General features: G+C 44.6%; 2 protein-coding genes across 2 annotated transcripts in view; one reads left to right on the forward strand and one right to left on the reverse strand.

Annotated features, from left to right (window-relative positions):
- Positions 1 to 18954: 18954 nt before the first annotated feature.
- Positions 18955 to 43363, reverse strand: f135a (FAM135A). The gene is given in 5 exon segments (NM_001141653.1): positions 18955 to 19318; positions 20823 to 20962; positions 32220 to 32299; positions 39439 to 39568; positions 43173 to 43363. Coding segments are annotated over 4 exon segments (381 nt in total). The 5' UTR covers positions 39516 to 39568; positions 43173 to 43363; the 3' UTR covers positions 18955 to 19234.
- A 19654-nt stretch (positions 43364 to 63017) lies between these two features.
- The window catches only part of LOC106563052 (uncharacterized), a 37308-nt gene continuing 28236 nt past the window's right edge, over positions 63018 to 72089 (forward strand). Inside the window, exons 1-7 of the mRNA XM_082964907.1 lie at positions 63018 to 63215; positions 63836 to 63898; positions 64275 to 64310; positions 64444 to 64506; positions 70433 to 70486; positions 71715 to 71750; positions 71974 to 71997. Of these exons, the coding sequence (XP_082821033.1) occupies positions 63153 to 63215; positions 63836 to 63898; positions 64275 to 64310; positions 64444 to 64506; positions 70433 to 70486; positions 71715 to 71750; positions 71974 to 71997 (339 nt within the window). The 5' untranslated portion in view covers positions 63018 to 63152. The remainder of the gene's footprint in view (positions 63216 to 63835; positions 63899 to 64274; positions 64311 to 64443; positions 64507 to 70432; positions 70487 to 71714; positions 71751 to 71973; positions 71998 to 72089) is intronic.

Genomic DNA, 72089 nt, shown 5'->3' on the forward strand with positions numbered 1-72089 from the left:
AGAAGAAAGTAAAAGTGCAATATGTGCCATGTAAAAAAGCTAATGTTTAAGTTCCTTGCTCAGAACATGAGAACATATGAAAGCTGGTGGTTCCTTTTAACATGAGTCTTCAATATTCCCAGGTTAAATGTTTTAGGTTGTAGTTATTATAGGAATTATAGGAATATTTCTCTCTATACGATTTGTATTTCATATACCTTTGACTATTGGATGTTCTTATAGGCACTTTAGTATTGCCAGTGTAACAGTATAGCTTCCGTCCCTCTCCTCGCTCCTACCTGGGCTCGAACCAGAAACACATCGACAATAGCCACCCTCGAAGCAGCGTTACCCATGTAGAGGAAGGGAAAAAACGACTCCAAGTCTCAGAGCGAGTGACGTTTGAAACGCTATTAGCGCGCACCCAGCTAAATAGCTAGCCATTTCACATCGGTTACACCAGCCTAATCTTGGGAGTTGACAGGCTTGAAGTCATAAACCGCACAATGCATTGCGAAGGGCTGCTGGCAAACGCACGAAAGTGCTGTTTGAATGAATGCTTACGAGCCTGCTGCTGCCTACCACCGCTCAGTCAGACTGCTCGATCAAATCATAGACTTAATTATAACATAATAACACACAGAAACACGAGCCTTAGGTCATTAATATGGTCGAATCCGGAAACTATCATCTCGAAAACAAAACGTTATTCCTGTTACATTGCACAACCTTCAGTGTTATGTCATAATTACGCCTTTGTCATAATTGCCTTCAGACGCGCTAACAAGAACAAGCTCTTGGAACATAAAGGAGTATTTTTTTCGAACTAAAATACATTTGTTGTGGACCTGGGATTCCTGGAAGTGCTTTCTGATGAAGACAACCAAAGGTAAGGGATTATTGACAATAGTATACAAGACTAGATGTGATATGCGATTGTTCCAAGATGGCGCTGACCTGTAACGTTAGCCTATTTTTCAGAGTATCGCATCCCCTTTCATCGCAAAGTATGATTACCCAGTAAAGTTAATTTTAAATCTGGCATTACAGGTGCTTTCAAGAGATATTAATCTATAAATCTTAGAATGACAATATTACATTTTAAAAATGTTTTCGAATAGTAATTTAGTAAATTGTAGCTCTGTTTCATCGGATGCATTCGAGGGAAAATACTTAGTCAACGTTACGCACCGATGTAAAATGCTGTTTTTATATATAAATATAAACTTTATCGAACAAAAGAATGCATGTATTGTGTAACATGATGTCCTAGATGTGTCATCTGATGAAGATTGTCAAAGGTTAGTGCTGCATTTAGCTGTTTTTTGGTTATTTGTGATGCATGTGGTTGGTCGGAAAATGGCTATGTGGCTACTTTTACGATATACTCCTCTAACATAATCTAATGTTTTGCTTATGCTGTAAAGCCTTTTTGAAATCGGACAACGTGGTTCGATTCAGGAGAGGTGTATCTATAAAACGATATAATTTGATTATTATTTTAAATTTTTTTAATTATTACATTTTGTTATGCTAATGGCGATATGATTTTTCGCTGGATGTCCGTCCCGTAGGCCGCACAGGGGTTAAATCATCCCCGTTTGGCGAAGTCGGCTGTCTTTGTTAGGAAGAAATAGTCTTCACAGTTCGCAACGAGCCAGGCGGCCCAAACTGCTGCATATACCCTGACTCTGTTTGCAAGAGAAGTGACACATTTTCCCTAGTTAAAAGAAATTCATGTTAGCAGGCAATATTAACTAAATATGCAGGTTTAAAAAATATACACTTGTGTATTGATTTCAAGAAAGGCATTGATGTTTATGGTTGGAGCAACGTGTACCTAAGCGATTATATGCAACGCAGGACAGGCTAGATAAACTAGTAATATCATCAACCATGTGTAGTTAACTAGTGATTATGATTGATTATTTTTTTATAAGATAAGTTTAATGCTAGCTAGCAACTTACCTTAGCTTCTTACTGCATTTGCGTAACCTCGTGGAGTGCAATGTAAAGCAGGTGGTTAGAGCGTTGGACTAGTTAACCATAAGGTTGCAAGATTGAATCCCTGAGCTGACAAGGTAAAAATCTGTCTTTCTGCCCCTGAACAAGGCAGTTAACCCACCGTTCCTAGGCCGTCATTGAAAATTAAAATGTGTTCTTAACTGACTTGCCTAGTTAAATAAAGGTAAAAAAAAAATTTTTAAACGGCCAAATCGGCGTCCAAAAATACCGATTTCCGATTGTTATGAAAACTTGAAATCGTCCCTAATTAATCGGCCATTCCGATTAATCGGTCAACCTCTAGACTGTGGACTGTAGGACATGAGATGACTAGACTGTGGACTGTAGGACATGAGATGACTAGACTGTGGACTGTAGGACATGAGATGACTAGACTGTGGACTGTAGGACATGAGATGACTAGACTGTGGACTCACGCTTTCATCTGTGGTGTGGGGGCGCTGTCATACCAGCGCAGGCTGTTGGAGGTGAGGGAGGTGGAGGGGGTAGGGACTAGAGGTCTCCCCTGGGAAGAGCCCACTGAGCTGGGGGCCAGGGGGGAGCGGATAGGGGCACCGTAGCCTGGAGGAAGACCCCTGGGCTCCTGAACATGGTCCAGTCCCAACTGTTCAAACAACAGACTCCTCCCTACTGCCCCTCCATCCCCTTCATCCTCCTCCTCCTCATCAACGACACCGTTCACGAACGCCAAGCCGTCTCCTTCCTCGTAGAAACCGTTCTCTATCATCTCATTGTCCTCTTCCTCGTCTTCCTCCACAGGCGGCCCCGGCCCCGCTCCGGACAGTATCCCCAGGGTGATAGCTGACGTCTCTACAGGGCTGATCTCGGAGACGTCTGTGCTGGAGCGCGAGCCAAAGTAGTTTTCTACCAGTCCCTTCTTGACCAGGTCACTGCTGCTGGCGGTGGAGTTAGAGGAGGGGTAGGAGGCTGTCTGGGGCTCACTACGGGTGGCACCTGGACCCCCTACAGCCCCCTCAGAGAAACCTGTTAACAACCTGGGATCAGTGTTAAGTGTTGACTCAGAGGTTGAGGAAAAAGTCCTAGGAGGCAGATATTGAGAAGCAGAACCCCCACTAGCGGTGGTGTTGAGGCCCATCCCAGCGTCGGGGTGCGTTTGGCTGGGTACGGAGCAGCGTGTTGGGACTGATGGTGGTGGTCCTCCAGAGAACACCAGGCTCTGTTGCTCCTGTACCAGAACGCTGGACTTCCTCATTCCCCCTGGGCCTGGTGGCCCCTCGGCCTCCCCTCCTCCTACGCCGCTGGAGCCCCTGGACACAGATGTACCCCCCTCCCCCTCGTCATCCGAGGGCAGCGAGTTGATGGAGGTGAGGGAAGACTGGACGCCGCTGACCGCGCTGACTGTGCTCTCCGGGTTGAGGCCCTCTCCAGCCCCCATGCTGCCCTTATGGACAGAGGTGGGCTGGACGGGCCGGGGAGCAGGGCTGAATAGGGGCCGTTCGGCCTGCTGGGGGCCCAACTCCGTCTCAGGGGCCCCAGCCAGGGTAGCCAGCTGGATAGCGAAGGAGCTGGGCTCGCTCTCAATACCAGAGTCAGAGAGACGGGAGGAGGCACTGGGGACTGCAGCACCTCCGTCTGGTGGCAGCCTGATACAATCACCTTTCACCTGCTGTAGAAGCACCAGACCTGGCCTCTGACTAACCTCTGTCATTACCTCTCTACCCCCAGGCCTGTCAGACACCTCAGACCTCCAGTCTCTCATAGCAAGGTGTTTAGAGTCGGACATACACAGGTCTGTCTGGGTGATTTCTGGGATCTCTCTTTTGGAGGTCCCATCCCCATCCGTCCGACAGGGCAGGAGAACTGTCACTGTGTCTCCTTGGTACGGGTCCTTGTCACTGGGTTGGACCTCGATGTGCCTGAGTCCAGTGGTGGTAGAACCAGGCGTGTATTGATCGGGCAGCTGCTGGCTGCAGTGGTCAACGGCAGCATTTTTGTGAATTACTTGGTTATTATCTGTGGTGGTTAATCCGGCTACAGCTCCAGGACCAGCCTGGGCCGGCTTGTTCTGTGGGTCCAAGCTCACTAAGGCTGTGAAGTAACCTTTCTGGCTAGCCACGCCACTAGCTACTAGGACGTCATCCTCAAGGAGAGAGTCAAAATTAAGAACAGCATTTGCCTGTCCAGCGGTGGTGGTGGTAGCACCAGGCTCAGGAAAATATTTGGAGATCCTAGTCCTTAGGTCAGTGTTGGAGTCTCCCCCAGTCACCCCCAGCAAGGCATCCCTCTCCCCCTGCTCCCTCGCCTCCCTCTGCTGCTTCAGGCCAGCCTCTCCCTGTCCCTGGGCCGCTCTGTCCTGGTCCGTTTCTCCATGTGTTAGCTGTGAAGGGTTAGCCGAGTTAGCGGCCTTCCCCAGGTTCTTATAGGCCACCAGAACCACAGAGTCCTTGGATCCCTGTCTGATGAGCTTCTTGGCGTTCTCCCTCTCCGTCTTGGCATTCTTCTTCAGTTTCACCGACTTGACTTTAATACAAAGAAAAAGTATTTGTTTTATTTTTAAGGGATTTTATCACAAACCCAACGTGCTTCAGATGAACTGATAAAACATCATGGTTCCCACTCTATTCAAGGAAGCATTGTCAAGGATTTGTCAGTGCCATATTTACCAAGACATAGTAACTATCACCTGAACGTCTAGCGGAGTAACAATCACCTGAACGTCTAGCGGAGTAACAATCACCTGAACGTCTAGCGGAGTAACCATCACCTGAACGTCTAGCGGAGTAACAATCACCTGAACGTCTAGCGGAGTAACAATCACCTGAACGTCTAGCGGAGTAACCATCACCTGAACGTCTAGCGGAGTAACAATCACCTGAACGTCTAGCGGAGTAACAATCACCTGAACGTCTAGCGGAGTAACAATCACCTGAACGTCTAGCGGAGTAACAATCACCTGAACGTCTAGCGGAGTAACAATCACCTGAACGTCTAGCGGAGTAACAATCACCTGAACGTCTAGCGGAGTAACCATCACCTGAACGTCTAGCGGAGTAACAATCACCTGAACGTCTAGCGGAGTAACAATCACCTGAACGTCTAGCGGAGTAACCATCACCTGAACGTCTAGCGGAGTAACCATCACCTGAACGTGTAGCGTAGTAACCATCACCTGAACGTGTAGCGTAGTAACCATCACCTGAACGTCTAGCGGCGTAACCATCACCTGAACGTCTAGCGGAGTAACCATCACCTGAACGTGTAGCGGAGTAACCATCACCTGAACGTGTAGCGGAGTAACCATCACCTGAACGTGTAGCGGAGTAACCATCACCTGAACACGTCTAGCGGAGTAACTATCACCTGAACACGTCTAGCGTACTAACTATCACCTGAACACGTCTAGCGTACTAACTATCACCTGAACGTGTAGCGTACTAACTATCACCTGAACGTGTAGCGTACTAACTATCACCTGAACGTGTAGCGTACTAACTATCACCTGAACGTGTAGCGTAGTAACTATCACCTGAACGTGTAGCGTAGTAACTATCACCTGAACGTGTAGCGTAGTAACTATCACCTGAACGTGTAGCGTAGTAACTATCACCTGAACGTGTAGCGTAGTAACTATCACCTGAACGTGTAGCGTAGTAACTATCACCTGAACGTGTAGCGTAGTAACTATCACCTGAACGTGTAGCGTAGTAACTATCACCTGAACGTGTAGCGTAGTAACTATCACCTGAACGTGTAGCGTAGTAACTATCACCTGAACGTCTAGCGTAGTAACGATCACCTGAACGTCTAGCGTAGTAACTATCACCTGAACGTCTAGCGTAGTAACTATCACCTGAACGTGTAGCGTAGTAACTATCACCTGAACGTCTAGCGTAGTAACTATGAGAGTAACTATTCCTATGAATAATAACAACACACCTTTGGACTTGGGCAGGTCTGGGCAGTCATCGGGCCAGGTTGTGTCCATCATGGTTGGAGGCCGAGGCTCCAGGATGGGGCTGGGGAAGGATGCTGCGGCAGCTGCAGTGGAAGAGGATGAGCTGGCCTTAGAGTTACCGGAGGACGTGGAGCCACTCCGGGGGTTATGTATGCCCAGCCACGGCCCGTCCCGATCTGAAGCAGGGGAAACCAGAGTATGGAGAAAATCTCAATCCACCAAGTAGATTTACATATACCCAGAATTACATTAGGTGAAATGGTGCTGCCACCGTAAACTGAATCAACAGACAGATATACAGAGGCGATACACAACAGACTAAATATATTCATAGAGAAAGACAAAGAAACACTTCCATGTTGCCACTTTCCAGTGTCACTTCAAATGTTCAAGGCACTTAGATGAACAAGTTACTGTGATTGTAGAAATCATATTTCAAAGCGTAAGCGTGAATGTGATTTTCCCTGATTAATCACAAATTCCTTCTTTTATGACATAGCTCTCTATACATACATCATAACCTAGCCCGAAAACAATATTTACTTTCCTGACTTTTCTAAATTGAAGTGATTACATCCCTGTTTTAAATAGCTGTCTCTCTAACGGTCTGCCATGTTACTCATAGAAATATAGAAACACAATCTATTTCATTCTATTTCGTCGCTGACCTTCCGTGATAGAGTCCAGGTATCTGTCCTCGAAGATGATTGGCAGGGAGCTGACGTCCCCGTCCAGGTCGGCACACGCAACAGGAAGTGGTGGTAGAGACAGGAAGTAGGAGGAACTCTTGATGGCTGTGGTCATCTGCTGGTGGCTGTGAGCACTGACGGAGGAGGGGAGAGAGAGAAGACGTGAGGAGGGGAGAGAGAGAGAAGACGTGAGGAGGGGAGAGAGAGAAGGGGATGGGAGAGAGAGGAGGGGAGAGAGAGAAGGGGAGGGGAGGAGAGAGAGAGAAGACGAGGGGAGGGGGAGAGAGAGAAGACGAGGGGAGGGGGGGAGAGAGAGAAGACGTGAGGAGGGGGGAGAGAGAAGACGTGAGGAGGGGGAGAGAGAAGACGTGAGGAGGGGGAGAGAGAAGACGTGGGGAGGGGAGAGAGAGAAGACGTGAGGAGGGGAGAGAGAGAAGACGAGGGGAGGGGGGAGAGAGAAGACGTGAGGAGGGGCGAGAGAGAGAAGACGAGGGGAGGGGGGAGAGAGAAGATGTGAGGAGGGGGGAGAGAGAGAAGACGAGGGGAGGGGGGAGAGAGAAGATGTGAGGAGGGGGGAGAGAGAAGACATGAGGAGGGGAGAGAGAGAAGACGTGAGGAGGGGAGAGAGAGAAGATGTGAGGAGGGGAGAGAGAGAAGATGTGAGGAGGGAAAAATAAAACGGTACAAATCTTCATTTTCTGTTGTTGTGAATTGGTGGTTAATTCATCATATAAAAACAAACAAATAGAAACAGGACACACACAGAAGACGTGTTAGTAGTTTGTCTTACTGTAGTTCCTGATAGGCCAGCGCCGTTTGTCTCGGGTGTTCCAGACAAAAGAAGGCCTCTGCAAATCTCCGCACCTCAAATAAGGAGAGCAAGAGACCAGAATGAGAACACATGAACAGTGTGAGGTGCTCCATGGTCAGCAGGGTTAGTGAGGTGCTCCATGGTCAGCAGGGTTAGTGAGGTGTTCCATGGTCAGCAGGGTTAGTGAGGTGCTCCATGGTCAGCAGGGTTAGTGAGGTGCTCCATGGTCAGCAGGGTTAGTGAGGGGCTCCATGGTCAGCAGGGTTAGTGAGGTGCTCCATGGTCAGCAGGGTTAGTGAGGTGTTCCATGGTCAGCAGGGTTAGTGAGGGGCTCCATGGTCAGCAGGGTTAGTGAGGTGCTCCATGGTCAGCAGGGTTAGTGAGGTGCTCCAAGGTCAGCAGGGTTAGTGAGGTGCTCCATGGTCAGCAGGGTTAGTGAGGTGCTCCATGGTCAGCAGGGTTAGTGAGGTGCTCCATGGTCAGCAGGGTTAGTGAGGGGCTCCATGGTCAGCAGGGTTAGTGAGGTGCTCCATGGTCAGCAGGGTTAGTGAGGTGCTCCATGGTCAGCAGGGTTAGTGAGGTGCTCCATGGTCAGCAGGGTTAGTGAGGGGCTCCATGGTCAGCAGGGTTAGTGAGGTGCTCCATGGTCAGCAGGGTTAGTGAGGTGCTCCATGGTCAGCAGGGTTAGTGAGGGGCTCCATGGTCAGCAGGGTTAGTGAGGGGCTCCATGGTCAGCAGGGTTAGTGAGGTGCTCCATGGTCAGCAGGGTTAGTGAGGTGCTCCATGGTCAGCAGGGTTAGTGAGGTGCTCCATGGTCAGCAGGGTTAGTGAGGTGCTCCATGGTCAGCAGGGTTAGTGAGGTGCTCCATGGTCAGCAGGGTTAGTGAGGTGCTCCATGGTCAGCAGGGTTAGTGAGGGGTTCCATGGTCAGCAGGGTTAGTGAGGGGTTCCATGGTCAGCAGGGTTAGTGAGGGGTTCCATGGTCAGCAGGGTTAGTGAGGTGCTCCATGGTCAGCAGGGTTAGTGAGGTGCTCCATGGTCAGCAGGGTTAGTGAGGGGCTCCATGGTCAGCAGGGTTAGTGAGGTGCTCCATGGTCAGCAGGGTTAGTGAGGTGTTCCATGGTCAGCAGGGTTAGTGAGGTGTTCCATGGTCAGCAGGGTTAGTGAGGGGCTCCATGGTCAGCAGGGTTAGTGAGGTGCTCCATGGTCAGCAGGGTTAGTGAGGTGCTCCAAGGTCAGCAGGGTTAGTGAGGTGCTCCATGGTCAGCAGGGTTAGTGAGGGGCTCCATGGTCAGCAGGGTTAGTGAGGTGCTCCATGGTCAGCAGGGTTAGTGAGGTGCTCCATGGTCAGCAGGGTTAGTGAGGTGCTCCATGGTCAGCAGGGTTAGTGAGGGGCTCCATGGTCAGCAGGGTTAGTGAGGTGCTCCATGGTCAGCAGGGTTAGTGAGGTGCTCCATGGTCAGCAGGGTTAGTGAGGGGCTCCATGGTCAGCAGGGTTAGTGAGGGGCTCCATGGTCAGCAGGGTTAGTGAGGTGCTCCATGGTCAGCAGGGTTAGTGAGGTGCTCCATGGTCAGCAGGGTTAGTGAGGTGCTCCATGGTCAGCAGGGTTAGTGAGGTGCTCCATGGTCAGCAGGGTTAGTGAGGTGCTCCATGGTCAGCAGGGTTAGTGAGGTGCTCCATGGTCAGCAGGGTTAGTGAGGTGCTCCATGGTCAGCAGGGTTAGTGAGGGGTTCCATGGTCAGCAGGGTTAGTGAGGTGCTCCATGGTCAGCAGGGTTAGTGAGGGGTTCCATGGTCAGCAGGGTTAGTGAGGGGCTCCATGGTCAGCAGGGTTAGTGAGGTGCTCCATGGTCAGCAGGGTTAGTGAGGTGCTCCATGGTCAGCAGGGTTAGTGAGGTGCTCCATGGTCAGCAGGGTTAGTGAGGGGTTCCATGGTCAGCAGGGTTAGTGAGGGGCTCCATGGTCAGCAGGGTTAGTGAGGGGTTCTATGGTCAGCAGGGTTAGTGAGGTGCTCCATGGTCAGCAGGGTTAGTGAGGTGCTCCATGGTCAGCAGGGTTAGTGAGGGGTTCCATGGTCAGCAGGGTTAGTGAGGGGCTCCATGGTCAGCAGGGTTAGTGAGGGGTTCCATGGTCAGCAGGGTTAGTGAGGTGCTCCATGGTCAGCAGGGTTAGTGAGGGGTTCCATGGTCAGCAGGGTTAGTGAGGGGCTCCATGGTCAGCAGGGTTAGTGAGGGGCTCCATGGTCAGCAGGGTTAGTGAGGGGCTCCATGGTCAGCAGGGTTAGTGAGGGGTTCCAAGGTCAGCAGGGTTAGTGAGGTGCACCATGGTCAGCAGGGTTAGTGAGGTGCTAGGTGCTACTAATCTACTCACTCTGAGTGTGTGATGCTCCACAGCCAGCAGGGCAGCAACATTCTCCTGCAGTGAGACCACCTCCAGGAACTGACCCCACAGAGCCATGAGGAGGGAACACAGCTGGGCCAGGTTCATATTGACCAGCTCTGCCAGCTCGTCCGGGCTCTGTGCCCTCTGCTGTTGGAGAGAGGGGGACATAGATTCGACCAGTATAGACACCAGGGGGCGCCACAAAGACAAGCTAAAACACAAACACAGGCCCTGTTCCAATACTTCCATGTTTCCTTGAGGTAAGCACATCTCTATTTGAGTTCAAATCCAATCATACTCAATGAAGAACTTAGTCCAGGAGTTTAAGTCCAGGAGTTTAATCTGGGTCAGGGAGACCTGCCATAGTGCTGGAAGTGATTAGTCCACTAAGTAGACCTATCGACTTGACTATGAAAAGGGCTCAGACAGTGAGCTGATGGCAGAAACTAATATCGTACCTTGACTTGATCACAGAGCTCAGTGAGACGGTTCTCAATGTCTAGTTCCTCTGGAGAACAAAACAAAGAGCATTAAAATAGGTCATTTTTTTGTTGTCAATTCCACAATCATACACAGATCTGTCAAGTCTGACAGACAGGCTGTAAAGTCAACGGTATCATTAGACATAAGAGCCAATCAGATGGATGAAGAGAAGACAAGAAGATAGGAGAGAGCCAGAGAGAGAGAGAGAGAGACCTGGCCCCCGGAGATATGACTGTGACAGAAAAGGACTAGAAGATAGAAGAGAGCCAGAGAGAGAGAGAGACCTGGCCCCCGGAGATATGACTGTGACAGAAAAGGACTAGAAGATAGAAGAGAGCCAGAGAGAGAGAGAAACCTGGCCCCCGGAGATATGACTGTGACAGAAAAGGACTAGAAGATAGAAGAGAGCCAGAGAGAGAGAGAAACCTGGCCCCCGGAGATATGACTGTGACAGAAAAGGACTAGAAGATAGAAGAGAGCCAGAGAGAGAGAGAAACCTGGCCCCCGGAGATATGACTGTGACAGAAAAGGACTAGAAGATAGAAGAGAGCCAGAGAGAGAGAGAAACCTGGGCCCCGGAGATATGACTGTGACAGAAAAGGACTAGAAGGCGGCCCACCTGTGGAGAGAAGGAAGTGTGTGAATAAACGACAGACAGAGGACTATGACAGGCACTGACCTCTAGGACTTATAGTGACTGAAAGACTGAAGTATTGAAGCACACAGAAAGATTACCAGGTATGTGGGGAAAAAAGAAAGGAACCAAAAGAGGAGAAAGCAAAGAAACCAAACGGGAAAAGAAAAGAAATGAAGAAGCAGGATGAATTGAGGGTAGAGGGAAGGGACGGAGGGGTAGGGTTCAGGTAGGGGGGACATACCTATGAAGACGTGTCTTTGGTCTGGAGGGAAGGGTCTTCTGAGTACTCTCTCATAAAGGACTTGCATGCTGGGCTTGGCTAGTAGGAGTGATTGGCACATATATAAGGGCATGTTTAACCTTGTTGTTGTTACTATGCCCTCTAAGGTTAGAATGGATTAATAAGTACTTGATCATGTTCAGGATGAAACGTTTGTTTTGACTGTAACTAACAGTCTGTGAAGGACCAGACCACAGCTAGTTGTAGGGAGGAGAGTTGATGTTGTGACTGTGACTAACAGTCTGTGAAGGACCACAGCTAGTTGTAGGGAGGAGAGTTGATGTTGTGACTGTAACTAACAGTCTGTGAAGAACCAGACCACAGCTAGTTGTAGGGAGGAGAGTTGATGTTGTGACTGTGACTAACAGTCTGTGAAGGACCACAGCTAGTTGTAGGGAGGAGAGTTGATGTTGTGACTGTAACTAACAGTCTGTGAAGAACCAGACCACAGCTAGTTGTAGGGAGGAAAGTTGACGTTGTGACTGTGACTAACAGTCTGTGAAGGACCACAGCTAGTTGTAGGGAGGAGAGTTGACGTTGTGACTGTGACTAACAGTCTGTGAAGGACCACAGCTAGTTGTAGGGAGGAGAGTTGATGTTGTGACTGTGACTAACAGTCTGTGAAGGACCACAGCTAGTTGTAGGGAGGAGAGTTGATGTTGTGACTGTGACTAACAGTCTGTGAAGGACCACAGCTAGTTGTAGGGAGGAGAGTTGATGTTGTGACTGTGACTAACAGTCTGTGAAGGACCACAGCTAGTTGTAGGGAGGAGAGTTGATGTTGTGACTGTGACTAACAGTCTGTGAAGGACCACAGCTAGTTGTAGGGAGGAGAGTTGATGTTGTGACTGTGACTAACAGTCTGTGAAGGACCACAGCTAGTTGTAGGGAGGAGAGTTGATGTTGTGACTGTGACTAACAGTCTGTGAAGGACCACAGCTAGTTGTAGGGAGGAGAGTTGATGTTGTGACTGTGACTAACAGTCTGTGAAGGACCACAGCTAGTTGTAGGGAGGAGAGTTGATGTTGTGACTGTGACTAACAGTCTGTGAAGGACCACAGCTAGTTGTAGGGAGGAGAGTTGATGTTGTGACTGTGACTAACAGTCTGTGAAGGACCACAGCTAGTTGTAGGGAGGAGAGTTGATGTTGTGACTGTGACTAACAGTCTGTGAAGGACCACAGCTAGTTGTAGGGAGGAGAGTTGATGTTGTGACTGTGACTAACAGTCTGTGAAGGACCACAGCTAGTTGTAGGGAGGAGAGTTGATGTTGTGACTGTGACTAACAGTCTGTGAAGGACCACAGCTAGTTGTAGGGAGGAGAGTTGATGTTGTGACTGTGAGTAACAGTCTGTGAAGGACCACAGCTAGTTGTAGGGAGGAGAGTTGATGTTGTGACTGTGACTAACAGTCTGTGAAGGACCACAGCTAGTTGTAGGGAGGAGAGTTGATGTTGTGACTGTGACTAACAGTCTGTGAAGGACCACAGCTAGTTGTAGGGAGGAGAGTTGATGTTGTGACTGTGACTAACAGTCTGTGAAGGACCACAGCTAGTTGTAGGGAGGAGAGTTGATGTTGCGTGTGGAGGTGTTAAGTTATACATGTAGCTGGTTTGACTTGTTCAGGTGTTTTAAAGGGATAGTACGAGATTCTGGCAATGATGCCCTTTATCTACTTCCCAAGAGTCAGATGAACTTGTGGATACCATTTTTCTGCCTCTGTTAACCATCTAGAACTTTCATTATATACTAAATGCAGAGACATGAAAATGGAATCAATAAGTACATCCGACTCTGGGGAAGTAGAAAACGGCTTCAAGGCCCAAATCTTGCACTATATCCCTTTAAGAACATCTGAACATCTAAAACCAACTACAACAATGTTGTACTGTCCCTTTAAACTTCAGGACATAAGAGGAGGAACATCAATGAGGAGGAACATCCCAATACCTTCTTACAGTGCAGGGCAAGAGTGTTCACTAGGCTACAAAGTGAAGGGTCAGAATAAGCTAAAAGCTCAGTTGTATCACATCAGTTCCAGATAGTGGTGAATAGGATTAGAGATGTGGCCCACCACCAGGACACTACCGCAGGAAGTCAGCACTCCAAAGGTGAGCAAGTGAACTACTACCATCAAGTTCCTTCTAGAACGGTTAAAATGACTCTTTTTTTGTAGGGGGCAGGGAGCAAATGATGACATGCAAATACTATGATAAACAACACAGTCAGTTCATGAAGACAAACGTAAAATACATCATACTCATTCTAGATAGACATTCTAAAAAGCAAAAGAGAGAAGAGCACAACATTAAACAAGAGCGTTTGTGTTTCTGGATCATGTTGGGGTGTAATACAGAGCTGAATCTCCAGTAATTCTCTCACTGGGTATCAGAGCTCTGTAAATCTAATTCATCAACTCAAACCCTGCAGTCAAATCAAGCAGCATGTCCAGCGTTGTAATGTCAACACCAAAACGGAGGTAATAAATGGACTATGCAGGAATGACCCAGTCTGTCAGAGCCACAGATCCATTACATCTGTGGCGCATCAACATCCTGGAGTTTCTTTCCATTTCAGTTGACACTGTTTTTCTCCATGCAGCCACCTGGCAATGTGATGGGTGTGTGACTGACTGTTTCTAGTGTCAGAGAGCCGGTGTTACCATGGTGTAGTGTAGGCCTACCTAGCTCCATGCGGTGTGAGGAGGGCAGGTCCTTGCTGACAGAGGTGAAGTAACCAAACAGGCCCTGGTAGGCCAGCAGTAGGCTGGCACAGAGACTATGGTGAAGGCTGAATGCATGCTGCAGACATTGGTCTGACACCAGGAATGTTCTGCCCTGAAGGGAGGGAGACACACAGGGTGTTAATAACAGGTCATAACAGGCTATAACATGTCACAGATGCTGTGACACACACACAGTTAAGACAAGGTCACAGTGAAGAGAATGGATTCCTCATTGCACTCCTTTATGGTTTACTAAGTAATGGCTGCTTAACGTCAATCGATTGTTCCCCTTTTATCCTATTGATACTATTATGCTGCATTGCCTATGCCAAGATTTTTCTAATAGGCCAAGATCTTTCTAAAATGGGCCAAGATCTTTCTAAATGGAAATGGGCCACGATCTTTCTAAATGGGCCACGATCTTTCGAAATGGGCCACAATCTTTCGAAATGGGCCACAATCTTTCGAAATGGGCCACAATCTTTCTAAATGGGCCACAATCTTTCTAAATGGGCCACAATCTTTCTAAATGGGCCACGATCTTTCTAAATGGGCCACGATCTTTCTAAATGGGCCACGATCTTTCTAAATGGGCCACGATCTTTCTAAATAGGCCACGATCTTTCTAATAGGCCAAGATCTTTCTAATAGGCCACGATCTTTCTAATAGGCCACGATCTTTCTAATAGGCCACGATCTTTCTAATAGGCCAAGATATTTCTAATAGGCCAAGATCTTTCTAATAGGCCACGATCTTTCTAATAGGCCACGATCTTTCTAATAGGCCAAGATCTTTCTAATAGGCCACGATCTTTCTAATAGGCCACGATCTTTCTAATTGGGCCAAGATCTTTATAAATGGGCCAAGATATTTATAAATGGGCCAAGATCTTTCTAAATGGGCCAAGATCTTTCTGATAAGCCAAGATCTTTCTAAATGGGCCACGATCTTTCTAATAGGCCACGATCTTTCTAATAGGCCAAGATCTTTATAAATGGGCCAAGATATTTTTAAATGGGCCAAGATCTTTCTAAATGGGCCACGATATTTCTAATAGGCCAAGATCTTTCTAATAGGCCAAGATATTTCTAATAGGCCACGATCTTTCTAATAGGCCACGATCTTTCTAATTGGGCCAAGATCTTTATAAATGGGCCAAGATATTTATAAATGGGCCAAGATCTTTCTAAATGGGCCAAGATCTTTCTGATAAGCCAAGATCTTTCTAAATGGGCCACGATCTTTCTAATAGGCCACGATCTTTCTAATAGGCCAAGATCTTTCTAAATGGGCCAAGATATTTCTTAAATGGGCCAAGATATTTCTAAATGAGCCAAGATCTTTCTAAATGGGCCAAGATCTTTCTAAAATGGGCCAAGATATTTCTAAATGGGCCAAGATATTTCTAAATGGGCCAAGATATTTCTAAATGGGCCAAGATCTTTCTAAATGGGGCAAGATCTTTCTAAATGGGGCAAGATCTTTCTAAATGGGGCAAGATCTTTCTAATAGGGCAAGATCTTTCTAATAGGGCAAGATCTTTCTAATAGGGCAAGATCTTTCTCATAGGCAAGATCTTTCTAATAGGCAAGATATTTCTTGGCCCAGAATTAGCTGGCTTGGTAAATCCATCCATTTTCTACAAGCAGCAGAAGCACACTAGGCTAGGTAACTTTCATATCTGGAGAAATCCCCAAATACATCACTCAAAGACCAGCATCTCATCAGGCCTGTCATTTGGCAAAATGTAACATTTTAAATATGCAGCTAGAACGTGATATGAATCATATAACCTTATCCCTTCCATTTACTGCCTGGAATCAATATGAATCATATAACCTTATCCCTTCCATTTACTGCCTGCAATTAATATGATGTGAAATAACCTGTATGGTACTCCTGACTGGATAGCCATTACTAAGGAGGATGGCTGTTATGAAACCAGGAGAAGAGGTCGATGGATTTCAATGCTTTCTGAGCTGTGGGTGTGTGTGTGTGTGTGTGTGTGTGTGTGTGTGTGTTCTGAGCTGTCCCATTAGGTCTGGCTACATGTATCTTTGGTGGGGACTGAGCATTGTCTCTAGCATTGCACTTCAGTGAGCATGTTGCATTCGGGCATCAACCCTGATGCCTGAATGTGGGGGGGGCTAGCTATTAGCTACCCTCCTACATGTCGGTGTTATTACAAACAAGTTACTCCTAGACCTCCAGCTAAATCCAACATCTCTCCCTAATGGCTTCTAGTAGAGCTTCTTCTTCCCCATCTCATCAGTCAATAACCTCTCCTACCACAACTTGTTTTCCTTCTGCCCTGTACCTCACAGTCTTCATAAAGTACAGCTTGTCCCTGGCAGCAGAACACTCATTCCTATAGAAGTCATTACTAGCAGCTTGTCCCTGGCAGCAGAACACTCATTCCTATAGAAGTCATTACTAGCAGCTTGTCCCTGGCAGCAGAACACTCATTCCTATAGAAGTCATTACTAGCAGCTTGTCCCTGGCAGCAGAACACTCATTCCTATAGAAGTCATTACTAGCAGCTTGTCCCTGGCAGCAGAACACTCATTCCTATAGAAGTCATTACTAGCAGCTTGTCCCTGGCAGCAGAACACTCATTCCTATAGAAGTCATTACTAGCAGCTTGTCCCTGGCAGCAGAACACTCATTCCTATAGAAGTCATTACTAGCAGCTTGTCCCTGGCAGCAGAACACTCATTCCTATAGAAGTCATTACTAGCAGAAAAAGGGTAAAAAAAATACATAACTTTTGAACATCATGGTTGGAAGATTCCCGGAATTAGGAGGGGAATAAGTATGAAATCTGTGAATCCTCCAACAGGATTTCTGGATGAAGGTGTACTAGACGGGTCGATTGTTTGGTTGATATGCTGTTGGTCGACAGATTTCTTTAGATATTTTTTCATGGCACACGAGACAGCTGTCTGATTCCTGCCTGTCTCAGTGGACTAATCCGTTGGAGGCAGCAGTGATGGCACAGTCCATCACTCTAAGACAGGCATCGGCAATGTAAGGCACGCGTGCCGAGAGGGTGTTTGCTTTGGTACCTCAAGCAATTTGATAGAATGGAGAAAATAAGCGAAATTGCATTGGTTTTCCATAAATGTCTAGTGCTTTGGACCCGACACCGTTTATGAGAGTATTCCTTAGGCCTACAGTACAGTATGTGTGAAGATAATGCTTTGGGTATCCTTTAAAATGTTGAGTTAAGAAGGTGAGTGTGGCTTAGATGGACAAGACTCGTCTCTCTTCAGAATGTGTCTTCTCCGGCCAATTCATTGTTTCATATTAACTGTGTGAATGGTTTGTCCTTTGATTGTTAACTTCTATCAATTCCCCATTACACCAGTACTACATTTACCTTTCATTCTCATCATATCTCATTACCTACGTTTGTTTTGTTAGGGCCATTTCTGTAATAGATTCAACATGTTATTATTCGGCCTACAGTCAGGGAAGAAGAAGAGCTACTGGAACCATTAGTGAGAGATGACTGATTTATCTGGAGGTCTAGGAGTAATTGGTTTGGAATGACCATTCTCATTGTCAGAGTGAACACGTTGTTTGCAGAGCTCACAACCTATGCTACACTCGTGAGAAACACGTTTTGGTTTATTTCATTCCATTTAAGAGTTTGGTTCATTTATTCATTGTATTATGTTTGGAGCGCACCTGATAATATTGTGTAAGGATGCGCATCTGATTATCCATAGAAGTAGACCTAGGCTTCCTGGCCTGTGTGCAAATGTGGAAATGTAGAAATGTGGCCATTTGGGGAAGTCTGATAGTATCTGTGATGGTCTTACCTCACCACCACTAATGAGCTGTGGAGCTTATCAAAGTGTTTATTTCTTTACCTCAAACAGCAAGTCAACAAAGTATGTTTTTACACCCACTGAGAATGACAATAGTTCCTGAATGTATTTGAAAAATCTTTCCAGCTTTCTCCCTTCGATAAAAGGGAAAATATCATGGTCTGATCCAGTGGAAACGCCATAGCAGGAGCGGGAGGAGGAGGGTCAGGAAAATGTATTTTTCATTTGGTTATGCTGATCTCTGGCTCCCTCAAGTAATTTGTGCATCTTAATTATTTAATCACAAGCTCAGTACATACAGTTCATTTTATTAAAACACATAGGGTGTGTCTATATATGGAAAAAGACATGTTTTAGAACAGACGACTCTCAGTCGACCAACATTTTGTTTTAGAGGAAGACAGCCCTGAGGCCTAATCTATACTTACATCAACAGACAGCTGTTTGACATAGCTGGTTCCAAACACCACATTCTCCAGGGCCGGGATGACAGAGTCTTTACTCTGCTGGGGGGCGTTGCGGTTCAGCCATGTACTCTTCACTAGCCGGGGGAAACTACAACAGACAAACAGCCAGTAAGGAATCAGGCCTTACTGGTGAACAGCTTTCAGTTCTACTGCACTGAAGACAAAGTCTGAACTGGAGGTTGGAGGAATATAGTGTACATTTACATTTAAGTCATTTAGCAGACGCTCTTATCCAGACAGACTTACAGGATCTATGCTTATTTATTGAAGTGATGATATATCCAAGTCAGTCTGAAGTCACACCCTATTCCCTATACAGTGTGTGTGTGTGTGTGTGTGTGTGTGTGTGTGTGTGTGTTACCTGATGAGGGGTTGGTGCAGGGCAACCAGGGATGCGTGGACGGCCATAGAGACGACAGACAGGTGGAAGTAGTCGAACATGATATTGATGTGTTGGTGGATGCCTCGGTTCAGGCTAAAGTGCAAGCGGAGCGAACGACTGCTGATGTTCTGCAGGGAGCTGAGCTCCTCGGGCCTAGTGGGAAACAACGCATCTGCTGGAGAAACTCAAATCATACAATACAAACATGTATTCATATAGAAACATAAAGAATATAAAAAACTGTGTGCAATGTTTCCATCTAAAGTATTGGAAAATATACTTGAAATGCACTGCTGCACACTCCCTTGGTATATACAGACACCATCAGACATGTCTAAAACGTGCTGGCAGACAGGGTTTATTAAGGACACCATAGCAGAGGTTCAAAAACACAATCTTTATCTAAAAATAGCCAGATCTGGGTTAAAATACTACTTGAAGAATTAAAAAAAAACTTAATCTGGGCTTGACTGAGCTTGCCTGGTGTATTAGTTGCAAACCTGCAACCCCCATCCATCCGTCTTTCTGGGCAGGCTAAAGAAAACACTAAAAGTACAGTATCTAAGATTTCAAATGGTGTTTGAACACAGGTTTGGTAACAGCATGAGAAGCACAGTGTTCGGCCATCATGAAACGTACGAGAAGTCTCCATCTGTGAAGTATAACTCCAGAGAGAGCTGGAAGTCCATGTCATTGAGGGATTCTTCTACCTGAAGAGGGATAGAAACAGACAGGGGAAACAATCATTTCAGAGGGGGAAAAAACTGAGTGAGTGATAGTGAAAGTGAGCCTATTTCCCATCGACAGAGGAACTGATTTCCACCATGACAACAACCCAAGAGCACCATTCACTAGCGTACTATGTAGTATGAAGCAATGTGCAGTACTGGGCATGCATTCTTAGTAGTACGTACTATGTAGTATGAAGCAATGTGCAGTACTGGGCATGCATTCTTAGTAGTACATTAGTATGAATGGATAGAAATCAGAGGAAACGCTTCAGAGAGGAAAAACCATATCAAGAGTCTCTTCCTATATCCATACCATCACACCGCGTCTCTCTTCCTATATCCATACCATCACACCGCGTCTCTCTTCCTATATCCATACCATCACACCGCGTCTCTCTTCCTATATCCATACCATCACACCGCGTCTCTCTTCCTATATCCATACCATCACACCGCGTCTCTCTTCCTATATCCATACCATCACACCGCGTCTCTCTTCCTATATCCATACCATCACACCGCGTCTCTCTTCCTATATCCATACCATCACACCGCGTCTCTCTTCCTATATCCATACCATCACACCGCGTCTCTCTTCCTATATCCATACCATCACACCGCGTCTCTCTTCCTATATCCATACCATCACACCGCGTCTCTCTTCCTATATCCATACCATCACACCGCGTCTCTCTTCCTATATCCATACCATCACACCGCGTCTCTCTTCCTATATCCATACCATCACACCACGTATTTATTTTATAACATGCTATTGTGAACAATATCCATGTGAGATATTAGGCTAAATTGTCTACATTATAGCTAAATAGCCTGCATCTAATTGGCCAATCATATGGATCACTGCAGTGTAGCTCAAACACACTCAGTATGAAGCAATGTATTGGGCATTGTAAGTAGTATGCTACTGTGGACATTTGAACACAGGCTAGCCAGAGCCTCAGTGAAAGTGAGCATATTGTCCTCTATAGCAGAACTGATTCTAACCAGCACAACGACAACTTGGTCATTGGTCAAGGTCTTAGCCTACAGTCTAGCTTCCTCGTCTCAGCCTACAGTCTAGCTCCCTCGTCTCAGCCTACAGTCTAGCTCCCTCGTCTCAGCCTAGAGTCTAGCTCCCTCGTCTCAGCCTAGAGTCTAGCTCCCTCGTCTCAGCCTAGAGTCTAGCTCCCTCGTCTCAGCCTAGAGTCTAGCTCCCTCGTCTCAGCCTAGAGTCTAGCTCCCTCGTCTCAGCCTACAGTCTAGCTTCCTCGTCTCAGCCTACAGTCTAGCTTCCTCGTCTCAGCCTACAGTCTAGCTTCCTCGTCTCAGCCTACAGTCTAGCTTCCTCGTCTCAGCCTACAGTCTAGCTTCCTCGTCTCAGCCTACAGTCTAGCTTCCTCGTCTCAGCCTACAGTCTAGCTTCCTCGTCTCAGCCTACAGTCTAGCTTCCTCGTCTCAGCCTACAGTCTAGCTTCCTTACCTTCTTCTCATCCAGCAGCATCATGATTTTGAACACCAGCACATCATTGACAACAACCTCCTCGTTCTTATAGAGGATCTGGAAGGTCTTGCTGCAGATGACGTCATCGACCACAGCTGCAGGGAAGGCCAGATCAGAACCTGTAATGAGAAGATATTTGTTTGAATGCAGAAAACGTACATCAATACGCACTACTAGGTACCGGTGAGAAGTTGGCCAGTTATCTTCCTATGAACAGCTTACAGTACATGTTCCCTCTAGCAGACATCCAGGATGTCAGCTGTGACCTGGCAGCAGTCTGAGGCATGTCCTGGCAGCATAGACACAGCAAACAGACGCAGTCAGTCTGTTGGTTGTTTTCACACATGGCTGATGGCTTACAAGCCTGACTAACCATGTCCTATCCTTTCTAGGTGATTAACAGCACTACAGAACCTGCAACTATGAGATCAGCCGTGGAGGAACTTACGGCACTATAGAACCTGCAACTATGAGATCAGCCGTGGAGGAACTTACGGCACTATAGAACCTGCAACTATGAGATCAGCCGTGGAGGAACTTACGGCACTATAGAACCTGCAACTATGAGATCAGCCGTGCAGGAACTAACGGCACTATAGAACCTGCAACTATGAGATCAGCCGTGGAGGAACTAACGGCACTATAGAACCTGCAACTATGAGATCAGCCGTGCAGGAACTAACGGCACTATAGAACCTGCAACTATGAGATCAGCCGTGCAGGAACTAACGGCACTATAGAACCTGCAACTATGAGATCAGCCGTGCAGGAACTAACGGCACTATAGAACCTGCAACTATGAGATCAGCCGTGGAGGAACTAACGGCACTATAGAACCTGCAACTATGAGATCAGCCGTGCAGGAACTAACGGCACTATAGAACCTGCAACTATGAGATCAGCCGTGCAGGAACTAACGGCACTATAGAACCTGCAACTATGAGATCAGCCGTGCAGGAACTAACGGCACTATAGAACCTGCAACTATGAGATCAGCCGTGGAGGAACTAACGGCACTATAGAACCTGCAACTATGAGATCAGCCGTGGAGGGAAAGACCAGTGAAGAACAGGACTCCACCAACCCAGGATGGAAAACACCATACTGCAGGAGGAAAATAGAACACAAGCTAATGGAACAGCTTTCTGCTGAAAATGAACATGAAAATGAAACAACCCAATTTTGGGGAATTTGCCTTTTTCACCAGTTAAAGTATAACACCAAGTCTAGTCAATTGGGTGTACTACCAATGTCAGAGAGACCTGGCTGGCAAGAGACCAGAGACAAGGCCTCCTATTAATAGGCCACTTAGAAACGCCAGGGTTGAGGTGAGGAGGAAGAACCAATCACATTCAGCTAAAGCCCTCAGCCTCTCACTGACTCCTATCAGACTCAGAGCAGAAAACACTGGAGCATCCTGCCAATCGACTCGGCGCACTGGGCACCGCCCAGGCTCGGCGCACGGAGCACCGCAACAACAGGCTCGGCGCCGAGCATCCTGCAATCATATCAGGCTCAGAGCAGAAAACACTGGAGCATCCTGCAATCATATCAGGCTCAGAGCAGAAAACACTGGAGCATCCTGCAATCATATCAGGCTCAGAGCAGAAAACACTGGAGCATCCTGCAATCATATCAGGCTCAGAGCAGAAAACACTGGAGCATCCTGCAATCTCATCCTCATTTGTCCCCTGATAATCCTCATTGTGACAGGAGGATTGGTTGTTGGGGGACAGAATGCAGCGTATTGTGAGGCTGGAGTGGAGGAAGCGAAGGCATTCCTCTCAGTGCCGACCAGGGCAGGGATGAGCTGTGACTGCTCCAGGCTGCCAGGACTCAGAAAAGAGCTGGGAACATGGCTGGTTTTGTGAGATCAACCAGTCCTGCCACTCTGCCAGCTCCAAAGCAACAACAAAACCCAAAAGGAGGAGTAGACCAAATCCACATTCATCTGAAGGGCTTCCCTCAATGTCTTTCAACCAAGAGTATCACTGTCAGTTCCAATGGATATTCAACTAACACATTGGAACTGTAGGTGAATAGCATCTTTCACATTAAAATAGACAGCTTCACCATTCTGGAACGCACAAAATCAGATCAGACGATTTAGATCAAGGCGGTGACCCGATCCTGTAGGTTCATGCTCTACAACATTCGCAGAGTACGACCCTGCCTCACACAGGAAGCAGCGCAGGTCCTAATCCAGGCACTTGTCATCTCCCGTCTGGATTACTGCAACTCGCTGTTGGCTGGGCTCCCTGCCTGTGCCATTAAACCCCTACAACTCATCCAGAACGCCGCAGCCCGTCTGGTGTTCAACCTTCTCAAGTTCTCTCATGTCACCCCGCTCCTCCGCTCTCTCCACTGGCTTCCTGTTGAAGCTCGCATCCGCTACAAGACCATGGTGCTTGCCTACGGAGCTGTGAGGGGAACGGCACCTCCGTACCTTCAGGCTCTGATCAGGCCCTACACCCAAACAAGGGCACTGCGTTCATCCACCTCTGGCCTGCTCGCCTCCCTACCTCTGAGGAAGCACAGTTCCCGCTCAGCCCAGTCAAAACTGTTCGCTGCTCCGGCACCCCAATGGTGGAACAAGCTCCCTCACGACGCCAGGACAGTGGAGTCAATCACCACCTTCCGGAGACACCTGAAACCCCACCTCTTTAAGGAATACCTGGGATAGGATAAAGTAATCCTTCTAACCCCCCCCCCCCCTTAAAAGATTTAGATGCACTATTGTAAAGTGGTTGTTCCACTGGATATCATAAGGTGAATCCACCAATTTGTAAGTCGCTCTGGATAAATGACTTAAATGTAAATGTAATGTAAATGTTAGAGAACTTCATATCATATTTACCATCTGTCAGCTTGGTGCCCTTTGAGATAACCTCTCTGACAAATGAATCAACCACACAGCCTAGCTTTTATAGGTGGTCACGTACACTAGAAAATAGTATCAAGGACCCAGTTCCTTAATGTCCAGCCTAATCATTCCCTTCATAGTAAAATATGTTGAAGGAGAACCAAGAACTTAAACAAAAGCCTCCCAAATGATGAACAATATGTAACCTGCTACACTCGCAATCCAAAAACACTACATCTCTGTTAATGAAGCATAACGAATGGTTATAAAGCATATGGCACCACTTGGACTCGGATCATAATTCCATCTTCCTCTCACATCGCTACAAACAGAACATTACATCTGAAAAACCTTGGATAAAGTATGTGAAGGATTGGTCTGAAATAAATATGGACATGTTAAAAGGCTGCTTTGACTGTACCATTTGGGAGGAATTATGTGACAAACAAAAACATTGAGGAACTGAATGGGACCATCGCTGACTACATACAGTGTGTTCTGAATGGGACCATCGCTGACTACATACAGTGTGTTCTGAATGGGACCATCGCTGACTACATACAGTGTGTTCTGAATGGGACCATCGCTGACTACATACAGTGTGTTCTGAATGGGACCGTCGCTGACTACATACAGTGTGTTCTGAATGGGACCATCGCTGACTACATACAGTGTGTTCTGAATGGGACCATCGCTGACTACATACAGTGTGTTCTGAATGGGACCGTCGCTGACTACATACAGTGTGTTCTGAATGGGACCGTCGCTGACTACATACAGTGTGTTCTGAATGGGACCGTCGCTGACTACATACAGTGTGTTCTGAATAAGACCATTACTGACTACATACAGTGTGTTCTGAATGTGACCGTCGCTGACTACATAGTGTGTTCTGAATGGGACCGTCGCTGACTACATACAGTGTGTTCTGAATGTGACCGTCGCTGACTACATAGTGTGTTCTGAATGTGACCGTCGCTGACTACATAGTGTGTTCTGAATGGGACCATCGCTGACTACATACAGTGTGTTCTGAATGGGACCATCGCTGACTACATAGTGTGTTCTGAATGGGACCATCACTGACTACATAGTGTGTTCTGAATGGGACCATCGCTGACTACATAGTGTGTTCTGAATGGGACCATCGCTGACTACATACAGTGTGTTCTGAATGGGACCATCACTGACTACATAGTGTGTTCTGAATGGGACCATCGCTGACTACATAGTGTGTTCTGAATGGGACCATCACTGACTACATAGTGTGTTCTGAATGGGACCATCGCTGACTACATAGTGTGTTCTGAATGGGACCATCGCTGACTACATACAGTGTGTTCTGAATGGGACCATCACTGACTACATAGTGTGTTCTGAATGGGACCATCGCTGACTACATAGTGTGTTCTGAATGGGACCGTCGCTGACTACATAGTGTGTTCTGAATGGGACCATCGCTGACTACATACAGTGTGTTCTGAAAGTATTCAGACACCCTTGACATTTTCTACATGTTGTTACATTACAGCCTTATTCTAAAATTGATTTAAAAAAAATAATCTACACACAATACCCCATAATGACAAAGCGAAAACAGGTTTTTAGAAATGTTTGCAACACCCCCCCCCAAAAAAAAAACTGAAATACCTTATTTACATAAGTATTCAGACCCTTTGCTATGAGACTCGATATTGAGCTCAGGTGCATCCTGTTTCCATTGATCATCCTTGAGGATGTTTCTACAACTTGATTGCAGTCCACCTGTTGTAAATTCAATTGATTGGACATGATTTGGAAAGCCACACAGCTGTCTATTTAAAGGGGTCACAGTTGACATTGCATGTCAGAGGAAAAACCAAGCCATGAGATCGAAGGAATTGTCCGTACAGCTCCGAGACAGGATTGTGTCGAGGCACAGATCTGGGAAAGGGTATCAAACAATGTCTGCAGCAATCAGGGGAGAAGGGCTTTGGTCAGGGAAGTGACCAAGAACACGATGGTAACTCTGACAGAGCTCCAGAGTTCCTCTGACCTGAATGCCAAGCATCAAGTCTGGAGGAAACCTGGCACCATCCCTACAGTGAAGTATGGTGGTGGCAGCATCATGCTGTGGGGATGTTTTTCAGCAGCAGGGACTGAGAGACTAGTCAGGATCGAGGGAAAGATGAACGGAGCAAAGTACAGAGATCATTGATGAAAACATGTTCCAGAGTGCTCAGGACTTCAGACTGGGGCGAAGGTTCACCTTCCAACAGGACAACGACCCTAAGCACACAGCCAAGACAACGCAGGAGTGGCTTCGGGACAAGTCTCTGAATGTCCTTGAGTGGCCCAGCCGGAGCCCGGACTTGAACCCGATCGAACATCTCTGGAGTAGAGGTCGACCGATTAAGATTCTTCAACGCCGATACCGATTATTGGAGGAACAAAAAAAGCCGATACCGATTCATCGAACAATTTTTTTATTTTTATTTGTAATAATGACAATTACAATAATACTGAATGAACACTAACTTAATATAATACATCAATAAAATCAATTTAGCCTCAAATAAATAATGAAACATGTTCAATTTGGTTTAAATAATGCAAAAACAAAGTGTTGGAGAAGAAAGTAAAAGTGCAATATGTGCCATGTAAGAAAGCTAACGTTTAAGTTCCTTGCTCAGAACATGAGAACATATGAAAGCTGGTGGTTCCTTTTAACATGAGTCTTCAATATTCCCAGGTAAGAAGTTTTAGGTTGTAGTTATTATAGGAATTATAGGACTATTTCTCTCTATACGATTTGTATTTCATATACCTTTGACTATAGGATGTTCTTATAGGCACTTTAGTATTGCCAGTGTAACAGTATAGCTTCCGTCCCTCTCCTCGCTCCAACCTGGGCTCGAACCAGGAACACATCGACAACAGCCACCCTCGAAGCAGCGTTACCCATGTAGAGCAAGGGGAACAACTACTCCAAGTCTCAGAGCGAGTGACGTTTGAAACGCTATTAGCGCGCACCCGCTAACTAGCTAGCCATTTCACATCGGTTACACCAGCCTAATCTTGGGAGTTGACAGGCTTGAAGTCATAAACAGCGCAATGCTTGAAGCACAGCGAAGAGCTGCTGGCAAAACGCACAAAAGTGCTGTTTGAATGAATGCTTACGAGCCTGCTGGTGCCTACCACCGCTCAGCCAGACTGCTCTATCAAATCATAGACTTAATTATAATATAATAAACACACAGAAATACGAGCCTTAGGTCATTAATATGGTCGAATCCGGTAACTATCATCTCGAAAACAAAACGTTTATTCTTTCAGTGAAATACGGAACCGTTCCGTATTTTATCTAACGGTGGCATCCCTAAGTCTAAATATTCCTGTTACATTGCACAAACTTCAATGTTATGTCATAATTACGTACAATTCTGGCAAATTAGTTCGCAACGAGCCAGGCGGCCCAAACTGTTGCATATACCCTAACTCTGCGTGCAATGAACGCAAGTGACACAATTTCACCTGGTTAATATTGCCTGCTAACCTGGATTTATTTTAGCTAAATATGCAGGTTTAAAAATATATACTTTGTGCATTGATTAAGAAAGGCATTGATGTTTATGGTTAGGTACAGTCATGCAACGATTGTGCTTTTTTCGCAAATGCGCTTTTGTTAAATCATCCCCCGTTTGGCGAAGTTGGCTGTCTTTGTTAGGAAGAAATAGTCTTCACACAGTTCGCAACGAGCCAGGCGGCCCAAACTGCTGCATATACCCTGACTCTGTTGCAAGAGAAGTGACACATTTTCCCTAGTTAAAAGAAATTCATGTTAGCAGGCAATATTAACTAAATATGCAGGTTTAAAAATATATACTTGTGTATTTATTTTAAGAAAGGCATTGATGTTTATGGTTGGAGCAACGTGTACCTAAGCGATTATATGCAACGCAGGACAGGCTAGATAAACTAGTAATATCATCAACCATGTGTAGTTAACTAGTGATTATGATTGATTGATTGTTTTTTATAAGATAAGTTTAATGCTAGCTAGCAACTTACCTTGGCTTCTTACTGCATTCGCGTAACAGGCAGGCTCCTCGTGGAGTGCAATGTAAAGCAGGTGGTTAGAGCATTGGATTAGTTAACCATAAGGTTGCAAGATTGAATCCCCGAGCTGACAAGGTAAAAATCTGTCGTTCTGCCCCTGAACAAGGCAGTTAACCCACCGTTCCTAGGCCGTCATTGAAAATAAGAATGCGTTCTTAACTGACTTGCCTAGTTAAATAAAGATGTAAAATATATATATAAAAAACATTAATAAAAAATTCGACAAATCGGCGTCCAAAAATACCGATTTCCGAGTGTTATGAAAACTTGAAATCGGCCCTAATTAAACCGGCCATTCCGATTAATCGGTCGACCTCTTCTCTGGAGAGACCTGAAAATAGCTGTGCAGCGACGCTCCCCATCCAACCTGATAGACCATGAGAGAATCTTCAGAGAAGAATGGGAGAAACTCCCCAAATACAGGTGTGCTGAGCTTATAGCGTCATACCCAAGAAGACTTGAGGCTGTAATCGCTGCCAAAGGTACTTCAACAAAGTACTGAGTGTTAGGTTCTAAATGAACCGAGTAAAAACTCATGGATGATTTTTAAAGTTCAAACCAAGATTATTCACCCAAAGGGTCAGACAGCAAACAGACAAAGACATGTTCCCACCAGCACAAGTATATACACCCCAATTTGGGTGAAGTCTCCTCCTTCCCTCTAAAATATTATATCTTTATTGCTAGGCAGGAAGTTAAGTGATGCAGGTTAAGTTAAGTGATGCAGTGATGCAGGTAATACTGACTTACCCCTCCCGAATGACAGTCCCAGAATCATCTCTGAAAAGGTTGTCTTTCAGGTCTTCTCCAAACTCAAACCTCAGAAAGCAAAAGGCTGTGATGGTCTAAGTGGGATGTTATCAGGGAGTGTAAATGGCTGTGTAACATGTACAGAATACTTTTTCAAATGTCATTGGACAGCAGCAGAACCGCCCAAATCTGGCTGAAACTATTGTGCCCATTCACATCTGCTGGTCATCCCATCTGCTTGACCTCTGTGATAATCTAATGTTTGGACCCCATTGTCCTGGGACACCTTCTCCTGCACACAGAGAGCCTCTGGACTCGTTCCAGCTGGCATATAAACCAGGCCGTGGAACTGAAGATACACTGGCCTTCCTCCTTCATAAAATCTACATGATCTGGATAAACCATGTTCATATGCCACAATACTTTTTGTAGATTTCTTTATCTGGACACATTACATCCTGATATTCTGGTGAAGAAACGTGCAACCATGGACATCAACACACGTCTCATCAACTGGATCAGGTGCTCTCACCAGTCGGGTCAGAAGAGTGAGGTTCAGTGTGAATACATCAGAACCCACTAACCACCAATAGAAGGGTATCCCAGAGCAGTGTCCTTTTGCTGGTTCAGTTCACCCTCTACACTAACGTTTGCACCCAAATAACACCAGACGGTGCAACAGTAAAGTATGCAGATGATACAGCAAGCGTTGGTTTAATAGAGGTGTCCGGGACGACTACAGGACAGAAATAAGGAAAACACATTCTTAAAATGAGGGAAAACAAAGGAAATGACAAACCTCAGAAATATAAAAGATGATACCGGGCCCATCCACATCGACTTAAAATAGAATCAGTTGAGCAATACAAATATCTTGGAACTATAATTGACTCAAAACTCTCCTGGACTCAAACACAACAGATAAACAAGGGACAACAAGGACTGTATTTCATGAGGAGATTAAAGAAATATCAGGTGAACAAAATAAAAAACAACCACATTGTGTTTCCAAGCCTGGTACAAACAGCTATCCATCTGTAATAAAAACAACCACATTGTGTTACCAAGCCTGGTACAAACAGCTATCCATCTGTAATAAAAACAACCACATTGTGTTACCAAGCCTGGTACAAACAGCTATCCATCTGTAATAAAAACAACCACATTGTGTTACCAAGCCTGGTACAAACAGCTATCCCTCTGTAATAAAAACAACCACATTGTGTTACCAAGCCTGGTACAAACAGCTATCCCTCTGTAATAAAAACAACCACATTGTGTTTCCAAGCCTGGTACAAACAGCTATCCATCTGTAATAAAAACAACCACATTGTGTTACCAAGCCTGGTACAAACAGCTATCCATCTGTAATAAAAACAACCACATTGTGTTACCAAGCCTGGTACAAACAGCTATCCCTCTGTAATAAAAACAACCACATTGTGTTACCAAGCCTGGTACAAACAGCTATCCATCTGTAATAAAAACAACCACATTGTGTTACCAAGCCTGGTACAAACAGCTATCCATCTGTAATAAAAACAACCACATTGTGTTACCAAGCCTGGTACAAACAGCTATCCATCTGTAATAAAAACAACCACATTGTGTTACCAAGCCTGGTACAAACAGCTATCCATCTGTAATAAAAACAACCACATTGTGTTACCAAGCCTGGTACAAACAGCTATCCCTCTGTAATAAAAACAACCACATTGTGTTACCAAGCCTGGTACAAACAGCTATCCATCTGTAATAAAAACAACCACATTGTGTTACCAAGCCTGGTACAAACAGCTATCCATCTGTAATAAAAACAACCACATTGTGTTACCAAGCCTGGTACAAACAGCTATCCATCTGTAATAAAAACAACCACATTGTGTTTCCAAGCCTGGTACAAACAGCTATCCATCTGTAATAAAAACAACCACATTGTGTTTCCAAGCCTGGTACAAACAGCTATCCATCTGTAATAAAAACAACCACATTGTGTTACCAAGCCTGGTACAAACAGCTATCCCTCTGTAATAAAAACAACCACATTGTGTTACCAAGCCTGGTACAAACAGCTATCCATCTGTAATAAAAACAACCACATTGTGTTACCAAGCCTGGTACAAACAGCTATCCATCTGTAATAAAAACAACCACATTGTGTTACCAAGCCTGGTACAAACAGCTATCCATCTGTAATAAAAACAACCACATTGTGTTTCCAAGCCTGGTACAAACAGCTATCCATCTGTAATAAAAACAACCACATTGTGTTTCCAAGCCTGGTACAAACAGCTATCCATCTGTAATAAAAACAACCACATTGTGTTACCAAGCCTGGTACAAACAGCTATCCATCTGTAATAAAAACAACCACATTGTGTTACCAAGCCTGGTACAAACAGCTATCCATCTGTAATAAAAAAAAACACATTGTGTTACCAAGCCTGGTACAAACAGCTATCCATCTGTAATAAAAACAACCACATTGTGTTTCCAAGCCTGGTACAAACAGCTATCCATCTGTAATAAAAACAACCACATTGTGTTACCAAGCCTGGTACAAACAGCTATCCATCTGTAATAAAAACAACCACATTGTGTTTCCAAGCCTGGTACAAAAAGCTATCCATCTGTAATAAAAACAACCACATTGTGTTACCAAGCCTGGTACAAACAGCTATCCATCTGTAATAAAAACAACCACATTGTGTTACCAAGCCTGGTACAAACAGCTATCCATCTGTAATAAAAACAACCACATTGTGTTTCCAAGCCTGGTACAAACAGCTATCCCTCTGTAATAAAAACAACCACATTGTGTTACCAAGCCTGGTACAAACAGCTATCCATCTGTAATAAAAACAACCACATTGTGTTACCAAGCCTGGTACAAACAGCTATCCATCTGTAATAAAAACAACCACATTGTGTTACCAAGCCTGGTACAAACAGCTATCCATCTGTAATAAAAACAACCACATTGTGTTTCCAAGCCTGGTACAAACAGCTATCCATCTGTAATAAAAACAACCACATTGTGTTACCAAGCCTGGTACAAACAGCTATCCATCTGTAATAAAAACAACCACATTGTGTTACCAAGCCTGGTACAAACAGCTATCCATCTGTAATAAAAACAACCACATTGTGTTACCAAGCCTGGTACAAACAGCTATCCATCTGTAATAAAAACAACCACATTGTGTTTCCAAGCCTGGTACAAACAGCTATCCATCTGTAATAAAAACAGCTGCAAAAGAAGTGGAGTTAATCTGAAGAACATGGAAGCGCTGTTCTTGGAGAGAGTAGTGAGGGCAGGAGTGAGAATTGCCACTGACCTGACACACCCACTCAACCAGGAGTACAGCTCCTACCATCAGGCTGCAGATACTGACTCCATCTTTACAAAAACCCCAGAGCCCAGAAATCAGCAATTCCCACCAGTATAAGTCAACTGAATAAACAACTAACCCCTACTGTGCTGTGATGTGGTTTGAGATGCAAGACAAATTTCCTGAAAACAGACACACAAATAATTATGATTAATAATACAAAAGAAGGCGATTTCTTTATGGTTGAAACAGACACAACTAAAGCATTTTAGCGAGAGAGAGAGCGAGAGAGAGAGCGAGAGAGAGAGAAAACGAGTGTGTGTGTTAACTGACCTGGTGGGTGGAGTAGACTGGCCTCTACTTTGTGAGGGACTCGTGGTGGCACTTTCATACTGGCACGGATCTGGTAGAACCTGGGAGACAAACGAACAGTTAGCAATGAAAACAACAGGGAGGACATAGTGTTCAGAGGTCAGCCCTACCAGGACTGGAACCCAGGCTCTTGCAGCTGTCAGTCCAACATCTTGATGAGGCAGGTAGACACGGCATGTTCTAGTCCAAGGTCTCTACAAAATGTAGGAATTCTAAGCACAGAACTCATTTGATGGGACATACTGTAGCTTTAACCCAATGGAAATTAGAACAATTGGCCTATTAAAAATCTCTAGCCTACAGAGCCTTCAGGAAGTATTCACACCCCTTGACTTTTTCCACATTCTGGTATGTTACAGCCTGAATTTCAAATGGACTAAATGTCATTTTTTTGGTCACTGGCCTACACACCATACCCCATAATTACAAAGTGGAATATGTTTTTAGATTTTTTGGACAGATTAATAAAAGATGAAAAGCTGAAATGTCTTAAATCAATAAGTATTCAACCCCTTTGTTGAGTCAAGCCTAAATAAGTTCAGGAGTAAACATGTGCTTAACAAGTCACATAATAAGTTGCTTGGACTCACTGTGTGTGCAATAAGTGTTTAATATGATTTTTGAATGACTACCTCATCTCTGTACCCCACACACAGAATTATCTGTAAGATCCCTTAGTCGAGTAGTGAATTTCAAACACAGATTCTAATGCCTCGCAAAGGGCACCTATTGGTAGATTGGTACCAATAAAAAAAGCAGCGATTGAATATCCCTTTGAGCATGAAGTTATTAACTACACTTTGGATGGTGTATCAATACACCCTGTCACTACAAAGATACAGGCGTCCTTCCTAACTCAGTTGCCAGAGAGGAAGGAAACCGCTCAGGGATTTCACCATGAGGCCAATGGTTAGTTTAAAAAGGTTAGAGTTTAATGGCTGTGATAGGAGAAAACTCAATCAACAACATTGTAGTTACTCTACAATACGAACCTAAATGACAGAGAAAAAAATGTCTGTACAGAATAAAAATATTCCAAAACATGCATCCTGAGATTACTGTATTTAATTTTCAATAAATTTGCAAACATTTCTAAAAACATTTTGTCATGAGGTTGTGTGTGTAGATGGGTGAGAAACATCTATTTAATCCATTTTGAATCCAGGCTGTAACAACATGTGGAACAGGTCAGGAAGTATGAATACTTTGAAGGCAGTGTATAGAAAGAGTAAGCGTCTGGCTCTGTTGGAGTAACCTATAGGCCTGTAGTTAGGAGCGGAAACGGGAGAGACAGCCTCGTAAGAAGAGAACAGTCTGTGTAGGTTTACTAAAGGCATGTAAAACGAGCTTTCACTTTTCATGAATGAATAATGAGCACTTTCTTTAACACTCACTCGTGTGTTAAACTCGCATTTAAAGTATTGATGAGTAAAGAAAGACCAGGGCCCATATTCAAACAAACATGTACTGATCTGGGATCAGTTCTCTCTTTACGATCATAATGAATAAGATCACATGACAGCCTGGGTGGACCTGATCCTAGAACAGCTGTCCTACTCTGAGACTGTCTGCTGGTCAGTGCTCTGCTCAGGACAGTATTACAACATGCGATCTCCTTTTGAATGTACATTTCCCAGATGTGGAAGAGATGTTTGGCTGGTATAACCTGACTACTAGACTAGCTCGAAGCCATGGCTGGTATAACCTGACTACTAGACTAGCTCGAAGCCGTGGCTGGTATAACCTGACTACTAGACTAGCTCGAAGCCGTGGCTGGTATAACCTGACTACTAGACTAGCTCGGAGCCGTGGCTGGTATAACCTGACTACTAGGCTGACTCGAAGCCGTGGCTGGTATAACCTGACTACTAGACTAGCTCGGAGCCGTGGCTGGTATAACCTGACTACTAGGCTGACTCGAAGCCGTGGCTGGTATAACCTGACTACTAGACTGGCTCAAAGCCGTGGCTGGTATAACCTGACTACTAGGCTGACTCGAAGCCGTGGCTGGTATAACCTGACTACTAGGCTGACTCGAAGCCGTGGCTGGTATAACCTGACTACTAGGCTGACTCGAAGCCGTGGCTGGTATAACCTGACTACTAGACTAGCTCGGAGCCGTGGCTGGTATAACCTGACTACTAGACTAGCTCGAAGCCGTGGCTGGTATAACCTGACTACTAGACTAGCTCGGAGCCGTGGCTGGTATAACCTGACTACTAGACTAGCTCGGAGCCGTGGCTGGTATAACCTGACTACTAGGCTGACTCGAAGCCGTGTGTGTGTGTGTGTGTATGTGTATGTGTATGTGTATGTGTATGTGTATGTGTGTGTGTGTGTGTGTGTGTGTGTGTGTGTGATGCTGCAGCAGCACCAGAAAGGAGCAGCCTATCCCACTGTTGTGTCCGTCTGAACCACATCCCATGTTTGTTTCCTGACTCGCCATATGTTTCCAATGGAAGGAAAGCAGACAGCAGGACACAGACCAAAATACACTAGGATATGGACTAGTCTTATATCACATCTACGTAGCAGACACAGGACTCTGCATATGAGGTGCTGTTGAGATCACTATGGATCAATGTTCCCTCTAAGCTGCGCTCGTGCGTAGCTCCCTGGGACTGCCGGACAGAAGAAATATCAGCCCTCGCAGAGAAGCAGGAGATGGAACATTATTCAACTTTATAGAGTTTTCCCCTTTAGTTAAAACTATCAACGATTCGCTCTACTGTGGGAATTGTGATCGAATCAATGCAATATTAGCCACTTTCAATGTAACATATCGAAACAAAACAAACTATGCAAGACATAGTATGCAAAACTAACTGTGCAAGAGATTTTGTTGTAGGCAGAACACATCGGAGTAGGAATCTATTGTATTGACATGTAGGACTCAGTGTACTCTGCACCAAGATGTGTTTGATTTGAGATCAAAGAAAAAGCTGCATGTAGCCACGTGTTCACACTCTGTTCATATCCTGTTAGTTAGTTATTAGTCCAGTTATAGATCATTAGTAGTCAACAATAGGGGAGTGATTACTAGTTAGTTATTAACCCAGTTATAGAGCATTAGTAGTCAGCAATAGGGGAGTGATTACTAGTTAGTTAGTTATTAGTCCAGTTATAGATCATTAGTAGTCAACAATAGGGGAGTGATTACTAGTTAGTTATTAACCCAGTTATAGAGCATTAGTAGTCAGCAATAGGGGAGTGATTACTAGTTAGTTAGTTATTAGTCCAGTTATAGATCATTAGTAGTCAACAATAGGGGAGTGATTACTAGTTAGTTATTAACCCAGTTATAGAGCATTAGTAGTCAACAATAGGGGAGTGATTACTAGTTAGTTATTAACCCAGTTATAGAGCATTAGTAGTCAGCAATAGGGGAGTGATTACTAGTTAGTTAGTTATTAGTCCAGTTATAGATCATTAGTAGTCAACAATAGGGGAGTGATTGCTTCCTACATTTCTAGACATCTTTGAAAAGCCAGTCTGGTAAAGAGCACTTTGTTTTTCTTAAAAAGGGGAGTGTTGTATTATGAGACAGGCTTGAATAATCTAAGTAGCCAATAGGCAGACAGTAGAATCATTTGTCTGATTCTCTGTAATAATGGTATGGGAATAATAATGCATTTTATTTTGGAAAGTGGTTTCTTGTATCCAACAACAACATTCTCAGTCACCTCCTTGTCTGAAGGACAAGTGGATTAACAGGTTAATGTCAAGTCTAAAGTCTCATGGAATGTGGGCCTACATTGAACACCACACATTGGCTCCTACTGTAGGCTGAATGATATAACAGCTGTTTCCATGTTAAAATGTTATGGGATGCATTTTCTCCATTGTTTTTGATGGTAGGCCACTCTGGTAGACCACTCTGAATGATGATCAAATAGCCACAGTTGCCTACCTGATCATTGTCCGAAAGTGTAACTTAAAGCAGGTACAGCCTCAGTGTTCACAGTAAACACACGCTGGAAGTTGCACAGAATTTTCACAACTTTCAAGTTTGCACTCAGCAGACCTGAAAATGAGAGGGAACATTGCTATGGAAACTATACCGTTTTTTTTCTGGCTCAAAAAGGGGCTTAGGTGCTGGGCGTGGCAATGAGCACATCTCAGCGTGGCTACATCTTAAAGAACATTTTAGAGGCCCCCTTCTTGGCTCTATAGATATAACATTTTGCAGTTTTAAAGCAAATTTTCTGCGATTCTACATATTCTGCCATGGAACTGAGAAAAAATGATGCAGTTTTAATGCTAGTTTCCTGCTATTTTACGCATTTTGCCATGGCTAATGCTGTGTTCTTTTTCTCAAACATTATAAAATTAATACCGCTAAATTCATGGTTTTGGAATTTTTTATTCTCCCTGAATGTCAAACTTTTATTTTGGTGATGGTTCATTCTTAAAGATGATATTATTTAAAATATTCACTGAGTGTACAGAACATTAGGAACGTTAGGAAAGTGTTCCACAGGGATGCTGGCCCATGTTGACTCCAATGCTTCCCACAGTTGTGTCAAGTTGGCTGGATGTCATTTGGGAGGTGGACCATTCTTGATACACACGGGAAACTGTTGAACGTGAAAAACCCAGCAGCGTTGCAATTCTTGACACACTCAAACCGGTGTGCCTGGCACCTACTACCATACCCCATTCAAAGGCACTTCAATGTTTTGTCTTGTCCATTCATCCTCTGAATGGCACACATACACAATCCATGTCTCAATTGTCTCAAAGCTTCAAAATCCTTATTTAACCTGTCTCCTCCCATTCATCTACACTGATGGAAGTGGATTTAACAAGTGACATCAATAAGGGATGATAGACTGAACAGGTGAAAGCTATGTCATGGAAAGACTAGGTATTCATAATGTTTTGTCCACTCAATGTATATAGGTCCATTATTTGTTCTACATATTTTATATCTGGTTTTAGTCATTTAAGTTTACAATGTAATTGTTTTTCCATCACGAAAATTCATAAAATAAAAAACAGTTTGGACTTAGGTGAACAGTTTAGGCTGCCTGCCCAAGGATTACAATGGAAGAAAAATCCCTACAATACAACGGTGGATAGAGGCCACTGTGAAGCAGGAAGCAAAAAGAGAGCTTTCCATCCTCTCTGAAGCCGACGTCATGGGAACTCTGTTGGGGGAATATCTAGGCCGCAGCAGGCTTCCTGCTCTGCTCCACAGCTGAGTCCACTACAACCAGACACTCAGCCAGGCTGCATTCTGATGGCTACAGACACATTGTTCACTTAGCGCAGACTAGTGTCACGCTACACTGGAATGTCAGCTTCCAGAGTAGTTCAGGCCTCAGGGACCGTGAAGAGTCAATGTTACAGTAGGACAATCTCCATGATGAACATCAATGTACAGTGTGGAGATAAAGATCTGAAGGCATGTCAGTATCTCAGTGGTCTTGTCTTGCTGACGCCAACCGTTGCTGCAAGAAGGACATTTGGCCTTAAGGTTGTAAACATTACAAAGGCATCAATGTGTACAAGAGGAGAGGCTAGATAGACTTTCTAATGAGTTCATTGTAGAATGATGTGCGGAGAAGAGCCCAAATCACTACTAAATTCATGTTTATCATTGAGCTTAAAATGTCACGCCATAAACCACACATTGTTTTGTGAAAGCTGGAAAGGCCAAGGATCTTATTGTAAAGGTTAGACCCACAGCCACTGTTAACACAAACCACTACCTAGCTGTCACAGCACAGCTACACTGCCATTGTGAAGCAATAAGGGAACCTAAGGGAACTCTGCATTCTAACACGGAATGAAACACCACAACAATGGCAAGTCATGTGACCTGTCCTTGTCAAGACAATGGTCATCAGGTCCTGTGTTAATATACACAAACCCTTGGACCCTGAAAAAGCCTGTTTTTCTACTTGGCTGAGGAAGACTGCTACTTCTGGTCTCTGCACTACATGTATGCCAGTGAAGACGGGGTTCCAAGGCCATTATCACACCATGCTCCACCATCAGGGCTGTGTTCATTAGGTATTAAATGGAAGGAAACAGATTGAAACAAGGAGGGACTACCTGAACTTGTCCAATAAGAAACACTCATTTTCATTTTGTTTACCAGTGTGTGTCTTATTGAACACAACCCAGACCATAATGAAGAGATCACTCATCAGACATAATGGTTGTGTGTTTAACTACTCAGACCTGATGACTTGGGTGACAGGTTTCTGATACCACGTACAGGAACCATCGTGACAAATCTAGACTGGATTCCTCTCAAAAGGTAGCATGAAGCTTGCACATGGCATGCATCAGCGGTGGATGGAAATAACAACTCCTAGTCAAACGAGTGCATCTACAAACGGGACTAATAGCCTATAGCAACAGTAGTAGTCTGGAAGCGTGCGGTAGTCTTGCTTAACATAGATATGACAGAGTCCCTGTGCTCAAAATGTCTACAAATAGTGTCCCTTTAAATAAAGTCAGTCAGGCCTCTTGAGGTGAGACAGTGTTTACTTGCTAGTCAACTCAACGACCCCAGGCGGGTGTTTTCTACTCAGACTGATTTAGAAGGTGGGGGATGAGGACTTTTCCACGCACAAATCGATATAAACGGGCATTTGAATGAATGATCAATAGCGTGTCTGAAAAGCTGGACATCATTTTAACATGATTATGAGATGGAAGAATGTCACGATCAGAATGTTCACGTGCAGAGAGAGGAACCTACGTGGAGGATATAGGCTTGTTATTATCACTGACCAACATGTCTCAATTCAACCTCTTTGCCTTGAAACGGATTTGAATAATCCTCCTGGTATCATCATTATGGTTCGGCTGAGAAAAAGTGGCCCACCACAAGATACCTGGCATTGCCACCATATCTTAATCATATTGATTAGAACAGGGCATGTGACATCTATATTGACATCAAAACGTCACCATCAAACTTCCTTTCATTTACAAAATAGGGACTGAGGGCTAAGTGAGGATGAACGTTTCAGTCGCTGTAACTTCAAGCAATAACAACAGTATAACACTAAATGTAAAGTTATTCAGAAAGTTGAAAATCGAGGCCCGTGGAATTTCCCCAGAAAGCCTTGGTGTGCTTGATAAACAGGACAGTGTAGAAGTAACACCACAGAGGGCTGACAGTCAGTCTGCAGAGCAGTGACGAAGAGACAGACTCACTCACCCTCTCTGGAACAGGTCCACATTGTAGAACTTGTGGAGCTCAACAGAGAACTCCACCGTGGCCTGCACCTCGCTCATCTTTGGCTTCAGAGGCAGACAGAGGGCTTACATCACCTGGGACATTATGACTCCTGTGGAAGGAGGAGAGCATCCATGTGAGTTACCTGAACTGATGTGAAGAGGACTTATCATCACACTGGCCACAAATACAGGAACAACCTCCAGGTCTTTCTCTCTTCACACTAGTAGAGAATTACAGTGGAGCATGTGTTCTCATCACACACACCCTCGGGCGGTCAGGCACTCAGCCACACACAAAGTAAAAATCACACAGACACGCACACACCTAGTCAACAGCAAACAAACAGTCGTACTTGGCTCAGCTGTTTCCAATAACAAGCACCGAACACCCAACCCAAACAGACCCATGAGGGCTGCTGCCTGCTGGGTACTCTGCTTCAGATGTAAATAACATGTCTTTCCTAATTGGCTGGCAGCTCAGCCAAACAGAGAGAGAGGGTGGGGGGAGACAGAGAGAGAGGAATGGGGGACAGAGAGAGTATGGGGGGGAAGGAACAGCTATGAATCACATGCTAAAATAGTCCTGAAATACTATATCAACTACTGGACAATATTAGAAATACACCAAGTACATCCCCTACAGGCCCTCCTACAGGCCCTCCTACAGGCCCTCCTACAGGCCCTCCTACAGGCCCTCCTACAGGCCCTCCTACAGGCCCTCCTACAGGCCCTCCTACAGGCCCTCCTACAGGCCTTAAATTAATTCAATATGTTTTGCTCTAAACTTAGTCAAGCCAAGTCTTAGGGACAGAGGAGAATTGAAACTAGTCTGACACACACAGGTGGGACGAAGACCCAGAGGGCAGATTCGGTGCAGTGGAGCTGAGAGAAATTGGCATAGCAAAATCACCCAGAAGCCCTTTAAATTACTCATGTGAGGAATGAATAAATGACAGTCTTGTAGACCTAATGGTGACATGTTCCTGGCAATGAAAGCAGACTTGAGTTGGAGGGGAAGGCAATATGGCCGGCTGCGATTTGAAGGAGATAGATGGCTTAGATGTGACTGAACTAAAGAGACCTGGGCTGGGTTGTTTAGAAAACACACAGGAAAGAGGCCAAGTAGGGCAGAGAGGGTACAGCTAGCAGGGTTGTTATGATATCTAATGCCAAGGAAGCCTTGAATACAGACTGTATAGATCTCTCCCTAACACTCTCTTTCTCCCACCAAGTCTGTCATGTTCTGTCTCTCTGATCTCTGACTTTCTCTCTCCGTCTCTACCTCTCTCTCTGGCCCTCTATCCGTTTCTCTCTTCCCTTCTCTCATTTTCCTCTCTCTCCATCCCCCTGCCCCCACTCGTTCACTCAGAGATGAAGGAGGGAGACAAACAACAAGACTGGCATGGTTTTCTCAGGCAGATAACCAGAGAGACTCTTATGTATTCATAAAGAACCAAGGCAAGTCACCATATATAACAAGCTCTCCATCTTACAGCAAGGAAGGCTGTAAATTATTGAGTGAAAATGCAGGGAATTTACTTTAATCATATCAACACCGTATTCATAAAGCTTCTCCTCAGAGTAGGAGTGCTGATCTGGGAACAGTTATGCATTTTAGATTATAATGAATGGACAGGGAGGACCTGATTCTAGATCAGCACTCCTCCTCTAGGCAATGCTTTACTTATTAATACAGGCACATAAATTATAGGATAGAGTTAGACAGTGATATTCTTGTCTAACAGTAGCATCATCCATAGACAGGCTGCAAGAAAATGAGAACACTGTCTCTGGGTTTCCATAGTTTCCATAGCCATGTCATAAAGTGGAGGTGCTGGGAGCAGGGCGTGTTAAAACCTGTTACACATTTCTCTTATATGGGACAACACCAGTACCTGCATCTGCATGCTTCACAAAGCAAAGTGCATTCAAATGGAGATGGCATGGCTATCTGAAACAGGGCCAGAGATAGTTGTGCCTAGCCAACTTTAATTAGAACATGTGTTATATTTCTCAACTGAGTGCAAAGTTTCAGTTTGAGTGATCAAATGGGTTCCTTTAAGTTGGAAATAGTTTGAAAACGTTGTGGTGGTGAGCTGCTTCAAGTGCAGTTACAAAGCCTAGATCCACTAAGCTATGTCTACCAGCAGGGTATTTGCTGTCCAGCAGGGTATTTGCTTTGCATAGCAGAGTGTGCACGCTGGTTTAGGCTACTGTTTGCATGGCCAGCTACCCATTTACTAAGTGAACAAACAAACAAACAGTCAAATGACTGAGATTTAGCAACTCAATCACAATTCACAACTGAACTGACAGAATGGCGCACAACAATACAGTCTAGATCTAAGACAACATTACAGATTGTACTGATGAGGAAACTGGGGAATGTAGCCTACTTAAGATCAACCGGAGAGTCACCCTTATTGTTCTTCCCTCATAACTCATCATGATGCAGACTAGAACACATCTAGGTTACAGTACAGTATACTTAGCTAGTATGCATGTGCTTTTCTAATCAGTTGTGTAGTGTGGTGCCAACCCGTTTCCTTCCTGAGCGCAGCTATGTGCACTGGCTGATTAATAATTCACCTTATAATAATCTATGGAATTCACACTCCACTCCCTGGTCTTTTGAAGCCAGTGCTATTCCTGCAAGTTAAATGATTGTAGAGAAACAGTACACTCCATTCATGAATATGACAGTTTCAGTTTATTGATCTTTGCCAAGCAAAACAACTAGCTACCTGTGTCTGTGAATGCTCTCTGAGCGTCTTTAACAATCATACCTGTAGTCTACCTGGCTCTTTTTCCAACCTAGTCACACTCTTGACAGTGAGTCTATGAGGATACTTCAACATTGTGTAGGTAGCTTGCAAGGTAGTTAGTTACGCAACTGAACAGCAATAACATTTTGACAACTTACTGAGAAGAAATACTGACTGAGAAGAGGTATAACAACGTGGTATAGCTAGTTAGCTAACGTTAACTAGTTACCTTGACTGACGGAACGTATGACAGTTCAGGGGAGAGTAACATTAATATCCCCAGGTCTAGGAGCGTACTAATTAAGGGTTATGCTTCGGTAGTTAGATTGCTATGTAACACAGACATACAACACTTAGTTTATAAAGGTCCTGTTGATTGAGCAACTTACATAGGCCTACTATTTCCTCTAAAGTTTCACAGGCTCATTCTCAGATGTTGAAATATTCTGTGACCATCCCTTACTGCAAACAAGGACAGAATGAATCACCACACAAAATCTGTCTCCCTAGTGTAGTTAGCTACCTAGCCCGTTTCTACCGTCAAAACGTCATAGCAAGATAACTAGTTAACTGGGAATTCTGTCAACTAACTAACTAGCTGGGGTTTCTTCAGAAGAAACAGACAACAACATATTGAGTCAACAACGTACAGTAGTTATATAGATAATGTGTTGACTACAGTAGTTAGTTAAAGTAGCTGTCAGTCTCACCACATAACGTTAGCTAGCTAACGTTTCATTGCTAGTTTTGCAGTAACTAGCTAACCGTCCTTACTTAGCTAGCCAGCACGATAACTTTAAACTCGTAGCTAGCTAACTAGCTAATCTTTCAAGCTGTAAAGCAGCAGCCAATGGCTTTATTTTCACACATCGGATCTGTGCTGTAACGGTACCGTCATCTAGTAGCGAGCTAGCTAGCTCGTTGGCGCGTTGATCTACTCAGTACTCACCAGATTCTGTGACGATAGATCACTTCTTCTGATAGTTAAAATACCAAATACTATAACAAAACAGCATTAAGCCGACTTCAAAACCAAACGGGACAACGACATGGGTAGTCAATCCAGTCCCTTGATCTTGCACACAGCTTCGGCAGCCTGGCAAGGCTAGCGACGTTTGGGTTGAAAAAAAGGAAAACAGTGGAAGCGACCACGCACGTTCTCGAACATAAAAACTGCGCAGTTGCTGCGCAGATCCTGTCAAGCGGTACTCTGACGTCCTTGCCGGTGACTCTTTTGGTGCTTTCAAGACAACTGGGAACTCAGAAATAACCGAGGTCAAATCATGAACTTGCCCTTCACACCTCTGGCCATAGCCAAACCGATTGTTTGCTAGGGCTCATGGTTGCCAGGGGCCTTATCACACAGTGAGGTCAGCCAATCACATTTTTGGTTCCAGATCCCCAAATCCTGCCTCCCTCTCTGTCTCCTTCAAGCAGACACAGAGAGACCAGCAAGCTCATCTCTGACCTGCACAACAACAGCTGGACTCACTCATATCTCTTTGACATGTGGGATGGTGTACTTGCACAAAGTGAGTGTGTAAGATGTATATAATTATTGCTTGTTGTTCTTTATAGTTTTTACTATTGCCTATTGCATTCTGCCTCTGTGTATATCGTTGGTAGCATACCCATTTATACAGTCCTTCATTACAATTATCATTGCTCTCTTGCTATCATATAGTATGTACAATTTATTCATTACCCCTGTTTTCTGTCCAGTACAGAACTACTACCATTCCACTACCTTTCCATGTACATTTCATCCATGTATGTGTGTCTGTGTGTGTGTGTGTCAATAAAGTATCCTTGTGTGTAACTCTGAGGTTGCCTTATTCCCCTTTTACTGGGGGAGGTGCTAGCAGGTTAAAGATCAGCCCAAATGGAGAGTCACTCTCTTTTAGGTACCATAGAGAATGATAGAGGACTGTAGTGCCCAAAAGCCTGTTTTAGCATTGTCAGGGTCAGTGAGGGCTTTCAACATTTAAGTTGTTTACTGGGTGGGACTTCCTATGTGTTGAGGAGGGATCACACAATGCCATCCAGGTCAGCAGGAGGGATCAGCCAATGAATTATACCTGTGAGCAAATATTCCATACCTGCAGGTGGCAGTAAGTCCCCAACCTTGCCTTTATAGCAGTTCAAACACACTCAAGGTGGTAGTATGCACACTTTCAGTTGGTTTATCAACTCATTGAAAATGGACTACTTCAAAATGGAGATGGCCTCAATGGCGCGCTCACAGACTCCATAATGGGACAGATACAAAGAAGAGTCCTCTATCATTCTCTATGAGTGGTAATTGTTAGGACTGATATGACAGATCCAGATTCCTCACTGATTGAGTTTAGATGGATTGCTTGGTCCACCCCTCCCATCTGGATATGGTTAGAGATGAGGCATGGCAGGGTAAATGTGAAATCATATTTTATAACTACTATCTATTATAGTGGTTGAGGGGGAACTGACAGAACGGGGCTTGAACCAGTGACACTGTAGGGTGGCGACCACCTGTGCCATAAAAGCCCTGACTTTGCAGACGCAGACGTGCAGTAGTCTTTAGACTACTCTGTTAACTTTCTGTTGACATGTGATCTCTAACACCTATTGGATCTTGTGAAAAATGAATGATGCAACTCCCAAAGATTTCTGTAATGCTATAGTGTAAACCAGGGGTAGGTAACCCTGGTCCTGGAGGGCCGCAGAAACTTCCTGTTTTTGATTTAACCGACCTGGAAGACCAAGTGTGTTGAATTTAGGCAATCACTGAACTGATCAATTAACTAAGTTGCTCAGCTCAACGTGCTGCCTAGTTGTGATAGAATCCTACAGTACCTGTGGCACACCAGGAACAGGGTTGTCTACCCCTGCTGTAGGCTATGTATTACACATTAATGCAGGTGGTAGGCTATAGGCTACAAAATAAAATATCATATTCTGAGCCAGTAGTCTGTTTCCATTCTACTTTAATTTGATCTTTGACTTGTATGTATTGTATATAGACTTATTTTTCTACTGTATTATTGACTGAATGTTTGTTTTTACTCCATGTGTAACTCTGTGTTGTTGTATGTTGTCGAACTGCTTTGCTTTATCTTGGCCAGGTCGCAATAGTAAATGAGAACTTGTTCTCAACTTGCCTACCTGGTTAAATAAAGGTGAAATTAAAATGTACACAGTAATGCATGTGATAAAGGAGTGGAGTATGTCCCAGATGGCACCCTATTGTGCATTTATTTTGACCAGAGCCCTATGGGATAACCTATGGGCCACCCTATGGGATAACCTATGGATACCCTATGGGATAACCTATGGGCCACCCTATGGATACCCTATGGGCCACCCTATGGGATACCCTATGGGATACCCTATGGATAACCTATGGGCCACCCAATGGATACCCTATGGATACCCTATGGGATAACCTATGGGCCACCCTATGGATACCCTATGGGGTACCCTATGGGCCACCCTATGTATACCCTATGGGATACCCTATGGGCCACCCTATGGGCCACCCTATGGGATACCCTATGGATACCCTGTGGATACCCTATGGATACTCTATGCATACCCTATGGATACTCTATGGATTAGCTATGGATACCCTATGGGATAACCTATGGGCCACCCAATGGATACCCTATGGCCCACCCTATGGGATACCTTATGGGATACCCTATGGGATACCCTATGGATACCCTATGGATACTCTATGGATACCCCATGGATACCCTATGGATACTCTATGGATACCCTGTGGGATAGCCTATGAGCCACCTGATGGGCCACCCTATAGATACCCTATGGGCCACCCTAGGCTCCGAGACAGCTTCTACCACCAGACCAAACGGTGTCGGAGCATCCAGTCTCAAACCAACAGGCTCCGAGACAGCTTCTACCACCAGACCAAACGGTGTCGGAGCATCCAGTCTCAAACCAACAGGCTCCGAGACAGCTTCTACCATCAGGCCATCAGACTGCTGAGCAGCTAAGCCTAGCTGTCTATCTGCTCAGAGACTATTTGCCTCAGGGACGGAAATCCCGGGGGGGACGGGGGGGACCCGACCCCCCCATCCTGGGAAAAATATGATTTGTCCCCCCCCAATTTATCACTGAAACATAACTATGTAATTTAAATAATATTAATAATACACAAAGAAAGCAATTGTGCTGATTATAGACACTTAATAGCGCGTTTTTAAGTTTCAAAAGATTGCGACCCCCCCCACCCTTTGCCTCACAATGGTTTGATCCACTGCCAGTTCCTTAGTTGGCAAGGTAACAGAGGGGTGGTATCCACTGTCTGAAAGGCACTCAATGAACGTAATTGACGTGAGGATAATCCAGTCAATCGCGCACACACACTAGTTGAATATGCAGAGCTAGCGGGCAAATATTAACTGTTAAGCTAGCTAGTAATTATTCCATTTATGTGGCCTCGTCAAAGATGGAATCTTTGCTATCGTCAATTTATTGTCTTAAATATATTTAATGGTCTCGTTGCAAAAGCTAAATTGTTGCAAGGGAACTTTTATTTATTTATTTATTTCACCTTTATTTAACCCGGGTAGCAAAGATTATAGCAAACACCACTGAAACGCAATTGGTGCTCGCTAGCTTTGCAAATTGAGCTATTGTTGGAAGCCAGCCAATATGAAACAAACTATTAAAATTACAAAAGGTTGCAGCATATGTTGTGTAAATGCTGAACTCATACACCTGTCAACTCTTGTCATTTTAAACCGTTTCACATTTGCTAGCGACCTTTTAGATCGAAGCCCAAATAGAATGATAAAAGATAAGATGATAGAAGCCCATCTCCTACTGTAAATAACCTACACACTGTGTGTGTGTGTGTAGCCAGCCAGCCAGGTAGAAAAATGGCAGAAAAATAAAAGACGGACATCAGAGTATTTTTCAGTACACCAAAATGCAAAGTAAGAACCCTAGTAGCCTAATATTTCAAAGACTAGTTGATAAAATGTTCATAAGAAATGAATGAAATTCTAATGGAAATGTTTCACAATGATGTCATTAGGCAGAGCAGGCAACAGATGGCACACAGACAGCAGAGTTGGGGACAGATATGCAGGGACAGACTGGCAGAGACAGGGAGTCTCAGGTAAGATTGTTGAGTCTTTGTTTGGCAACATTATGAAAGGTTCTCAATTTTTTTGACTTGTAAAATAGGAACATAATTGGAAAATGCCATGGATACCCCCACTCTCAACTTAAACTGGTGACTGAACTAAGATTTGTTAAAGGCAATGGTATTGCTGTTGTGATTAGTTGTGTAGTTTTGGGTACCGGTAGTTAGGAGTACGGCAAACACCTTATTTCTTTGGTTCCTCAATATACATTTACCATATTACAATGTGTTACAGCACTACTTTTGGTGTCCCCCTCAGGAATTGCTCTTGAGAAAATTTCATGTAATTGTCCCCTCCAAAGTTGATATCAGATTTTCGCCCCTGATTTGCCTTGACTCTCCATATAGTCATCCCTTTCACAGAAGCTCTCTCTCTCACACACACATACACACACATTAACACACACATTAACACACACGCACACATTAACACACACACACACACACACACATTAACACACATATTAACACACGCACACATTAACACACACACACATTAACACACACAGTCAATGCTGTTGTTCTATTTGTACACTATTTATTCACCTGTGTGACCAAGACACTACCCACTTTATTATTGTAAAAACAGTCATACTTGACATAGTACATTCATCATTTATACTGTATATCTGATTGTGTACATAACTGTTTTATTACTATGCATAATACCTTCTTACTACTTCTTGACTTATGATTATTATGGATATTGATATTGTACTGCACTGTTGAGGGAGCACCTTTTATACCTGCTGTAAACTGTGTATGTGACAAATACAATTTGATTTGATACGGGATACTAACCCTAGTACAGTGTTTAACCACCGGACCCACTCCCCACCCCCAGAGAACAGTATAAGTCACGCCTCAAAGAAAACCTTCTCAGTTTGCCAGTCTTACCAGAGGTGTTATTTTGTAGGTTCTTCTTGTTCCTCACACAGCTGAGACCTGTGGTCAGACTCTTCCAACCACAAAAAAACTGCTAAAGGCCTACTGAATGGCTGGATTCAAAAGGTAAACATTCATTTATTGATTGATGTATGCAGGTATTGCTTTGCATTATGCATGCATGCTGCTATTATACAGTCATTCATGTATTAAAGTTCACAGACTAGGCTATACATTTTGAACTGAACTGTAAATCTGTAGATCTTGGGTCCCCGACCTTGTTCCTGGAGAGCTCCCCTACTGTAGGCTTTTGCTCCAGCCCCTGTTGTAACTAACCTGATTCATTTTATCAAGCAGTTAATGATTAAAATCAGGTGCACTAGATTAGGGTTGGAAGTTAAAACGTGCAGGACGGTAGCTCTCCAGGAAGAGGGTTACAGAGCCCTGCTGTTGATGATATAGGATTCTATATATAGGATTCTGTTTTGGTACAAAGAGGACTTATTAATCTGCTAACATCTGTATTCCTAACATCTGTGTTCCTAACATCTGTGTTCCTAACCTAACATCTGTGTTCCTAACCTAACATCTGTGTTCCTAACATCTGTGTTCCTAACATCTGTGTTCCTAACCTAATATATGTGTTCCTAACATCTGTGTTCCTAACATCTGTGTTCCTAACTTCTGTGTTCCTAACATCTGTATTCCTAACCTAACATCTGTGATCCTAACATCTGTGTTCCTAACATCTGTATTCCTAACCTAACATCTGCGTTCCTAACATCTGTGTTCCTAACATCTGCGTTTCTAACAATCTGTGATGACATGACATTTGTATTTTAGGGAGGTCCTCCTCTACTTGTTATGCTATGTGATCCCACAATGCCTCAGCACAGGCCTTCACTCGCAGAGTAAGTATTGTTTAATACTCTGTAGAAGACATATAGACAATAGAGTAGTGCGTTTAAATATCTTCTTAAACCCTGGCAAAAGCTGAATGTATAGGCGATGTGAATTCCCAATTTATGATGACCCTTGAACAGTTCTTATAGAAATGTATGGCTTACACTGCTGCCTTAGGAGATGTTACTAAAGATGTGAGGTCAGGAATTAGGGATGCTGATGATGACGATAATGATGATGGTGGTAATCTAATTTCAACATTTCATGATGGTAAGAAACTGATTGATACAATGGTGCAGCTAGGTAGGACTGCATCAGTGAGCCAAGATGTCAAGTCTCGAGCCAGGGTGTTAGGCTTAAGAGGAAACAACTGACACTCAGAGATCATATTTATTCAGTGCTCACAGCAGGGCTACGTACAGCAGTGCAGCAGCTTTCCAAACACTGGATGATTGGATGGGTGATTGGATGTCTGTCTGTCCACGTACTGTAATCACTGCAGGAGCAGCTTCTTTCAGTGTGTTGGTCAGGCTACAAGGAAATCAGCACGGGTGCAGGCTAGGAAGAAGGTGGCACTTGGATGCGCACACACACACACACACACACACACACACACACACACACACACACACACACACACACACACACACACACACACACACACACACACACACACACACACACACACACACACATATCCTACTTCAGCCAAGGCAAGTCAGTCTGTCTCTTCCTCTTTGCAGGGGTGTCTTTTTCCTCTGGAGCTGACATTCAAACTAAGCAGGGCCTGTGTCCTCCGATTAAGGTCGGAGAGGATAGTTTCCCAGGTGAGAGTTCACACTACTGAGATCAAAACAACAATTAAAAAAAATTAAAATTAAAACTATCCACTTCAACAAGTATCCCTAATGTACTTTATCCTCCCAAAAGGTTTTTATATCATGTCCCAGTTTCACATTGCTGAGCTGGCCAGAAGACGAACAGTTCAAAAGGGGCCTGGATCAACCTCTCAGCATGTTGCCTACAAAATAGGGCCAGCATTCAACTTCAGAATTAACACAAGATAAATAGCACAGATCCAGTGGGCGGCTAGTGCTGTAGATGTAATGTATTATTATTTTAAAATGATTATTCTTTATTTATTCAGGGAAAACCCATTGAGACCATGGTCTGAATCCCAAGAGTACCCTGATCACAGAAATACAACAAAACAACAATCAATACAAACACAACATTTGTGAAAAACAGTTACAGTCCTCAGTTACAAGGTATTCAATTAACACCTTAAACTGCCCGAGCGGCACCAGTTACAGTCCTCAGCTACAAGGTATTCAATTAACACCTTAAACTGCCCGAGCGGCACCAGTTACAGTCCTCAGCTACAAGGTCTTCAATTAACACCTTAAACTGCCCGAGCGGCACCAGTTACAGTCCTCAGCTACAAGGTATTCAATTAACACCTTAAACTGCCCGAGCGGCACCAGTTACAGTCCTCAGCTACAAGGTCTTCAATTAACACCTTAAACTGCCCGAGCGGCACCAGTTACAGTCCTCAGCTACAAGGTCTTCAATTAACACCTTAAACTGCCCGAGCGGCACCAGTTACAGTCCTCAGCTACAAGGTCTTCAATTAACACCTTAAACTGCCCGAGCGGCACCAGTTACAGTCCTCAGCTACAAGGTATTCAATTAACACCTTAAACTGCCCGAGCGGCACCAGTTACAGTCCTCAGCTACAAGGTCTTCAATTAACACCTTAAACTGCCCGAGCGGCACCAGTTACAGTCCTCAGCTACAAGGTATTCAATTAACACCTTAAACTGCCCGAGCGGCACCAGTTACAGTCCTCAGCTACAAGGTATTCAATTAACACCTTAAACTGCCCGAGCGGCACCAGTTACAGTCCTCAGCTACAAGGTCTTCAATTAACACCTTAAACTGCCCGAGCGGCACCAGTTACAGTCCTCAGCTACAAGGTCTTCAATTAACACCTTAAACTGCCCGAGCGGCACCAGTTACAGTCCTCAGCTACAAGGTCTTCAATTAACACCTTAAACTGCCCGAGCGGCACCAGTTACAGTCCTCAGCTACAAGGTATTCAATTAACACCTTAAACTGCCCGAGCGGCACCAGTTACAGTCCTCAGCTACAAGGTCTTCAATTAACACCTTAAACTGCCCGAGCGGCACCAGTTACAGTCCTCAGCTACAAGGTCTTCAATTAACACCTTAAACTGCCCGAGCGGCACCAGTTACAGTCCTCAGCTACAAGGTCATCAATTAACACCTTAAACTGCCCGAGCGGCACCAGTTACAGTCCTCAGCTACAAGGTATTCAATTAACACCTTAAACTGCCCGAGCGGCACCAGTTACAGTCCTCAGCTACAAGGTCTTCAATTAACACCTTAAACTGCCCGAGCGGCACCAGTTACAGTCCTCAGCTACAAGGTCTTCAATTAACACCTTAAACTGCCCGAGCGGCACCAGTTACAGTCCTCAGCTACAAGGTCTTCAATTAACACCTTAAACTGCCCGAGCGGCACCAGTTACAGTCCTCAGCTACAAGGTCTTCAATTAACACCTTAAACTGCCCGAGCGGCACCAGTTACAGTCCTCAGCTACAAGGTCTTCAATTAACACCTTAAACTGCCCGAGCGGCACCAGTTACAGTCCTCAGCTACAAGGTCTTCAATTAACACCTTAAACTGCCCGAGCGGCACCAGTTACAGTCCTCAGCTACAAGGTCTTCAATTAACACCTTAAACTGCCCGAGCGGCACCAGTTACAGTCCTCAGCTACAAGGTATTCAATTAACACCTTAAACTGCCCGAGCGGCACCAGTTACAGTCCTCAGCTACAAGGTCTTCAATTAACACCTTAAACTGCCCGAGCGGCACCAGTTACAGTCCTCAGCTACAAGGTCTTCAATTAACACCTTAAACTGCCCGAGCGGCACCAGTTACAGTCCTCAGCTACAAGGTATTCAATTAACACCTTAAACTGCCCGAGCGGCACCAGTTACAGTCCTCAGCTACAAGGTATTCAATTAACACCTTAAACTGCCCGAGCGGCACCAGTTACAGTCCTCAGCTACAAGGTCTTCAATTAACACCTTAAACTGCCCGAGCGGCACCAGTTACAGTCCTCAGCTACAAGGTCTTCAATTAACACCTTAAACTGCCCGAGCGGCACCAGTTACAGTCCTCAGCTACAAGGTCTTCAATTAACACGATAAACTGCCCGAGCGGCACCAGTTACAGTCCTCAGCTACAAGGTCTTCAATTAACACCTTAAACTGCCCGAGCGGCACCAGTTACAGTCCTCAGCTACAAGGTCTTCAATTAACACCTTAAACTGCCCGAGCGGCACCAGTTACAGTCCTCAGCTACAAGGTCTTCAATTAACACCTTAAACTGCCCGAGCGGCACCAGTTACAGTCCTCAGCTACAAGGTATTCAATTAACACCTTAAACTGCCCGAGCGGCACCAGTTACAGTCCTCAGCTACAAGGTCTTCAATTAACACCTTAAACTGCCCGAGCGGCACCAGTTACAGTCCTCAGCTACAAGGTCTTCAATTAACACCTTAAACTGCCCGAGCGGCACCAGTTACAGTCCTCAGCTACAAGGTCTTCAATTAACACCTTAAACTGCCCGAGCGGCACCAGTTACAGTCCTCAGCTACAAGGTATTCAATTAACACCTTAAACTGCCCGAGCGGCACCAGTTACAGTCCTCAGCTACAAGGTATTCAATTAACACCTTAAACTGCCCGAGCGGCACCAGTTACAGTCCTCAGCTACAAGGTCTTCAATTAACACCTTAAACTGCCCGAGCGGCACCAGTTACAGTCCTCAGCTACAAGGTCTTCAATTAACACCTTAAACTGCCCGAGCGGCACCAGTTACAGTCCTCAGCTACAAGGTCTTCAATTAACACCTTAAACTGCCCGAGCGGCACCAGTTACAGTCCTCAGCTACAAGGTCTTCAATTAACACCTTAAACTGCCCGAGCGGCACCAGTTACAGTCCTCAGCTACAAGGTCTTCAATTAACACCTTAAACTGCCCGAGCGGCACCAGTTACAGTCCTCAGCTACAAGGTCTTCAATTAACACCTTAAACTGCCCGAGCGGCACCAGTTACAGTCCTCAGCTACAAGGTCTTCAATTAACACCTTAAACTGCCCGAGCGGCACCAGTTACAGTCCTCAGCTACAAGGTATTCAATTAACACCTTAAACTGCCCGAGCGGCACCAGTTACAGTCCTCAGCTACAAGGTCTTCAATTAACACCTTAAACTGCCCGAGCGGCACCAGTTACAGTCCTCAGCTACAAGGTCTTCAATTAACACCTTAAACTGCCCGAGCGGCACCAGTTACAGTCCTCAGCTACAAGGTATTCAATTAACACCTTAAACTGCCCGAGCGGCACCAGTTACAGTCCTCAGCTACAAGGTATTCAATTAACACCTTAAACTGCCCGAGCGGCACCAGTTACAGTCCTCAGCTACAAGGTCTTCAATTAACACCTTAAACTGCCCGAGCGGCACCAGTTACAGTCCTCAGCTACAAGGTCTTCAATTAACACCTTAAACTGCCCGAGCGGCACCAGTTACAGTCCTCAGCTACAAGGTCTTCAATTAACACGATAAACTGCCCGAGCGGCACCAGTTACAGTCCTCAGCTACAAGGTCTTCAATTAACACCTTAAACTGCCCGAGCGGCACCAGTTACAGTCCTCAGCTACAAGGTCTTCAATTAACACCTTAAACTGCCCGAGCGGCACCAGTTACAGTCCTCAGCTACAAGGTCTTCAATTAACACCTTAAACTGCCCGAGCGGCACCAGTTACAGTCCTCAGCTACAAGGTATTCAATTAACACCTTAAACTGCCCGAGCGGCACCAGTTACAGTCCTCAGCTACAAGGTCTTCAATTAACACCTTAAACTGCCCGAGCGGCACCAGTTACAGTCCTCAGCTACAAGGTCTTCAATTAACACCTTAAACTGCCCGAGCGGCACCAGTTACAGTCCTCAGCTACAAGGTCTTCAATTAACACCTTAAACTGCCCGAGCGGCACCAGTTACAGTCCTCAGCTACAAGGTATTCAATTAACACCTTAAACTGCCCGAGCGGCACCAGTTACAGTCCTCAGCTACAAGGTATTCAATTAACACCTTAAACTGCCCGAGCGGCACCAGTTACAGTCCTCAGCTACAAGGTCTTCAATTAACACCTTAAACTGCCCGAGCGGCACCAGTTACAGTCCTCAGCTACAAGGTCTTCAATTAACACCTTAAACTGCCCGAGCGGCACCAGTTACAGTCCTCAGCTACAAGGTCTTCAATTAACACCTTAAACTGCCCGAGCGGCACCAGTTACAGTCCTCAGCTACAAGGTATTCAATTAACACCTTAAACTGCCCGAGCGGCACCAGTTACAGTCCTCAGCTACAAGGTATTCAATTAACACCTTAAACTGCCCGAGCGGCACCAGTTACAGTCCTCAGCTACAAGGTATTCAATTAACACCTTAAACTGCCCGAGCGGCACCAGTTACAGTCCTCAGCTACAAGGTCTTCAATTAACACCTTAAACTGCCCGAGCGGCACCAGTTACAGTCCTCAGCTACAGGTCTTCAATTAACACGTTAAACTGCCCGAGCGGCACCAGTTACAGTCCTCAGCTACAAGGTCTTCAATTAACACGTTAAACTGCCCGAGCGGCACCAGTTACAGTCCTCAGCTACAAGGTCTTCAATTAACACCTTAAACTGCCCGAGCGGCACCAGTTACAGTCCTCAGCTACAAGGTATTCAATTAACACCTTAAACTGCCCGAGCGGCACCAGTTACAGTCCTCAGCTACAAGGTATTCAATTAACACCTTAAACTGCCCGAGCGGCACCAGTTACAGTCCTCAGCTACAAGGTATTCAATTAACACCTTAAACTGCCCGAGCGGCACCAGTTACAGTCCTCAGCTACAAGGTATTCAATTAACACCTTAAACTGCCCGAGCGGCACCAGTTACAGTCCTCAGCTACAAGGTATTCAATTAACACCTTAAACTGCCCGAGCGGCACCAGTTACAGTCCTCAGCTACAAGGTATTCAATTAACACCTTAAACTGCCCGAGCGGCACCAGTTACAGTCCTCAGCTACAAGGTATTCAATTAACACCTTAAACTGCCCGAGCGGCACCAGTTACAGTCCTCAGCTACAAGGTATTCAATTAACACCTTAAACTGCCCGAGCGGCACCAGTTACAGTCCTCAGCTACAAGGTATTCAATTAACACCTTAAACTGCCCGAGCGGCACCAGTTACAGTCCTCAGCTACAAGGTATTCAATTAACACCTTAAACTGCCCGAGCGGCACCAGTTACAGTCCTCAGCTACAAGGTATTCAATTAACACCTTAAACTGCCCGAGCGGCACCAGTTACAGTCCTCAGCTACAAGGTATTCAATTAACACCTTAAACTGCCCGAGCGGCACCAGTTACAGTCCTCAGCTACAAGGTATTCAATTAACACCTTAAACTGCCCGAGCGGCACCAGTTACAGTCCTCAGCTACAAGGTCTTCAATTAACACCTTAAACTGCCCGAGCGGCACCAGTTACAGTCCTCAGCTACAAGGTCTTCAATTAACACCTTAAACTGCCCGAGCGGCACCAGTTACAGTCCTCAGCTACAAGGTCTTCAATTAACACCTTAAACTGCCCGAGCGGCACCAGTTACAGTCCTCAGCTACAAGGTCTTCAATTAACACCTTAAACTGCCCGAGCGGCACCAGTTACAGTCCTCAGCTACAAGGTCTTCAATTAACACCTTAAACTGCCCGAGCGGCACCAGTTACAGTCCTCAGCTACAAGGTCTTCAATTAACACCTTAAACTGCCCGAGCGGCACCAGTTACAGTCCTCAGCTACAAGGTCTTCAATTAACACCTTAAACTGCCCGAGCGGCACCAGTTACAGTCCTCAGCTACAAGGTCTTCAATTAACACCTTAAACTGCCCGAGCGGCACCAGTTACAGTCCTCAGCTACAAGGTCTTCAATTAACACCTTAAACTGCCCGAGCGGCACCAGTTACAGTCCTCAGCTACAAGGTCTTCAATTAACACCTTAAACTGCCCGAGCGGCACCAGTTACAGTCCTCAGCTACAAGGTATTCAATTAACACCTTAAACTGCCCGAGCGGCACCAGTTACAGTCCTCAGCTACAAGGTATTCAATTAACACCTTAAACTGCCCGAGCGGCACCAGTTACAGTCCTCAGCTACAAGGTATTCAATTAACACCTTAAACTGCCCGAGCGGCACCAGTTACAGTCCTCAGCTACAAGGTCTTCAATTAACACCTTAAACTGCCCGAGCGGCACCAGTTACAGTCCTCAGCTACAAGGTCTTCAATTAACACCTTAAACTGCCCGAGCGGCACCAGTTACAGTCCTCAGCTACAAGGTCTTCAATTAACACCTTAAACTGCCCGAGCGGCACCAGTTACAGTCCTCAGCTACAAGGTATTCAATTAACACCTTAAACTGCCCGAGCGGCACCAGTTACAGTCCTCAGCTACAAGGTATTCAATTAACACCTTAAACTGCCCGAGCGGCACCAGTTACAGTCCTCAGCTACAAGGTATTCAATTAACACCTTAAACTGCCCGAGCGGCACCAGTTACAGTCCTCAGCTACAAGGTATTCAATTAACACCTTAAACTGCCCGAGCGGCACCAGTTACAGTCCTCAGCTACAAGGTATTCAATTAACACCTTAAACTGCCCGAGCGGCACCAGTTACAGTCCTCAGCTACAAGGTATTCAATTAACACCTTAAACTGCCCGAGCGGCACCAGTTACAGTCCTCAGCTACAAGGTATTCAATTAACACCTTAAACTGCCCGAGCGGCACCAGTTACAGTCCTCAGCTACAAGGTATTCAATTAACACCTTAAACTGCCCGAGCGGCACCAGTTACAGTCCTCAGCTACAAGGTATTCAATTAACACCTTAAACTGCCCGAGCGGCACCAGTTACAGTCCTCAGCTACAAGGTATTCAATTAACACCTTAAACTGCCCGAGCGGCACCAGTTACAGTCCTCAGCTACAAGGTATTCAATTAACACCTTAAACTGCCCGAGCGGCACCAGTTACAGTCCTCAGCTACAAGGTATTCAATTAACACCTTAAACTGCCCGAGCGGCACCAGTTACAGTCCTCAGCTACAAGGTATTCAATTAACACCTTAAACTGCCCGAGCGGCACCAGTTACAGTCCTCAGCTACAAGGTATTCAATTAACACCTTAAACTGCCCGAGCGGCACCAGTTACAGTCCTCAGCTACAAGGTCTTCAATTAACACCTAAACTGCCCGAGCGGCACCAGTTACAGTCCTCAGCTACAAGGTCTTCAATTAACACGTTAAACTGCCCGAGCGGCACCAGTTACAGTCCTCAGCTACAAGGTCTTCAATTAACACCTTAAACTGCCCGAGCGGCACCAGTTACAGTCCTCAGCTACAAGGTATTCAATTAACACGTTAAACTGCCCGAGCGGCACCAGTTACAGTCCTCAGCTACAAGGTATTCAATTAACACGTTAAACTGCCCGAGCGGCACCAGTTACAGTCCTCAGCTACAAGGTATTCAATTAACACCTTAAACTGCCCGAGCGGCACCAGTTACAGTCCTCAGCTACAAGGTATTCAATTAACACCTTAAACTGCCCGAGCGGCACCAGTTACAGTCCTCAGCTACAAGGTATTCAATTAACACCTTAAACTGCCCGAGCGGCACCAGTTACAGTCCTCAGCTACAAGGTATTCAATTAACACCTAAACTGCCCGAGCGGCACAGTTACAGTCCTCAGCTACAAGGTATTCAATTAACACCTTAAACTGCCCGAGCGGCACCAGTTACAGTCCTCAGCTACAAGGTATTCAATTAACACCTTTTAAACTGCCCGAGCGGCACCAGTTACAGTCCTCAGCTACAAGGTATTCAATTAACACCTTAAACTGCCCGAGCGGCACCAGTTACAGTCCTCAGCTACAAGGTATTCAATTAACACCTTAAACTGCCCGAGCGGCACCAGTTACAGTCCTCAGCTACAAGGTATTCAATTAACACCTTAAACTGCCCGAGCGGCACCAGTTACAGTCCTCAGCTACAAGGTATTCAATTAACACCTTAAACTGCCCGAGCGGCACCAGTTACAGTCCTCAGCTACAAGGTATTCAATTAACACCTTAAACTGCCCGAGCGGCACCAGTTACAGTCCTCAGCTACAAGGTATTCAATTAACACCTTAAACTGCCCGAGCGGCACCAGTTACAGTCCTCAGCTACAAGGTATTCAATTAACACCTTAAACTGCCCGAGCGGCACCAGTTACAGTCCTCAGCTACAAGGTATTCAATTAACACCTTAAACTGCCCGAGCGGCACCAGTTACAGTCCTCAGCTACAAGGTATTCAATTAACACCTTAAACTGCCCGAGCGGCACCAGTTACAGTCCTCAGCTACAAGGTATTCAATTAACACCTTAAACTGCCCGAGCGGCACCAGTTACAGTCCTCAGCTACAAGGTCTTCAATTAACACCTTAAACTGCCCGAGCGGCACCAGTTACAGTCCTCAGCTACAAGGTATTCAATTAACACCTTAAACTGCCCGAGCGGCACCAGTTACAGTCCTCAGCTACAAGGTATTCAATTAACACCTTAAACTGCCCGAGCGGCACCAGTTACAGTCCTCAGCTACAAGGTCTTCAATTAACACCTTAAACTGCCCGAGCGGCACCAGTTACAGTCCTCAGCTACAAGGTCTTCAATTAACACCTTAAACTGCCCGAGCGGCACCAGTTACAGTCCTCAGCTACAAGGTATTCAATTAACACCTTAAACTGCCCGAGCGGCACCAGAACATCTCATTGTAAACAAGCTTTGTAAAGAAAAAGGGAGTAATGAATTGATCTACAGGACTTCAATGAGTACCAGCCAAATTTTTAAACAGGATGCAGTGGTGAGTATTAAAACTGTCACCTGTGATAAAGTGAAGGGCACTATGGTTGACAGCATCCCAAGGTTTAAGAGTAGTTAGTGGCTGCTTGTTGCATTCTGGGTATTGTGAAAGTTGACTGTACAGTCTGTTTCCTGCTGTTTAGGGAGAGGCAAGATCTATAAAAAAAAAAGGCCACTTTAAATCTTAGCTTTTTAACAAGTTTCTTTTAATTATGCAAGTCAGTTAAGAACAAATTATTTTTACAATGACAGCCTTGTTCAGGGGCAGAACAACAGATTTTTACCTCGTCAGCACAGGGATTCAATCTAGCAACCTTTCAGTTACTGACCCTGTGCTCTAACCACTAGGCTACCTGCCGCAGTATGTTTTTTAAACCATAAATCCTTGTCAATCTAAAAGCCCAGATAGTCATAGGCAGGAACCTGATCGATGGGAGAACCATTCAATTAATAAATATATAGTCCAGCGAGGAAAAAGTGTGAGAATTAGAGAAAAACATATATTTAGTGTTGCCCACATTAAGTCCAACTTAAGATAAAAACAGGGCATTCTGTAAGGCAACAAAGTCAGATTGCAGCTCTAACAACACCTGGTCTACAGTTGGGGCAATGGCATACATAACAGGATCATCTGCATACAGATGAATATTAAAAGTTTGAACAAATAGACCAATATTATGTATAGAAATAGTAAAGAGAACAGGTCCCAAAACCGCCCCATGGTACACCTTTCCCAATATCCAGGAACCTAGACTTGACACCATCAGAAATCACACACTGTACCCTGTCTGACAGATCATTCTCAAACCACTTGCAAGAAGCCTGATCTAGACCTATTTCAGTCAACCTTTGAATGAGAGTGTGATGGTCAACAGTGTCAAAGGCCTTGGAAATGTCTATAAATAAGGCAGCACAATGATTTTTGTGATCCAAGCAACTTAACACATTATCTAAAAGGAGCGTAGCAGCTGAAACGGTGCTACAGTATGTCCAGGTCTAAAACTCTATTCACATTAAGAATAGAACGAGAAGTTCTTATCTGACAGTTGGTCAGGGATTCTACTAGTTTGGAAAGGCAGATCATTTGGAGATTGGAGCGTAGTTATCTAAGTCAGAAGGATTTCCTCCTTTACGTAAAGGGAGGACATGTGCCACTTTCTAGATCTTAGAGATAACACCAGAAACAGTAGTCAAATTAAATATATACTGTAGGTCAACGGTTCTGCAATAATTGTCCAGAGAGCTGCAGTATTGGTGAACACTGTCATCTACCGGTCATGTTTGGTACTGTCCCTGTCCATGGTGCTGAATCAGGGGAACTCACAGCACATTGCAGTATCTTATCCAGAGCAACTTACAAGAGCAATTAGGGTTAAGTGCCTTGCTCAAGGGCACATCGACAGATTTTTCACCTAGTTTGCTCGAACCAGCGACCTTTCAGTTACTGGCCCGAGAGACTCAGAGACTGAAAAACAGCTTCTATCTCAAGGCCATCAGACTGTTAAACAACCATCACTAACATTGAGTGGCTGCTGCCAACATACTGACTCAACTCCACCCACTTTAATAATGGTAAAATTGATGTAATCAATTTATCACTAGCCACTTTATATTATATAATGTTTACTTACCCTACATTACTCATCTCTTATGTAAATACTGTACGCTATACCATCTACTGCATCTTGCCATCTGATGTAATTAAATGTATCACTAGCCACTTTAAACAATGTCACTTTATATAATGTTCTCATACCCTGCATTGCTCATCTCATATGTATATACTGTACTCTATAACATCTACTGCATCTTGCCTATGCCGTTCGGCCATCACTCATTTATATATTTTTATGTACATATTCGTATTCATTGTTGTGAAATTGTTAGGTTATATTACTTGGTAGATATTACTGCATGGTCGGAACTAGAAGCACAAGCATTTCGCTACACTTGCATTAACACCTGCTAACCATGTGTATGTAACAAATAAATGTGATTTGATTTGGCTACCTCCCGCGCTAATAGGCCACATGAAGGGCCACTGCTCACGTTAGGATAACTATACATTGTTTTAGCCATAGCATCATTTGTGTATAATTTAACTACAATTATATACACTTTTTTTGTAAATGACTCTGGACTCGATGTGTAAAGCATGTAGATGAACAGACAACTAGGCCTTAACATCTAGGCCTACTATGCATGGCGATGTTAGCATTGGCGATATTAGCCAACTTATCAATGGCTAATATCTACAAGATAAGTGACTGTCTCTCTCCATGTTTCAGATCAGCGTATCCCCTTGGACTACCGGAGGAATTTGCGTTTGTGACAGTTTTACGAATGAACGGTAGTACCGTAACCAAGTACTGGAATATTTGACAAATGCAAGATTTGAACGGCGAAGAGCAGCCTGCCGTTAGACTGAACGGAGAATCGCTGTCTCTTGAATTCACCTTCACAACATTGAATAAAACACGAGACGGCCGTTTTCCCCTTTCCTCTTCAACACTCAATGGCACAATATCTTACTGAAAGTCAGCAAGCGTTGTGTAACTCTGTTCGTGGATTGCATTATGGTGGACTCTCAGAACACCCCCCAGAGAGGTATAGTCAACCTGGATGGATACACGTTGATTGGAAAGCTGAAGGATAACCCCGTTTTAGCAGTGGCAGTAAATTGATTGTTTTGTGAACTTGTGCTTAGCCTCCTTTCATAAGGCTAGTCCTATGGCGAGTACAAGAGGTTTGGGACTTTAAGGCACAATAGTGAGTAACGGCAGGACCCCTCCAAATATTCAAACCTAGTTTTTCGGCATACACTCCAGAATACATTGGAGAGTTTTACTGTAAATGATCTACTCCGGGTGACTTTTTAGCCGAATGCGGCCTATATGGAATGCGTGGCGCTCCGCCATGTCAATTTCTACAAATAAGTGGGAATTGTAACACAGAGGTTCTAGTCCAGAAGATGACCTGGCTGTGTCTAGGGAAGACCAGGCAAAGTTTCTATGGTGGCAGTGCAAGATTATAGGGAGATGTTTGTAATATAGTTCCAAAACCAAATCACAGAGTAAAAGTCCGCGTAATATCGCGCTAATTGCCCTTTGATAATAATTGTCCAAGTGGTTTGGGATGTCTTTTTTTAAATGATTTATCATCAGGCAGGTTCACTCTATTCGTGGTCACAATAAAGCTATATTAATAACATTACAATCAGTAGTTATCTTACGGTTAGGGTGAAATGACTATGATTAGTTCAGAATCAAGCATGTGATGTGATGTGAGGACTCGGCCTATGATGGTTTAGCCGATTGAGGATTGGTGACGATAACTAATGATTTAACGATCACTATTTTGCCTATTATATTATATATAGGTTGTGAATGTGACTTATGTCGGAGTGATTATTATTATTGTACTTATTTTTCAGTTTGAGCTCCAAACGATGCACATTCATTGTGATGTGGGGCGACCACAGACCTGCAATGACCTATCAGCCAGGACGTCGGTAAGAACCATTGACAAAACAGACTGCAATGATGGTCAAATTACTCAACTAAATGATCAAAATAGCCAGTACAGAGGCTGGTATTATCTAGCCCAGGCAACCATTGTAAATTAACAACATGAAAGATGAACACTAAACAGGTGGTTCAATAAATCCCAAGCCATTTAAATCGCCCGCTATTATTTTCCATGTTCCATTTGCCCTCGGTACCCATAATAACCCCTCCCAGTCTGTCTCGGCGCAGTCCGTGAATTCTGCCAATCACTTCCTAGAACTAAGCAGGTCATGAATATGCACAAGGCTTTGATGCCTATGGTACCTCTGACGGTTCAGTTGGTAGAAACGGATTCAGTTCGGTGACTTTTTTTGTCGGGGGTCCGTCAACCGAACTCATCCAAGAAAAAGGAAAGCATTTTGACCCGTTCTAGCTTTCCGGGAGAGTGAAGAGCAGGAGAGACCATGGCTCACGGGCCACTTTTTTGGGTACTTTTGGTGCAGATTGTCCTTATTTGCTCCACACAAGTAAGTCCTTATCTGTGTACCTCTGCTTTCAGGTTGAAGCAGCAGAACTTCAGGTGAGTGTATCTAAATGATGTTATTCTCATGGATTTATTGTTGTGGAACCAACTAGCAGAATGTCCAGATTATAGTTGGCCTAGTCATGAAAGTGAAGTTGTTCTATAGGAAATCCTGAAACAAATCAAAGGATGATCATTTCATTTCTGTAACTGGGTGACTGTGACTGAGCATACAGTATGTATTTACATCATGTACTCACTGGGTACACACTGGTTGAATCAACGCTGTTTCCAAATCATTTCAATGAAATGACGTTGGAACCAAAGTGTAATAGATGTTGAATTGATGTCTGTGCCCAGTGGGTAGCTACTATCACATGGATTGAACACATTTCTCAGAACGAAGGGTATTTGCTTCAGTTGTGTTGGTGTCTTATGTTTGCTTTGCTATACCAGTTATGCACCTGTTATTCCTTGAATGAATTATTATTGGCTAAGCCTAACGGAGACGTCTGCTTCTCCTTCATCTTCAGACATACAGTATGTCCCATACAGATGTATGTTTATTATGTATAGCAATGATATCCATAGCTGATTGCATTGTTTGACCGTCTCTTTGTCCAGAGGGCCTCAGGCCCCGTCGGCCCTCCAGGACCCGCAGGTGTCCCAGGAATTGATGGTGTCGCTGTAAGTTCTCTCCTCTATTAACTTCAATTATCTTCCAAATGATACGAGTATTATCACAACTCCTGTTCATAATTGATTTGTAAGATGGGCCGAGCTCACCTCATGTCACTATCATCCCAACACATGTTCATAATTGATTTGTAAGATGGGACGAGCTCACCTCATGTCACTATCATCCCAACACATGTTCATAATTATGTGATTATGTGATTTGTATGGTGGGCGAGAACAACCCTTTTTACAACCATAACCGGCTGCATGCTGAAGAGTTGGAATTAGACCAATTATGTATGAACACATATGTATACATATGTGAATATATATAGATATATATATTTATCTATGCATTTCACATGTGGGCCTTTTTCTATTTCAGGGTGAGAGGGGAGACGACGGAGAGGATGGCCCTGCTGTAATTATAAACTTTTCATGTTTTAAATTGTTAACACAATACTATGTCATTATCATCTAGTAATTCTGATGTATTTGACTGTCAGTATGTTGTTGTTGTTCTGCTTTCTATTGTGGTTGTGTTGTGTTGTTAGGGTCCTGATGGAGATGCAGGTAAACTAGGCTCAGCCGGGTTGCCAGGCGAGCCCGGGGCTGATGTGAGTATCCTGTTTCAAATCATTCATCCTCTGCCTTCAATTTCCTGTTTGTCGTCATTGGCGCCTTTTTTGTCATCTTTGATGATAGTAATAATGAACTAGTCATGATGACGGTCATATTCAGGTTATAGCAGCAGTACAGTAGCTAGGGGGTGGAACTTCTCAATATGTGCACCTTCTACCCGTTGCTTCATCAACATGTTGAAGTGGTGGTGATGACCCCTTCCTTACCCAAGAGAGGAGCCAATCAATCTTTACCCAAGAGAGGAGCCAATCAATCTTTACCCAAGAGAGGAGCCAATCAATCTTTACCCAAGAGAGGAGCCAATCAATCTTTACCCAAGAGAGGAGCCAATCAATCTTTACCCAAGAGAGGAGCCAATCAATCTTTACTGAAGAGAGGAGCCAATCAATCTTTACTGAAGAGAGGAGCCAATCAATCTTTACCCAAGAGAGGAGCCAATCAATCTTTACCCAAGAGAGGAGCCAATCAATCTTTACCCAAGAGAGGAGCCAATCAATCTTTACCCAAGAGAGGAGCCAATCAATCTTTACCCAAGAGAGGAGCCAATCAATCTTTACCCAAGAGAGGAGCCAATCAATCTTTACCCAAGAGAGGAGCCAATCAATCTTTACCCAAGAGAGGAGCCAATCAATCTTTACCCAAGAGAGGAGCCAATCGAAGAAAAATGTGAAGAATTTTCAAGCAGGCCAAATATATGTATATTAACCTTTATATATACCTTTATTTAACTAGACAAGTCAGTTAAGAACAAATTCTTATGTACAATGACGGCCTACACCGGCCAAACCTGGACAACGCTGGGCCAATTGTGCGCGGCCCTATGGGACTCCCAATCACGGCCGGTTGTGATACAGCCTGGATTCAAACCAGCGTGTCTGTAGTGACGCTTCTAGCACTGAGATGCAGTGCCTCAGACCGCTGCGCCACTCGGGAGCAAAGAAAAGGCTAAGAATCTGACAGTTTCCTTTGTAACAACAGTCTTTTTGTTCAGGCAGAGAGAAGGAAGGCCTGCACTTTATTAACTGTAGCTTCCATCCAAATTGGAGGGAGAAAAGAGGGTTAGGAAAACACTCCTAGGATATTAGTTTGTACTGATATCCTAAAGCATACTATCAAGTGTACATGGTCCATGTATCACTTTGTGCGTAGTTTGCGTTTCAGTCCACCCACTCCTCTGCTGTAGGCTCACAAAGTGACTGTAGTAGGTCTATAGAGTGTGAACAAAGGCATACGGATGAGATATCAAAGTGACTGTAATCAAATCAAATCAATCAATCAAACAAATTTATTTTTATATAGCCCTTCGTACATCAGCTGATATCTCAAAGTGCTGTACAGAAACCCAGCCTAAAACCCCAAACAGCAAGCAAAGCATGTGAAAGAAGCACGGTGGCTAGGAAAAACTCCCTAGGAAAAACTCCCTAGAAAGGCCAAAAACCTAGGAAGAAACCTAGAGAGGAACCAGGCTATGAGGGGTGGCCAGTCCTCTTCTGGCTGTGCAGGGTGGATATTATAACAGAACATGGTCGAGATGTTAAAATGTTAAAATGTTCATAAATGACCAGCATGGTCAAATAATAATAATCATAGTAGTTGTCGAGGGTGCAACAAGCACGTCCGGTGAACAGGTCAGGGTTCCATAGCCGCAGGCAGAACAGTTGAAACTGGAGCAGCAGCACGGCCAGGTGGACTGGGGACAGCAAGGAGTCATCATACCAGGTAGTCCTGAGGCATGGTCCTAGGGCTCAGGTCCTCCGAGAGAAAGACAGAAAGAGAGAATTAGAGAGAGCATATTTAAATTCACACAGGACACCGGATAAGACAAGAGAAATACTCCAGATGTAACAGACTGACCCTAGCCCCCCGACACATAAACTACTGCAGCATAAATACTGGAGGCTGAGACAGGAGGGATCAGAAGACACTGGTTCGTTGCTCCAGCCTTTCCGTTCACCTTCACACTCCTGGGCCAGACTATACTTAATCATAGGACCTACTGAAGAGATAAGTCTTCAGTAAAGACTTAAAGGTTGAGACTGAGTCTGCGTCTCTCACATTGGTAGGCAGACCATTCCATAAAAATGGAGCTCTATAGGAGAAAGCCCTACCTCCAGCCGTTTGCTTAGAAATTCTAGGGACAATTAGGAGGCCTGCGTCTTGTGACCGTAGCGTACGTGTAGGTATGTACGGCAGGACCAAATCGGAAAGATAGGTAGAAGCAAGCCCATGTAATGCTTTGTAGGTTAGCAGTAAAACCTTGAAATCAGCCCTTGCCTTAACAGGAAGCCAGTGTAGGGAGGCTAGCACTGGAGTAATATGATCAAATTTTTTGGTTCTAGTCAGGATTCTAGCAGCCGTATTTAGCACTAACTGAAGTTTATTTAGTGCTTTATCCGGGTAGCCGGAAAGTAGAGCATTGCAGTAGTCCAGCCTAGAAGTAACAAAAGCATGGACTAATTTTTCTGCGTCATTTTTGGACAGAAAATTTCTGATTTTTGCAATGTTACGTAGATGGAAAAAAGCTGTCCTTGAAACAGTCTTGATATGTTCTTCAAAAGAGAGATCAGGGTCCAGAGTAACGCCGAGGTCCTTCACAGTTTTATTTGAGACGACTGTACAACCATCCAGATTAATTGTCAGATTCAACAGAAGATCTCTTTGTTTCTTGGGACCTAGAACAAGCATCTCTGTTTTGTCCGAGTTTAAAAGTAGAAAGTTTGCAGCCATCCACTTCTTTATGTCTGAAACACAGGCTTCTAGCGAGGGCAATTTTGGGGCTTCACCATGTTTCATTGAAATGTACAGCTGTGTGTCGTCCGCATAGCAGTGAAATTTAACATTATGTTTTCGAATGACATCCCCAAGAGGTAAAATATATAGTGAAAACAATAGTGGTCCTAAAACGGAACCTTGAGGAACACCGAAATGTACAATTGATTTGTCAGAGGACAAACCATTCACAGAGACAAACTGATATCTTTCCGACAGATAAGATCTAAACCAGGCCAGAACTTGTCCATGTAGACCAATTTGGGTTTCCAATCTCTCCAAAAGAATGTGGTGATCGATGGTATCAAAAGCGGCACTAAGATCTAGGAGCACGAGGACAGATGCAGAGCCTCGGTCTGACGTCATTAAAAGGTAATTTACCACCTTCACAAGTGCAGTCTCAGTGCTATGATGGGGTCTAAAACCAGACTGAAGCGTTTCGTATACATTGTTTGTCTTCAGGAAGGCAGTGAGTTGCTGTGCAACAGCTTTTTCTAACATTTTTGAGAGGAATGGAAGATTCGATATAGGCCGATAGTTTTTTATAATTTCTGGATCAAGATTCGGCTTTTTCAAGAGAGGCTTTATTACTGCCACTTTTAGTGAGCTTGGTACACATCCGGTGGATAGAGAGCCGTTTATTATGTTCAACATAGGAGGGCCAAGCACAGGAAGCAGCTCTTTCAGTAGTTTAGTTGGAATAGGGTCCAGTATGCAGCTTGAGGGTTTGGAGGCCATGATTATTTTCATCATTGTGTCAAGAGATATAGTACTAAAACACTTTAGTATCTCCCTTGATCCTAGGTCCTGGCAGAGTTGTGTAGACTCAGGACAATGGAGCTTTGGAGGAATACCCAGATTTAAAGAGGAGTCTGTAATTTGCTTTCTAATGATCATGATCTTTTCCTCAAAGAAGTTCATAAATGTATTACTGCTGAAGTGAAAGCCATCCTCCATTTGCGAAGGCTGCTTTTTAGTTAGCTTTGCGACAGTATCAAAAAGAAATTTCGGATTGTTCTTATTTTCCTCAATTAAGTTGGAAAAATAGGATGATCGAGCAGCAGTGAGGGCTCTTCGATACTGTAGTAGGTCTATAGAGTGTGAACAAAGGCATACGGATGAGATATCAAAGTGGATGAGTATACCAAACATTAGGAACACCTTCCTAATATGGAGTTGCACCCCCCCTTTTGCCAGTACTGCCTCAATTTGTCAGGGAATGGACTCTACAAGGTGTCGAAAGTGTTCCACAGGGTTGACTCCAATGCTTCCCACAGTTGTGTCAAGTTGGCTGGATGTCTTTTGGGTGGTGGATCATTCTTGATACACACAGGAAACTGTTGAATGTGAAAAACACAGCAGCATTGCAGTTCTTGACACAAACCGGTGAGCCTGGCACCTACTACCATACCGTGTTCAAAGGCAATTAAATATTTTGTCTTGCCCGTTCACCCTCTGAATGGCACACATACACAATCCATGTCTCAATTGTCTAAAGGTTTAAAAATCCTTCTGTAACCTGTCTCCTCCCCTTCATCTACACTGATTAAAGTGGATTTAACAAGAGACATCAATAAGGGATCATAGCTTTCACCTGGAATCACCTGGTCAGTCTATGAAATGGAAAGAGCAGGTGTTCCTAATGTTTTATACTCAGTGTACATGTCCAACTGGATATTATTTTTGTCCAGGAAATGATTGCTGTGAAGTGTTTTTTTATTATTTTGGCAATATTTTTTCTCACGCCCATAAAGCCTTAGTGAAACAGTACCCAGCAGTGTTTGTGCTGTGGGTGTCTCCAGTCTCCAGTTGAGGATCCTCAGGCTGCTGTGGAATGATACCTGTCAATGGGGCTTGTTTGACTTGACCAGAGGAATGTGGGTTATGGTTAACCACTCTCCCAGTAAATTAACCGTCTCAGAGAGATGTCTCAGTTTGTCTCAGAGGCTCTGTAGTGTCCTGACCGTGGTGTCTGTGGAGAGAATTCCTATTCCAGACTAGATGCCATCATCTATTCAAACTAAACGTGAACTATCTTAAATCAATATAATCCAAGGAAGCATTTGTTGAAACTAGTTTGAAAATGCCAACAAAAGTCAGAGAATGGAAAAGAGCATGTATTTCAGAGCTTTGCCATTCTGTTAAGCTGGGATGAAAAGTACTGGATACCTGTTTCTGCTAATGCACAGTATTTACCGATTCATTCCTTGTGGGAGGGGCATCGTTTAGCCCTGCCCACATACACACACCTACTTCTAAGCTCCTCCCACCCCATTAGCTGTGTTTTTTTGGGGTTTTTTTACCGCCTAATTTCATGGTATCCAATTGGTAATAGTTACCGTCTTGTCTCATCGTTGCAACTCCCGTACGGACTCGGGAGAGGTGAAGGTCGAGAGCCATGCGTCCTCCGAAACACAACCCAAACAAGCCGCACTGCTTCTTGACACAATGCCCATCCAACCCGGAAGCCAGCCACACCAATGTGTCAGAGGAAACACCGTACACCTGGCGACCGTGTCAGCGTGCACTGCGCCCGGCCCGCCACAGGAGTCACTAGTGCACGATGAGACAAGGATATCCCTGCCGGCCAAACCCTCCCTAACCCGGACAACGCCGGGCCAATTGTGCACTGCCCCATGGGCCTCCTGGTCACGGCCGGCTGTGACAGAGCCCGGGCTCGAACCCAGAATCTCTGGTGGCACAGCTAGCACTGCGACGCAGGGCCTTAGACCACTGCGCCACCCCATGGACCTCCCGGTCGCGGCCGGCTGTGACAGAGCCTGGGCTCGAACCCAGAATCTCTGGTGGCACAGCTAGCACTGCGACGCAGGGCCTTAGACCACTGCACCACCCGGGAGGCTTACGCAACCTTTCTTATGACATCATGTACATACACAGCTGGAATTATTATGAGATTAGGAAGACTTAAAGCACACCTTAAAGTTTGTAAAGTTGGAAAACATTTCTTAGAGAAAGGTATTCTGTTATGATCGCTTCTGAAAAGGTATCAACTAACTCTTATAGTTTTCTAGCGTACAGCTGATCTCCTACTGACGTTGGGTGACATTTCTGTCTTTGTTGTGATGGATTAGTGAAGCCTGGTCTCTCTCTCCTCTCTTCCTCTCTCTGCAGGGTTTGACTGGCCCTACTGGAGATGAAGGGCCTGATGGTCCCCTTGGACAGAAAGTGAGTAACTAATCACTAATGAGCCCTTTAATGTTTCTGCTTCATAGACTCTCAGACAGTCTGGTCCCAGATGTGTTGGTGCTGTCTTGTCAATTCCTTTGGTCATTGTCACAGCAGACAGTACAATCAGATGTGGGACCAGGGTAACTCTCAGCCGGGTGACTGAGCCAAGCTGCTGACCAGGCTGCTGCCCACTGTTTTGGCAGGCAAGACAGCAGGAATTACAATTACAACGCGTAAAGCAATTCCTCATGACAAATGAGCTTTAATCCCTGATCCCTCCCTGCCAGAGTTCTGGGTAATCTCCGTGGGGAACCGGGCCCAAGCATCAGAGTCATGTTCATTAGGGCAAGCAAGGAAGAAAAATGGAAACATTTTGCAACGGAGAACAAAATTTGTGTTTCTTATTGGACGAGTTCATTTTTTTTCTTCATTTTGGTGCATAATGAACAGGACCCAAGCCTTGGGGGAACATTTGCTGGGCCAAGTGCACCCTGCATGGCTCAGGTTCTCAGTCACAGGATTAAACAGGAAGAATGTTAATTCAGTCTGTGAAGACTCTAGTTAAGTAATTACTCAGACGGCTTCATTTGTCGAAGAAAGAAATTGTCCAGAATATTCAGTGGACGTGTCAGAAGGATACGGAGTAGGATACTGTTGGTGTGTGTTTCTGATGAGATGAAAGCATGTCTTTATGGAGAAATGATGTTTTCCACATACATAGTTTGTTAAGTCTCTAGTAAATGATTTTACTCAGATGACTTCATTTGTTTAAGAAGGAAAAGTAATTGGTGAGAATATTACAGCACAGGAATCAAACAGCTGCAGAATTTAGTTGGTGTGTGTTTGGTGTGTGTTTGGTGTATGTTTGGTGTGTGTTTGACAATGTCTAAGGATTTGGAACAGTGGCTTGACTATTACAGTATAAGAATACAAGTCATGTGTGAATATATGCAACAGAGGCTTTTATCCAAAGCATCTTACATTTTTAGTATGTGTATGTGGTCCTGGTGGAAATAGGAAAGGATACTGAATTCTGTTTGTGTGTACATGACAAGCTAAAAACATGTCTTTATGGAGAAAATACTTTCATGTCTTCGACATGCATAGATTGCTTTGGGTGCTGGATGGGGGATGATTAACTCACAGTACATATTAGATATTCTCTTTACAGTTGTCTCATGTTCACTGGGTTTTCAAACTGACATGCTATTTGACTTTGTTTCAGGGGGAACCCGGGAAACCAGGACCTCGTGGACTAGCTGTGAGCTACATTATTCTCTATCAACCACCCATTCATTAGTGGAATCAGTCCATACTGAAGACTCAGAGGGCCCAGCCATAGAATATTCTGCTTTCTCACATCACATGAAACGTAGCTTCTAAGGCTTATTAATGAAGCCTTCATAGAGCCTTCATAGAGCCTATAAAGATGCTATAGTATCTTATGTCATTGACTCGTCTTGTGTTTCTGTTTTCCTCCATAGGGCGTTGGAGACGATGGACCCCCTGTAAGTATTTTACAGTATTATTAATTACACATTCACACATGACACATGTATTACATCTTTACAGTACAGTATCTAGTAAAATGTCTGTTAAC

Source organism: Salmo salar, chromosome 18 (assembly GCF_965601325.2).
Source record: "Salmo salar chromosome 18, fSalSal1, whole genome shotgun sequence".
NCBI classification, from domain to species: domain Eukaryota; kingdom Metazoa; phylum Chordata; class Actinopteri; order Salmoniformes; family Salmonidae; genus Salmo; species Salmo salar.